Genomic DNA, 72,089 nt, shown 5'->3' with positions numbered 1-72,089 from the left:
GTCATGTCCTCATAGACGTCTATGGGAGCAGAGGAGTCGCCCCCTGCTGGTCACTACACAGAAGTAGAGTCATTTCCTCATAGACGTCTACGGGAGCAGAGGAGTCGCCCCCTGCTGGACACTACACAGAAGTAGAGTCATTTCCTCATAGACGTCTATGGGAGCAGAGGAGTCGCCCCCTGCTGGTCACTACACAGAAGTAGAGTCATTTCCTCATAGACGTCTATGGGAGCAGAGGAGTCGCCCCCTGCTGGACACTACACAGAAGTAGAGTCATTTCCTCATAGACGTCTATGGGAGCAGAGGAGTCGCCCCCTGCTGGTCACTACACAGAATGCAGCTTTAAGACTAATGTGGTTTTACTTAATAATTGTGTAGTAATATCCTGCTCTTCAGAGATCTGAATCTACTCTCAAATCGCTCACGTAATCTGTTATTTCTATTTGTCTTTCTGTTTGTTTTAAATGTCAGCAGTTAATTATTCACAAGGTTGTTTCTTGACAAACTAATTTGACCGCAGACGGGTTTCTCGACTGTCTCAGTCGCTTCAGTTATTCCGTTAATTCCGTTATTATTAAGCTATTTGTACTTTTCAACTGCACGTCAGTTTTCATTGCTTAAACCGATGATGGAGTAACCTTTGACCTGCAGCTGTATAATGTAATTATTGCTTCATAATTAAAGTGTAACGTGCTGCGTTTCCCCTTTTCTTTTTTAAACTGGCTCTAATTTATACTCCGAGGCACATATTGTGCACGGAGCCATTGTCTCAGCTCTGCTTATTACGCCTACACATGGCTCATTCATAATTAAGCCGCCTATCTTAATAGCTCCGGTTGATTTGTCTCACTTTACTTTGTGGAATATTTTTTTACGGGAGGTTGAGTGGGCTATTCTTTATGTTTAATTAATATTTGCACATTTGATGACTTCTAATAACTGGAATACGGCTCAGCTGTAAAACAAAATGTCACAGTAATAAAAAAGACACAGGTCGAGGACCTGAGAAGGAGACGTGCGTTCCAGAGGCTGCAGGACCAACCTGCCTCCTTCCTTCCTTCCTTCCTTCCTTCCTTCCTTCCTTCCTTCCTGTGGATGCCGTGGAGTAAGTCGCCCTGGGGTCGAAAGCCGAACCTCCGTTGTAATTAAGAGATGTTTGCAACATCCCTCGTTATTTACCTCTGATTAAAAATGCATCCGATGCTTGTTTGTGCATCTGCCCCCCCCCCCCCCCCCCCCCCCCTCCCTCCCTCCCCCCCCGGACATGAACACCCTGGATGAAGCTGGAGTGGAGTGATGGAGGAAGTCTCTCTCTGCACACCCGCTGCAGGGTAGTTGCCCTTCAGAGTCTCTCAGGGGGGGGGGGGGGGGGCAAAGATAAAGCCTGCGGCTCCGTCGCGGCTGTCATCCGACGCCCCGCCGCCGCCGCCATCGCCGCGATGGAGATGGATGAGGATCCCATCCGGGGGCCCCCAGACCGCGAGACGCAGCGCCGCCGCCGGAGAGCTGGTGGAGGAAGAGGAGGAGGAAGATAAGAGCTCTGTTTGCTCCGGAGGAGGCCTCACGTGCCAAATGTTGGGTTTGCTGGTGAAGTGTAATCATCTCCAGAATGCACCAAAGGCTCCTCTGCAGGTGGGATGGAATCCGACCAATCAGAGCGGCGGAAACAAACAAACTTTCAAGCGTCTTCTGTCCCTTCAGACAGCCGTTGGTTGACACTGGTGTTGCTCCGATACAACAGTCAGGAGACAAAATGTTTCCTCTGAAACTTCCCTGCTTGTGTGCGTCGCCGACTTGAACTTTTAATTGCACTTCTGGAAGCTTCAGTTGCAAATCTGACAACAAGAAAAAAAGCCCATCGGGGCGAGGAGGCATCTACCCAACCAGATGGTTTCACTCCTCTCTGCCAACGAGGCTCCTGCCTCCTCCTCCTCCTCCTCCTCCTCCTCCTCCGAGTGGAGGAAACGTCTTCTGTGGCACCAAAAGCAACGCCAGCCTCCCGAGGAACGCCTTTCATTAACAACCCTTCTTATTGCAACTAATGACTTATTCAGCACTTGGAGGAAAAGTAACTCGGTAACTCGGTGAAGGCGCTAGTGGATCGATCGAGAGGTTGACTGCCATTTAACACTTCGTCCCGAGGAGGAAATGTAATCTATTGGTCTCGTGTTGACGGACACAAATGATGAGGAATAGTATGATGATATATGAATGATGTAAAGGACGTGGTTTCCATTTGGGCCGACTGGCTAAACAAATCCTAATCGTTTTTATTAACAAACGAGTTAGATTATTGATCTCACTTTGTTTTGACAAAAGCAATCATCCACAATGACCGCAGCAGATGTTTCCCCTGAAAAGCTGCTAATTGGATTTACATGATTCATCGAAGCAGGTGTGGCAAATATCGCAGAAACACGGGAAAACACAAACTAACCAGAGCGCTTTGAGGAGGGCTGTGTGTGTCTGTGTGTGTGTCTGTGTGTGTGTCTGTGTGTGTGTCTGTGTGTGTGTCTGTGTGTGTCCACCACACACACTCCATGAGTCGCTTCCTCTGCACAACATCTGGCCCTGACCTTGTATTCCCAACTAAATAACACTGAATGATAACGATGCTTTCGGCGGCCCCCGGGGGCCCACATTAACCTCGGCGAGCAGGCCCGTGTTCCCCTGCGGTCTGTTAGCATCGTGCTACGTGCTACTGCTGTCTATTCTCCTCACATAATCCACAGTGTAAGCTGCATAAGGGCCGCTGGTCCGAATTAACCAGGAAATTCAAACGGGCCGTCGTGTGTTTTGCTTCCAAAGCTGCATCCAGCAAAGGGCTGTTTGTTTGTTTAATCCGTTTGTGAAACGTATAGTCTGTTTGACTGAATAAAATAAATTCAAATAAGACTTTTGACATAATGAATAAATGCTCCTCGGAGCTCTCACACAGAAACAAATTTATGCAGATCCAAAAAGATTAAAGCTGCACCTAAATGCTTTGTGTAATTATTTGGTCTGCAAGTGTATCCGTGGTTTTGATTATCAAACCTTCATATTCTCCATCACTACTTTCATTTGGTGGAGCATCAAATGCTTTTTTTTTTTTTTTTTTGATCAGATCCTCGGAGTCCAGATGTTTCCCCTCCAGCCAAATAGCAGCAGCCACACACTGACCACCACGCGCTTCCCGCCGAGCCGGCTGACGTCTCTCCTCCCACGGACACTCCGTATCATAGCAACCAGACGCAACCGAGCGGGGGACGATACGGAGCCGCCGGGCCTCCGGAGCGCTCTCAGGCACTTTAGTGGACGCGACCTGCTGATTCTTTTTCACGCGATCCGTTCAACCGTTCAGGCTTCGCCCGCCGTCGCTTTGTTGGCGTTGTCGTGGCGACCGGGGGAACTGGCGCCTGTAGCAGTGGATGCAGAGCGGGGGACAGGTGGGAGGGAGCGGCATTAATCAGACATGGGGAGGGTCCAAAATTAACATTGCAACGACAGAGGTCACTGCCCCCCCCCCCCCCCTTTTCTGCAGGAATATCCTGGCCCTGCACCCGCGGCTAAAGGTCAAGGTAAAATAATTGGACTCCGAGACTAGAATTGTTTTGTATTATGTTAAACTTGAGATATCGCTGAGCAAGTTCTATTTTAGGTCAAATTAATTCACTACACGAGAAGCTAATTAATGATGATGAAGCCCAGACGGTTCTCACAGGGGGAGACAATGGAGATCGCTCTATCGATTCTGTATCGATTCAAGGTTCAAGGCATGGAATGACCCCCACCCCCTCGCAGCTTTGATTTTCCTGTTGGAGGGGGGGGGTGTGTGTGGGGAGGGGGGGGGGGGGGCATTGCAGCAAATTCAGGTAAAAGTGTCGATCCGGAGCCCAGTGAGGTTGCAGCAGGGAGGGATTCAGCCCCGGTGATGCTGGGATTTGGCTCTCATCCCAGCGGCTAAAACCAGGCGATGGCTTGTCACAGCAGATTGAGCACCCGCCCCCCCCCGCGCGCCCCCCCTCCGCCCCCCCCCCCCCCCCCCCCCCCCCGTCCACTCGCTGTGCGGCCCGGCACTCTGTTAGTTATGGCGGTAGACAGTGTGGCCATTTATCAGGCCGGGTGATTCCTCTTAAATGAGCACGTATTGGCAGGCGCCCAAGCAGCGCGGGGCGAGATGAGGGCTCAGCCAAGAGGCGGCATCTTCTCCGGCTTTAATGGGGAGAAGAACCTCGGCGCTCCTGTGGCCAGAAACACAAAGTCAGTAAGGGGTTGTTGCATTGGGGATTCGCATTGGATGCATTGTTGCAACACTGCACGCTGAATGCATTTGAATTCTGAGAGCTGCGGTAAAAAAAACTGAACAAGCAGAAATATGTCACCGGCAGCTGTTCAGATATGACAAGAAGACATTTATTCTGTATTTAATCAATAGCGTTGGCCTGTTATCAATTATAATTATTTTCTTGCCAAGGATGCAGAATGTCGCCTGGGCCGCATGATGAGAGATGGAACAAGCTCACCGATTAATCCAGGAGTCAACAAAACAAAGAGAATTGTATGTCACAGGGTCTAAATTGTATTTGTTGAGATGTAAACGTAGATGGATTACCTCTGTTCCCTAAACAGTAAATTAAAATGCAGCAGATTCACCTCAGCAGGCGTCTCCGCCAGAACTTTTCTCACTGATTTGCTTATTTGTTTTCATTCAGGAGGGCAGCAGGATGGAATAATAAATCGTTGTCTTTGGCGGTTGGTTAAGACTCATTAAAAATCTCAATGAAGCCCTGTGAATAGTCTGCAAAACAAGTATGCACACTTTCCTTCGGGGATTTACATTAATGAGGTAGTGGGCGTACAGTAATCAGCTAACGGCGAGGTTGTGCTACAATTAGCCGCCGGCGGCTACCAGGCGACAGCTGGGACATCGAGACCAGGAACATCCAGAGACCAAAATAAGAAACCCTTCCCCAGGATGTGTTTGCTGTCCACAGTGTGTACTGTTACCATATTTATATAACAGTACACCTGTGATTTATAGTTATCTCCACGCACATAACATTAGCCCGTTAGCACATTAGCAACAGTGTGCTAACGTGCCTCTGACAGAACAACGGGCCAACGGAGAGAGCTCTGATCTCACGTTCGATGGAGAAGAGCTGGTTCCTTTCCACACGTGTCACACGGCGGCGGCACATCCGGCTCTTTTGAATTCAGAAGTTGAACAAAGAGCTCGACTGTGAGCAGAGGACCTGACCTCCATTCAAGAGGACGCCGGGTAAAAATAGCGGCCTCCTGGTCCTCCCAACTCGTCTCACTGTGCTGCGTTTCTCCAAGTTCTCCTGCTCAAATGAGTTGGTGATTGGGGGAGAAAAAGAGCAACCGAAGCAGATCAGATGTGTTATCGGAGTAACCAGGGTGATAAAAACAGGGGCAAGAAAGAAATAAAGATGCATCCGCCTTTCGTCCTTCAAAGATGTCGGCTTCTTCCCGTCAGCAGGGAGGGAAAGTGGAGTCTTCCGCTCGGAGACCTTGATGACCTGACCTCGTCCGACCTCACTTTAATGCTGACCGTGAAGACTCCTTTAAAACCTTTGTGGCTACTCGGCCCCGCTTTCGATTTTAAGCCATTTAATAGCACGAGTGCAGGAGAGCGCGTTTTAATGACAATCTGGGCCAGCGGAGGTATGGATTAAACAAATTTATATCCTGGGAATCTGCGTCACTTCGCCTCTGATTCCCCGATCTTTGTCCGCGATGGTAATTGAGGGCAAGAAGAAGTCATTTAAAGCCGCGTCCGGGGGGGGACTTACATTTATTAGCTTTGCATGTATAAATGATTAAATCTTGAATACACTTTGCAAGGTTTTGCATTATGTATTTTGTCTTTTGTTTCCCGGACACGGTGAGAGTTGAGCAGCAGAAGTTTTGATGTGAGGGCCGAGCTGGAGGACCATCTGAGGAGGCTTGGTGCTTTGTTGTCCTGCAGCCTCTGTGCACCTCCCCCCCCCCCCCTCCTCCCCGCAGCCCCTTTATGGCGGATTAATGATTTATTGCTCTGGCTTTCTGGCTTCTTCTTCTCTTCTTATTTGGGGAGGGGGGCGTTAGGGGGCGGGGACTTTAACAAGCATGCTCATTCCCGCCCCGGGCCTTCAGATAGTCCTCACCACTCGGAGAAATGTGCCACGGTGCCACAGTGTGCGGCACAGCTGTGACCCAGTTCAGAGGCTTCATCCGGTAAAAAGAGCTGCTCCAGAACCGCCGTCCTGCAAACAGCCCACGGACCCGGGATGATGCGGGATGTGCGTCGCTTGGGGTTGCCTGGCAACCGCGTCTTTTTATTTTTTACCTAACCACTCCTCACATTTCTTTGTGTTCATAAGTCGTATCATTCTAACTTCCAGTTGAACAAAAACATGAAGTGTGCTTCTGCGGTCTGGACCGATGACATCATGCATCCGTCCATCAGGTCCGCTGCTGCACACCAGCCGCAAAGGACCAGTACTAACAAAAATGATTACATTTGTTTTTTTCTGTAATGTTTACTACTCGGGAGAGAACCTCAGACCTCAGCAGCCGTTGTGTTAAAGCCGCAATAACCTTGAGGATGTTCTCTGTGATTATGGGTGCGTCGGTGCTGCACCAACATCAGAGCCATAATCCCAGGGAGAACATCCTGCTGGGTATTTTTGCTGGAGGTAATAAGAAAACTCAGAATCAATACACTGGGAGTTCACACCACTTATTTGCCTGCCAGGCGCTCAAAGGAGAAGAAAGTGTTTGCACCTGCCAAGATATGATGACTACCTAAATATATATATATATATATATATATATATATATATATATAAATCTCTGTCTCGCCTCTTACATTCCCATCATCCACGTTTGAATTACACATCACCTCAATGGAGGCAGCGCTCATCTGAGTGACAGGTGTCTCTTCCGGGATGAGGATGAGGAGGCTGGAATATAAAACAACACACGACCTTTACAAGGATGTGTGAATAAAACAATACATGTTTTGATTCCCATGCTTATTGCACTGATCCACAAAATATAAATACAAATCTCTTTAAAATACTTCAGTTGACTTTATGGCAGCGGCTGATCCTTTACTATCCAAATCAATTAGTTTTCCATTTATTGGCCTTTATTTGCTTCTGCACTCCCTCTTCAGGCGTTCACATCACTAATTTATGACCCGTAGTGTCTCTGAAATAGCTATGAAACGGCATTTTATGAACTAATGTTATTTACAGCCGCTCAGTAATCTTTAAGCTTTGCTCAAGGAAATCTCCCAAGATCCAATCAGCCACAGAGTCTGTATTTCAACCGTGTGGTGTACAACTTTTCAACCTAAAGATAAGATCGACTGCAGTGTGTTCATGAATAATTTGAACCCGAACACGAGTCAGTATGAGAGCGGGTCGCTGTGTCGGCTCTGAAGAGTCTGCTTCAAACCGTTCAGCCAGCGATGCAAACCACAACGGTGTCATGAGGAAAATCAATCCAAACTCATGGGAAAGAATTCCTGGAGTTATTCTGGATTTCGGCCACAATAGTTTGTGAATAAATGATGCTCCGTTGGACGAGGGAGGTGTGTGAAGCGGCAGTGTAAAGAGTGGAGATTCACACTGTAGGCAAACTGAGGCCTTCTGGGTGAAAGTCACGTTTCCAGACCAATCCATCCATTGTCTGTCACACGTCACATGTAGCCCCCCCCCCCCCCACCCCTCGGGGAGGGTGGTGTCGGCGCGGGACGTCCCGCTCAGGCTCCATCGGCGCTCCGCTGGCATTTTGATGGAATGTTTTCCATTCACACACGGAGCGCCTCTCATGTGACAGCGATCTATATGCAGGTAATTACAATGGGCCATGATGGATAGTGCTGTCCCACCCACCGCCATTATCCTCAGATTAAACATGTTGCAGAAATCCCAAATGTCAAAAACGATTACAAGGTCAGGGGTGGAGTTGCTTCCGCGGTTTTCCTCACATTTTAAAGTGTATGAAACACGAGCGAGGCGCAGAGAGCGTGAGCGTCTGAGCCGCCCCTCTGAAGTTTGAAAGCGTTTTAGAAATCCTTTCAAAAAGCTCTGCGAGGACTGAATGCCGTCGGCGTGCTGTCACAGTGCGAAAACACACACATTTGATGTGCAGTTCGACAGGTTTCACGCGCCTGTCGCAGTGACTGAGGACGCGGTGACGAGTCTTCTGACAAGCGTCAAAAAGCTGAGAAGAAAAGGAGAAAGCGTTGCCGAATGCTCTTTTATTCAAAGATTATCTCCCGCTGTGCGTGTTTTTTGTGTCCTGACCCAACTTCCTGTCAGACGGCCCGAGTGGCCTTCGTCTCTGCGTGGTGAGAAACGACCGTGTTTAACGGGGGGTCAATGGAGAAAATGCAAAGAAAATAGTGGACGGCTCAAGGTTGTCCCCTGAAAGCTCCGCTGGTCCGGCGCCAGAGACGTTCCCGAAGCGAGGGGACACGCTGCCAGAGGGACGAGGCCTGAGCGTCTCATTGGTCCGATTGGACGGACTCCTTAGCCGGCACTGATTAAGTGGAGTGATGGAGCGGATGCAGGCCCGGCTGGGCCTCCCTGGCGGCCCAGGTGTGGACCTTTGTCTCATGTCTCATCCCCTCTCTGTTCCTGACGCATCCTCCGAGAAGCGAAGGAGCGAGGAGACGCTTCCCCCCCCCCCCGTTCAATCGCCTCCTTTCCTTCATTGCGTTTGTGGGTTTGTGCCGCTGGACCCGAACGTTCCCCCCGCTCCTCCTGCAATATGCAATTCAGTATTTGTACTTATATATCTATAATAAGCAAATTAGATTCCCCACGTTCCTCTGGCGAAACAACCAGCAAAGAATTAGGTTTAAAAACAATAAGTGGGGGAGGAAGAACGAGGCCGTAAGTGAGTTAACGGGGGAGGAAGAAAGCAGCTCCCTTCTCCCTCCGTCGGTTCACCACATCTCACACGTCTCAGCGCTGCTCACCATGAAGGAACAATAAGTGGATGTTAGAAAACACAGGTACCTTCACCTGAAGCCCACGTGTGAGCCGCGTGGGCTTCAGGTGTCACCTCGGGACACGGAATCGGGTGCTTTGTGCATCGCTCGGCTGGAAAAGAGAATATTATTCCCATTAATGCAAATCCTTACAGCTGGATTTATCAGTATGAACCAGCGGGAGTCAGAGCAGTCAACGCAACCATGTGCACGCTATGAAATCACAAAAGTAAAGATCAAACCATCTCTCTTTGCATACGTTTGTTTGCTTTGAATATTGAGTTCAGTTTGTTTGATTCGGATTTTTTAACCAACCAAACTCTCAAACGCTTATGTTTGAAGCGTCGCTGCGTCTGGCGACTGTCGGACGTCTCACCGTGGAGGACAAGAGGCCGCATCACTAAGACGCTCCAGCCAATGGCTTCCAAAGGCAGGCCCTTCCTGTCTCTCTCACCAACGTGACCCCTGACACGTGAGGAGGAGGAGGAAGAGGAGGAGGAGGAGGAGGAGGGAGAGGGCTTCCTCTGCTCATAACACACATCAAGTCCTTGTTGCCTCTAGGTTATTACAAGTAAAAGTTCTATTGACATTCCAATCACTCGGCCTTATTGCTTTCTGTGCTTGGATCTGAGGACACTGTCTTTGGCTCCGGCATCGAAGCCAAAGGTCACCGATGGAGTCTCTGTGGCGTCTGCCTTGATGACTTATAGAGTTTACGCTGCAGACACGCACGCACACGCGCGCTTTACATTCCATACATGAGAGATGACGACTTAAGTGGAAATCCGTCTTTTCCTTGACGGCGAGAATGTTGCGTGTTTACAAACCCGTCAGCATCCACTCGGTCTCTAATAAAGCGCCGGCTCCTCTCAGTCTCTGCCCGGTGACACCTTCCAAAGCTGTGACATTTATTTCCAAATGGTAATTGATTCAGAGGAAGCTGTTAGTATGCAGCTACAATTTAACAAGTGTCCTCTTGGGGAGGAGGAGGTGTGTGTGGGGGGGGGGGGGGGATCATATAAAGGAGAGAACAGATATGTGTATTTTTGCTGTTGTTGTTTTCTGTGTTTCAGGGACCCAACCCCTCGTAGAGGAGGGAGAAAACATTGGAAAAAGAGAGGTGGCTTGTTTTGCTTCCCTGCTCCACACACACACACACACACACACACACACACACACACACACACACACACACACACACACACACTGCTGAGGCTGTTATTGATTGGGTGCCACTGACAGAATGGACTTTGTCACAGGCAGTGCTCTCCTCTCAGGCTGCAGGATGTGTTTACTGGTGCGTCCTACCTGAGAAGTCAGGGCACCGGCGACAGAGCGGACAACAACAACAACGACAACAACAACAACAGCGACGACGACAGCGGGCAGCAGCACGGGGGACAGACGAGGCAGCAGTAATCCTCCCCACAAACTGTCAGGCCGGCTGGACAGGAATAATGGCGGCGCATCCAGACTGCCGGCCGCGCTAAGGCCCTCAAGCGAATCGCCGGGGCTCTCGCTCACGATCGGGCCGCTGCGATTATGACACACTTGAGGGGAACAAACGAAGCGCCGTTTCGGCGCGTCGTGTCGTGACCTCCGGCCCGCTGCCGTCTTTGGGTTCTTTGCGGCGTGCCAGCGGCGCCTTGTTCCCTCCGGCAGGCCGTGGCGGTAATCGCTTACCGCGAAGAGGCGCCATGTTTAAGAAAACACGGCGTGAGAGAGGGAGAGGAGAGAGAGAGAGAGAGAGAGAGAGAGAGAGAGAGAGAGAGAGAGAGCGATCGGACGCTGCGTCGCATCCGAGCCTCAAACCACCGGACGGCCGCGCAATTGCAGAGCTGGAGCAGGAGGGGAAATGAGTTTAGAGCCACAATTTTAGCTAAACAAGACAAATGCACACTTTTCTGCAGTTTACAGCCTTTAATAAAGCACCCCCTCCCCCCCCCCCCGATCCCCGCCTCTCCAAGATCATTAGAGTTGCCCAAGTGCTGAAGAGGAGGAAATCTCCCGCTGCCGGTCAGGCCTCTGTTTCTCCTCTGGCATCTTTCATCATACTTGGTGTTCTCTCACAGTGGTGAGGTCCTGCAGGCTGGAGGCACGATTGTGACGACAAGTCTCTCCTTTTGCAATAATGACCTTTTTTTAAAAGTCATTCCATGCGAGGAGCAGAGATGTATCAGCGTGCAGCCACATGCCTCTCAGAGACTCCAGCGTCCTCTCTTTAAAACGATGAGTGCCATTAGTCTTCTCTTGAATGCACACACACACACACACACACACTGTCTCCGTTCTACTCTGCAGTCATTGAAACCTTCACAATTGTTCCCTCCGACCTCTCTACCTGACTTCAGTTTTCATACAACAACTCATAAGCAAACACAGATGAACTAAAAGTTTGAATTTCCCCTCGGTTGCATTCTTTTGGAATTCATTACGCATTCTTTGTTGTGTGACTCATCCAGTCACTCAGGTCCAAATTAAGAGAGTTTTTAATAATCCCCTTGCATCACAGAGCGGTGAGCTGCGTCAAATGGAGACAAAACACAGGATCCGACCGGCCTCTTTCTGGCTAATGGAGTTTTCTTCTCATTTTAACGGTCCGAAGGCTCCTCCTGATCCCTCTCAGGAGGACAATCTTTAGAGATGTTTATGAAAACATCAACTTTATTCCTTTAATCCAGTTCTTCCGCATTATAACCGACGGGCCATATTCTCAGGTTTGTCCTGGGTGAAGGTTTGTTTAAATCATTGGAGGAGGCTCAAAGACTGCGTAATGTAAACGAAGTATGTATAGTTATTGGGTTTTTTTGCTTCACTGGACTGTGGAGGTGGAGGGGAAACTCTAACTTGCATATGTTCCAGCACTCGCTAGTGGTCACGAGCTTTGGTGAGAGATGTTAAGGCTCAAATAAACACGCGGTTAATCCTCATGGTCAGATAGCATGTACACAACATCTGGCAACGAGACAAGCCAGAAAGCGTCACCATTAGTTTGACACATCCCTCCTGGGTGTGAGGAGCAGTCTCCATGAAAAAAAGGCAACAAATCTGAGATTTTCCTCATTTACATAATATTAGCTAAATAATTCATCGGACCATCATCTCTTCAACGTGGGGATGAAACGTTGTGGTGACGGGTGAGTCGGCCGGGTTGAATAAGCTCAGTCAGAGTGCACCGGCACCCTGTCATCACTTTGCATTTTACCCATTAACTGAAATAGTTTGTTCTGCCTCAAGAGAGTTCTGCAATTAATAAATAACATTTTGCAAGTAAAATTGTCAATCATCTCACCACTGAATTAAAATGCGTTTGAATATTTCATGGAGGAAGCCATCACTGAAATAGAAATGTTTGTAAGAAACCTTTTCTGGAAAGAACCTTTCACTAATGTCACCATCTTCATTCATAAATGCCAAATTTCATGTAAACATTTACTTGCTTATTGTAACACTAGTGTTGACCCCGCCCGCTGACCTCTCAGCCAATCACACGCCCCCCTTATGAGCTAGCAAGTTCAACAACTGCTAACAGATTTAGCTTGTTCGCTCCCATTAGCTGTCGCTAACTACCATGCTAACTCTGAATGAACCAACTGGATGCAGCTAAGTAAACTTTTTAAACTTTCAATCCGTAGTTCAACAAAGCGACTAACACTAGCTTAACGTTAGCTTAACCTTAGCTTACTAACGTTAGCTAGCTAACACGCTCGGCTTAGCATCAAAAGTTAAAGCCAGAATTGGATTTTAAAAATCACTACCAACTTGAAAACATGTACGAGTCCAAACCAGCCTTTAATCATTTTACACAACTTTTAAAAAGATCTTCAATGATCTCAGTTTTTATGAGTAAAACATCTTTCCAGCCGGTTCTCCTGTTTTAAGAGATGTAGCTTGGAAGACGGCCAACACCATCAATCATCCGACCGACTCAACGGATCTCAGGCGGAATAACTGCCTGAGACTTATTAGAAAAAGATTTCTGCAAACAGCTCATGCGAGTTTTGGAAAATGATCAAAACTCTCAGTTTCATAATGAAACAAATCAAACGTGTGTGAAACTTTTAATCATCATTTGATTTGTTCTCGCGATATATATTTACTCAACTGTTCACTGTACTGCTACCTCAATAAGTGCCGGCTCACCGTCTGCTTTAGTTCTTCTGGCTCCACTCGGGCCAGAACAAACACAGAAGACCAGTATTCATGTCCCATACGGCTTATTTTAATGGTTGGCATTTTGCTAAACCTAAGAAAATCTTTTAGTTTTAATTTAAATTGGAAGTTTTAAAGTTTCTGTGACGACGACCAAGTGGGAGTAAGAGGAACATCCATCAAACAAGCTTGAGGGCCAAATGGTTTTTGCATAGAATGAAATGATGTTTCTCTTATGAAATCAGTAAAGTACATTTAAGTACCACTGTCATTAAATGAGATACAAGAAGTTGCATGGTATAAAAGCATTTTTCTATACTACACAATTTATTGGTGATTTATTTAATACCAACTGAGTCAATTACAGTTTTAATCACTCACTTAATATCCCCTTTAAGTGTTCTTCATACCTTCACAGACGCGGCCAAGTCTTCGGGCCCGTGTGTGCTTGATATAAAGTTAAGATTTAAATGGTCCCACTTTAAGTCAACGAGCCGGCATCGAGCTCCCTTCGGGGGAACTCACATGCTCACCACCAGCAAAGGTCTTGAGATTCACTTTGCATCGAGCGCTGAGCTGTCTGGCTCCTTAACAGAGGCGACGGAGCGGACCCTCGAACAGGGCCGGTGTCGGAAGAGAGCAATTCCCCTCTGCGCCGGAACTGGGGCAGACATTTTGGTTGGTGCTCTGAGCGAAGCCAAATCAAGACCCACATAAGATCCCTGATTGAAAGAGAAAATATAGACCGACCGGGTGCCAGAGGGAGAATGTGGGGCAAACATGCGTGATGCTAATCAAGCCGACAATTACAAGGCAGAGTGCTTCCGAGGGACCTCCCGCGGCGAGCGTAGAGTGCCGTGTTACTTCCCCCCCCCCCCCCGCTCCCCTCCCCGCGCGGTCGTGTTGTGGCGTTGGCCATGCGAACACTCACCGCCGATGCCGGGATCTCCCCACGTCATTCGTTTTTTTTTTTTTTTCTCTCACTCTTCTGTCAAAACACGGCCTCATTACTCCTCAGCCAATGTCGACCCCGGCCGTTACCTGTCAGCGCCTTTTTGCCGAGGCCTGGCTTTGTGCGCTCGGAGCGGTTAAACGCTAATGGACAATCGCTCTTCCCTTTGTGCTCGACGTGCCGGTCCGATGTGCCATTTGGACCGGCGGAGGAACGGAGGGGCCAATTTGCAAACGCTGACTTCCAGAGCGTCCAGTGTGGAAAGACATTCATCAAAAGCTCCGCGCCCTTTTTTCATGTCTCCTTGTCAAATTATCTGTACAGCGCTGTCAGCGGCGCCGCGGAGCTGATCACACTTTATTTCCAAGGCCCGCTCGAGTGGGTCGCATGACTGCTGTAAAGTATGGCCGGGCAATTAGAGTCCACTTCCTTTTGTCTCCGGGATGTGAAATTAGCAGCGTGTGATGAAGAGCGAGTCCAGAAGTGAAAGTGTGAATCGGCCCGGGACCCGTCGTGGAAGTCACTCCTGAATCCACCTGTGGTCGCGAGGGGAGCGTGTCGGCGTCGTGTGGTTCCAAACGTTGCGATAACGGAAACCCACCCTGGTGTCACGTGGTCAATGTTGTGGAACGATAAGCCGGGTTTCGTCTACAAATGAAACGCGGTTTGGGTCCGAAATAATATCTTGGTTTGTGTTCAAAATGGGAACCACACAATGGAACGTAAACAACAAGAACAAGAGAAGAAAAAAAGACCTTTCGAATATTACTCCCTTGGGTGTCACATCTCGCGCTGGTTGGAAATACCTGCGACGTGTGGGGTTCATGACCTACTGGAGAGTCTAAAATCCTTTCTACGTCTGCAGTGTTTTATTTACTGATGTGTTGGTCGTGCAGAATGTTGTTTCACAGAAGTACAAAACATCAACCCCCCTCATCGTGGGCTACATAATAAACGCTAGAAAAGAGTAAATCCAGTAGAAAGATAAATGGTGGAGCTGATGTTTGCTCCTTTTGTTCTCCCCTAATGTATTCATCATCCATATGATTGATCATTGTCGTCACTGCTGTCGTCAAGATTGTCGCCATCATCATCGTCCCCCTCACTGTCGGCCGTCATCACTGATAAAATGCAAAACTATTGTCTTTTTCTGAGCTTTTCACCACACCTCGTTAGCATGAATGAAGCCGGCCCATCCGTCACCGAGGTGTGGAACTTCCTTTGTGTGACAACAGGTGCTTGTTAAAGGAGATTGTAGACATCTGTCTTTTTTTTAGAAATAGGATACATCTTTGTACACAACCTGCTTGAGAAAAAAAAAACTGTATAGACCCAAACTGTATATATACAATGCTTTTCCAATCCAAACATTGTTTAGACTTATTTAATAAAGCTTCCACAAAACTTTTAGAACATGTCCGATGCCGGAAAGCCCAACACATGAACCCCTGCTTTTATTCCCCTGGTGTTAACATCACGTAGCTTCCACAAGGAGCTGAAAACAAGATAAAGCTGAATATATTTCGTATTTTCAGACTGTGGGGAATTGGAAATAAAAAAGTTTTCACCACCTGTAAAGCTACCGAAGGGGAGACTGTTGGAATATGAATATGTTAAGCTGCGAAACAGCGATAAAGGTTCTGGTTCCAGCCAATCACGTGCTCTTTGCCTCTCGACTCAACAGGTCCTGCATCTCATTTGTTACGGGCCAGCAAAAATGTGTTCGTTTCGGGACAATATGTAATTATTTTTACATTTATCGGTGTGATGACGTTGATGTAGTTAAACGTTGCAGAGTGGCTTTTCGTGGGGCTTCGTGGAGCCCCTCTGCTATAAAAATTACGCAGACCTCGGTCAAACGGCATTCACCTCGATCACACGGCCCTCCAGCCGGCGTGGACAACACATCCTGGCAGGAGTTCTAGTCTGGACACCAGATGGATGAGCTTTGACACGCTGGGCAATAACTGACTGAATGAGGACAGCGGAGATGAGGCAATGACAGCAAAGTATTTGAAAGTCAATTTGATATGGTTTCCATTTGGTAGTCACATTACCTGTCCCCGGTGTTTTAATGTGGTCGTTTTCACCATCTGGCACAACCAGATTTACCTGATCCAAAAACATTTTTGAATACGATTTAACCTCGATTAAAATGAGGATTAATATGCTGGACCTCATTAATAATCGGATTAAGAAGTAACTGAAAAGTTGATTTATTTAAAGATTAAATGAATAGGATAAAGTTTATATTTAAGTAAGAATAAACTGTTAATTGATAGATGTTAATGATTTTGATTCACTAACAATCTCTTAATTAATAATAATAAAGCCAAAACGCGAGATCACAGTCATTAAAAAGTTATGAGAGTTTCCCATTTCCCACATCCCTCTGTGCACTTATAATTCTAGTAAACCGGAGCGGGCAGGTTTTCATATTTCCCTGAACACACACACACACACACACACACACACACACACACACACACACACACACACAGCTATACACCACACAGAGGAGTGACTGAGTGGATCCAGCTTGTGTGCGCACTGATGCGTAAATGTGCACCAACAGCAGCGCCTGGCCTCTTAGACAACTTCTACACTGTTATCTTGCTGCCACACCCCCCCCCCTCCCCCTCCCCCCCTACACACAAACACACATCCCAAAACCAACCAAGAGTTATCAAGTGAAGCCTTGACACGTTTGACCAAAGCAGGGGGGTGAGGGAGGGGTGATGCAGATTGATATTTAACTAAGGTACCTGAGTCGGTGACGTATATATATATATATATATATATATCTCTTCCTCTCTCTCAAGAGAGAGAGAGAGAGAGGGAGAGAGAGAGAGGAAGCGAGAGAGAGAGAGAGAGAGAGCGAGAGCGAGAGAGAGAGAGAGAGGGGGCGGGCCGGAGAGGAGGGAGAGGTCTTGCCTCTTGTCTCGCTGAGGCTCTTTGATTCAGTGGCACTGGCTGAGACGTCCCCGTTACCGGCCACCGTTCACCAGGTAAGTACTGCTCATCTTCTCTCTCTCTCTCTTTGGGAAAAACATCTTTCTTAATACAGAAGTTAAAGCTTCGCTTCCTCGAGTCGGATAAAAAAAAGTAAAATGAAGGCAAAACACATATCTCCCGCGCGGCATTCTGTCATTCATTTGCAATTAAGTTTTCTCTGTTTTGGAGATAAATGACTCGTTGTTAAGTCCGATGTAAAATGATTTTGGACAAACGTGGAGTCGTTTTACTTCTTGGTGCTGAAGTGCGTCAAACATGCAAATGGGAACTTGGGCGCTGTCCGTGGTGCTGAAAGTGTTCGCAGGTCTAAAAATCAGTTTTTCCCCCCAATTATTGATTTATCAAACGTGCTTATAATAAGGTCCCTCGTGGATACTTGTCCTGACACATTACCGACTAAACCCCCCCGCCTCTCTTCACTACAGCGTAACAGCTTCGACCGTGCGCATGGTGAAGATCTCCCTGGAGAACATCGCGTCTTCATTTCGTCTCCGCGGACGAAATTAAAGAAGACATTTTGACCCAAAGCAGAACTTTTATACGAAAGCACGATTCACGCTGGACGATAGCACCGTCGGAAGATGCTTTGCGTGTCCGATGAGCGCAACACCAGCCAGTCAAAGTCCGTCACTGAGAGCCTGGCACGCAAAAAGCAGTAGCCCACCTGCGATGAAGAAACCCTCAAGAAGCACCACGCGGTAAGAAGAGTGACGCTGAGAGGGAAAGACCGGACGGAAGAGAGTGGCGGCCAAAGAACAAACACCAGCGCGTCCTCAAATGATGGGGATAAAGCACCTTCTGCTTCTTTTGATTTACTTAGACCCGCTGAATGTCCTGTGCGCCGCCGCCAACCCCAACAAAAAGACCAAAGCCCCGCAGAGGAGGAACCCAAAGGTGAAGGAGGTCAACGGCAGCACCACCGCCGTCCCGCCGGCCGCGGTCTTCCCCGGGAAGATCACCCAGGTCCAGGCTCCCAGGGTCCAGCACGACACCTGCCTGGGCTACTACGACGTGAGCGGGCAGTACGACAAGGAGTTCAGCTGCAACAACACCGACCACCGCTTCTGCTGCGGCAGCTGCTTCCTGCGCTTCTGCTGCGCGGACCGGGGGAAGCGGCTGGAGCAGAAGACCTGCACCAACTACAACACCCCGGACTGGATCAGAACCCAGCCGCCGTCACCGGCGCCGACGGGCGACACGTACGACCCGGAACTGGACCAGACCAACACCACGGTGTACATCACCTGCGGGGTCGTGGCGCTCGTCATCACCATTGGGATTTCCGTTAAAGTTGCCTACGACAAAGCCACCAAGCCCCCTCAGGAAATGAACGTGCACAGGTAGGTCTGTCCACGTATCCTTCCATCGATGATGAAAAGGTTAAAAAAAAAGGCGAAACTGAACGTATATGGCACAGAGACTTCTGTACTGCTGAGCCTTGAGGGGACGGTTCACCCCACGTGAGAGCAGTTTAGATAGAACAGTTTGTGGATTATCATGATTGGCTGAGAAAAAGCCCACATGGTACAAGTCGAGTTGCAAGGTAGATTTTTTGGCCGATATCTCCAAAACTGAAAAATTCAACAATGAATTGATTTAAAAAAAAAGAGACTTAGGAGAGATTTTGGGGTGAACTGGGCCTTTAAGTGGAGAACCGTATTGCTGAATGTTGAATTCATCATCAGTCTTCTGAAAGTCAGACTGGTGTATAAAACCACTGTCCCGTATCAATGAATGTATTTACTGGTCGGCCCTTTTTTCTGAGTCTGTAAAACCACGACGACAGACGACGCGACTCCACTGACTCACAGCGGCCTCCTTAACTGGCAGCCTCCATATATCAGGTTCAAACAAGCCGATGACCTTTAACTCCGTGCCATTACACTCCTCCCCAGAGCTCCCCTTTCAAAAGAAATGTCAAGATTGCATACCTCTCCATGGAACATATGGGGGAGTGGGTGGTGTTCGCTGTCCATTCAACCCCAGAGGAGTCAAAGCAAATGCCACTGAAAGGCATCGTCATCCGGGTGGGAGTGGTCTCCTCTACAGTGACTATATTCTTAAAACCCATCCTACGGCATGAATACATACATGCATTGATTAGCACGTGATGCTAACGGCGCCTTGTTGGTTTTGGTTTGAGTCTCTCAACACATTTACACAAAATCTCTTTTGTTGCCCCCCACAACCACTGAAATGACCAAATTAAGGGTAGATTTGGACTAGTGTTCTGAGTTTTGTAAAGTTTAGTTATATTAGTTCATTATTTTCTTGCTGACGTTAGATATTTTTGATTTTTTGATAATCAAAGTTTTTTTTTAGGACTTTTGACGATGACATAAGCAAACAACCGCATATTGGATTCATGAGGAGAGCGCGGTTAAATTCTAAATGGTGCGTAGAAGTGTGTGACGTCATCATTTCCCCACTGAGCCCCGCCCACTTTAAATCAGTAAAAAAAATGTTAAGGTGAAATTATTTGACTTTTAATTGGTTAACGTTTTTCAAAAAATATTTTGATAGGTGATTTGTGGTCAAATACCACCAATCTAATTGTCCCCCTCCCAAATAGGAAGACTCTATGATCTTTCTTTATCGTAGGCTGAACATCGTTCTGTTATTAGACTGCTCACCAATCAAAAAAAGCAATTTACAGAGCTCGGTACTTCTTACATCTTATGGATCAGATGATTAATCAACAACAAAAATAATCATTTGTTGATGCTCAACATCTGGTGTAGAGTTAAGGTTATTTGATTTGTGTGGGAAAGGATCCTAAACTGGTTTTCCTTCCACTTCTCAAAGACATTCCGCTGTCTCAATGGCGTACGAGGCATTAAGAACACCCAGGCAGGTGATGCATGCTGGGAGGTTCCCCAGCGCCACCAACTCTGGTGTCGAAAATCTATTTAAAAAGTACAAATGGGTTTTTAATTGGGGTTGGATCCTGACTAAATGGCATGTTTGCCACCTACTGATTTAGAAAAAAAAAAGTCAGTCATTGCTCTTATCCCGGAGTCCCCTGCCATTAGGCAGAGGCCAAGCTGGACCGAGCAGAGGAGAGGACGTATTGCATCGACTAAGCATTATGAAGATAATCAACCATTGTTATCCACCTATGGCAGGAAGCCGTGTGTCACCTGCCGCTTTGCAAATGTCAGCGTTCTGAGAAGCAGTGAAAGTTCTTTTTGATAAAAATAAAAGAATTGAGCCCTGACTACAACGACACAAAGGAGCTCTGTTATAGATTAAATTTAAGCTCCAGTGATTGTTCTAAGTGTCTCTCTCAAAAGGTTGGCACAGTCAGCTTTTTGATATCCAGATGGACTCATGAGACTTTCCAATACAGTATTTCATTGGAAACCACAGAACAGAACAACGCAGCTCATGATGCAGCACTTTCTCCATCTCTGCTCGGGGGGAAAGGAAGAGACGGCGTCGAAGTTCGCGTCTCCTCGCCGCGCTTCTATCCTCGCCGCGGGGCGTCCTTTCAAGTGGATCTGCTTAATGCCACCACTCCAGTGAGAGCAGGAGCCATCAGAGGGGAGAGAGAAAGGTCGATCGGATGAGGAGGCTCGATGGTGTTTCTTATTTTTTTTTTTTTCTTTTCATGATTTATTTATTCCCACTGACCGCTCGGCACACGGTGCGGGCGAAACGATGTCTGCCGGAATAGACCACGTAGGCCGCCGGCAGACATTCTCGCCGACAGCCGTGACCAAACAGAAGTAGTGGAACATGGGATTAACTGTATATTTGGCACGGGTCTGCTGCAGAAAAGCCCGGTGCTTCTCTAATGCAATTCTGTCTTTTACCTCGGAAGCTGTGAGCTGAATGCTGAGCTGTTGGCAGACCTTTGCTGTATGGTCTGTGACCTTCAACCAAACGCAGTAAATGCAGAGTGAGAGCTAAGGCCAGTGGTCTGAACAGGCTGTATTGATCTGAAGGCTGAAGCGAGAGGCAAGGCAACGTGTGCTGGCTGTAGGCGGTGAAAAATAAGAAAGACCCATGAACAGAGTTTAAGGAAAGACGACTGAACGGGAAAACAAGGCAGCAGGTGACTGAAGGTTTGATGCAAAAGGGACATTAAGCTCAAAGCTCCTACGAGAAGCCGCCCCTTAGAACTGATTGTCGGACAATTTTGGCTTATCGGAGAAATAATAGGATCAGCAAAACTGATGGATGATGAATTGTAACAGTTTGCATATTGATGGCAAAGATAGGTTCCAGACCATCAACATGGTTGACAGAGTATAGTTTGCACGCGAGAGGACGATAAAAGGAGACGGATCACTCCGTCGGCCTTATCTCAAAATGACGCTTTTTAGCATTCGGTGCAATGTACAAATCACACGGAACCAACCAAACCCACAATGAGTCCATTTCCAAATCCACCGCCCTCAGACCCGATCGCATAGATTCCTACAGGAGATCTAAATCTTTATAATCTCATAAAGATCTAATCTTTGTTTTCTTTCCTAAAATAGCTGAGTCATTTCTTAGCCACATATGCTGCAGTAAACTGTTTACTGGCACTTTATTTTAACACCGTCATGTTCATGTATCGCATAGGACACAACTAGATTAGTTAAAAAGGGCTCGTTCTTGGCCCAGTTTTGTTTTCAGCTTCACCGCCTCGGGAAAAGTGGTTTTAGGATATGAAAGTGTGTAAAAAAAATAGCGTGTTATATTGTTTTTAAACTCTCAAATATTGACCCCAAAAATGCAATAAGGATCAGGCTGTGTTCAGATGATCTGACTGTCACAGCATCGCCGACAAATGCTTTTCATCTGATTTGAACTCAATCAAAAGTTACTTTTACTCCTTTGGTTTTGCTTCCTTGGTGAAAATGTGTGTGTCTTTCTCATTAAAAAAGTCTGGCCTGTTGTGCAAACTACTGTGTGGCTCCTGCTGCACATGACATAGCACCCAACTAGGACAATGCAAAATCAGGTCGCCTCCGTCTGCGAAAGAGAAACGGCTAAAGTGTCCTGGAAGGGAAATGCTATTAATACGCTTTGTATCTCCCAAAGTCACTGACTGGTGGAAAAGTAGAATTCCTGGTTGCTCTCGGGTCGACATTGACACAGTTAAATCCGGCACCTACCATCTCACAACCCCCCCGCCTCCAAAGGCTGGAAATGGTGTTGGTGAGACATGGCTTTTGTTTAGTGACTTCAAAGGAGAGCCTCCTGACTTCTGACTCCTCGTAACTGGGCCTTGAGCCCGAGTCCGGCAGAGCACAATAAGACTTGTCCGTACCACTAATGAAAATCTAACCCCCTTATGACTGTGGGCGTAATTAGGATTTCCTTTAGGCCTTGCCCCCGTGCCTCAATGATTCGGATTGGAGCTGTAGCTAAATAAATTAGGAAGACCTTCAGGGGGATTACTAGGAGAAAAGGGGAGAAAAAAAAAAGAAAAGTGTTGTAATTGCTCTTTTTTTTCATCTGTGTGATTTCTCTCCAGAGCCCTGGCAGACATTCTGAGGCAACAAGGACCGGTTCCAATATCTCAGTATGAACATGAAAACGTTGCAGCGATTGATGGGTCGGCCAAAGACGAGACGCCGGTCAGAACCTCGAAGAATCATTACACGCCGGTTCACTCCAAGCCGCCAAACCACGGTAGGCCACAGAGCGCTCACTGCAAGTCCATTAAAAAAAAGAAAAGAAAACGACTTTATGTTATTATGGGGGTAGAGCTTAAGTATCGTAAAGAAAGACCGCTTCGCTTCCCTTAATCGGCTAACAACGCTCTTTGATTGACATCCACCGAAATAGACGACGGACCTCGAATCTGAAGCTTTTCCCCTCAATCTTTCTAGTGCGGAGACACATAAGGAAATATATAGAGAATTAAATGCAAGGCTTCCCATAAGCCTCCTCAGCATCAGATGCAAATTATCATCTTCTGCGAGCGAGGCGAGACCGACCCTCCTGCTTTCATCCGGTCCGTCTCCGGATGCCTAAGTGCCCTAGTACGGTGTCCCAGATTCAACAGTGTTGTGTTTCACTCTGGTGTCACCATGCCTCCACACCCCCCCCCCCCCCCCCCCACCATCCAACATGGATGGAGTGTGTCAGAGGAGAGCTGCTACAGACTGTGCTGCGTTCTCCTTTTACCAAAGACGGGTAGATTACTCCGGAGTTAAATAATCACCCGTTTGTATCGTATCATCGTTCCGCCTTTGCTATTCTCTAGAAATAAATCTTACCACTGATGTTTTAGACTAATAAACCACCATGTATTCATCAAGGTTAAGGTCAGTTTTGCCACAATCCATCACTCCCTCACACAATGATTTAGCCTCTGACGTCTAGTATTTATGGGATTTAAGTCAACGAATCGAGAAAGTTTCTTTGCAATAAAGAGAAGAAGTAAAAACAGTGAAGGGATTATCAACCACTGCACCCGGTCCCGTACCCGCCGGTCCACCGAGTGCTTTAAGTCGCTGTTCATTTAAGTAATTGCAACTTTGTTTTGATAATCCTGCATGCGCCAGTAAAGCACGTTATGAAATAGGACGATAGGCACCACCTGCAGTGATGCTTGATGCTGTAGGTGAGCCTCAGGCTCTAAATGATTGGAAACTCCTCTCTTATCTGACCCGGGGCGATTTAGTGTGCAACCCTTGTTCTTTAATATGTTGCTCTCTGCGGCGCCTCCAGCGTAAGCAGAAATCTGTGCTCCACAAAGCCGCGCATTGTTGTTTAGTACGAAGCGCCCACAGAAAAGATGTCTTCGTTGTGGTATCAGCGCGCCGTTGTTAGCGGTGCGAGCGGACGCGACACTGTTCGGGTGAGTGCTTTTGAAAGGGTGGGTGTCCTAAGAGGGATGGAGGCTCTCCAGGGAAGACGTGACTCAGAGTCGTGACACATTCCTGTGACAGTGATGTGGATTTCAGTGTGGAAATGTGGAAAGCTCATTATCATTTAAGGCTGCTTCTGGATATTGTCAAAGCCGTTGTTGGGCAGCTGTTGGTTGATTCCAGGGTTTACGGGTGAAGAAAAAAACTCGGTGGTTTATGAAGGTTTATTGTAAATTAGAACAATGAAGCTGCAGACCTGTTTCACGTTCTGCAGCTTCTTCATGTACAGTTTACTTGGTTGATGACACACTACTGGTGAGCAAAACAAAACGCCTCATTCATGAAACTCTACTAAATGCAAGTGACTCCATAAACCAACGTTACACTGCCCTCCAGGTGTGGGAATAAAAGCCTTGTGTTAACAACGGAAAGGTTTCTGTCTAAATAAAAATGGTAGATGGTATCTTCTTCTACAAAGCTTGAAGCACAGGTGGACTACGCGGGACGACAAACATTGACGTTAATTCAAGGTTTCACAGCTTCAGTATTTTGATTTGAGGTCACCAAAAGGTTTTATGTTCACTGGAAACATCTCTTGCTGCTCCCTTCACGATGTATATAAGATGGCCTTTATGAGGGGAGACAGCAGCAGCAGAGTCTTCGGCCTGAAACCATCTCATGGGTCACAGACCAGAGTTAATGGCTGAGAAGAATTATGATGGCTTTGAAGGGATGTTTTTTTATGGAGCATAATGGTTCCTGTCGGTTGATGCCGTCTCATGTTATTCCCTCTTTTTTTTCTTCTACATCATTTTTATCCCACAAGAGTTAAAGAAAAGTGTCCTTTAACATAATCATTCAAAAAGAAAACATTTTTATGGCATTTATTCCAAAAACCAAGGGGGTCTGTGGGGAACAATAAAGACAAGCTAATGGCAATGCAGCGGTGGATATCTGGATTTAATGTCGAAAACACCAGCCGTGTGTGAGGTGAGCGTTTTCCACTCCGTGTTCCAGCGGAGTTATTAAAGCGAGATGAGATGTCGTTGGGTGTCTCTGGAACTTCGCCGGTCCTTGAGTGGGCAATATCACTTCATTTTCCACAGTCTTTATTTCTGCTCCAAAGTTTCAACGCTGCTGGGAAAAAAAAAATCTAAGCGTGGCCCCCACTTTGCAGACAGAATGGACCCATCGGCGGAGAGCACTCACAGCGGCTTTTTAAAACCCTGCCGAAGCTGACTTGACTATAAAATGAGACCAAACGTCGGAATGATATTTTGAAAGGATGGTGCCACGTTGCGATGTAGAGTCCCGTTTACGGAGCGTTAGTTCATTTCTTATTCAGGGTGCAACGGCACTTAAAAGCTGCATTTGAATCCTTTGTCGGGTTTTAAGGCTTGTTTCGTTTTGGTACAGCAGCGGGAAAAAAGCACTAAGGATGATTATGTACATTTACATTATACATTCATATAAAGGAAATTAAAAATAAAGATAGGGCTGTGACAGCCATAAATGTCTTTATGTCTTCATGAATGGATGCAGTTCTGTATTGAAGGAAGGAATCTTCCTTGCGCGTTGCCACAGAGTTGGAAGACCACTTAAGACCACTCAAGTGTTACGATTCATTGCAAACATTTGATCAAGCCATTTAAAAAAAAAACTGGTCCTAAAAACGGACATATTTTAGTTGGAAACATGAATTACTTCCAAGTCTTTTGAATGGTCTGGATTAGACATTCTGATAGTTTTTATAAAGAAAGATGCATCTTCCAATGACGTGAGGTATGAATTTGAGTTAGTAGAGCATAAAATGACAGTAAATTCACTTGGAATAACCCACATTTAAGACATGAATGACACAAACTGGTGTGCAGAAATGTGCACAAATAGAGTCTCTAATTAGATAACCGTTCATTTTTCTCTGAAGGCCAGGTCAGAAATATGTGCAAATCCCACCCTAATGCAGCAATTTGACTTTTTTTATCTCTGAAAACACTTTGCCCTTCATTCTAAATGGGTGGGGAGAACTTTAACAGAAGGTTCATTCCCTGACAGAAAGGCTTAGGATCTGTTCTCACCACGCGGTGTAGCTAAGGCAATTTTGAGGACCATTTCCAGAGATAATAAGGGGCTATAGGTTTGTGCTGCCACCCGGGAGCAATTCATATTGCAGTCAGCGTCTCCAGGTACTTGATTTCAGCTCCGCGGCGCCGTCCTTGGACCATATGGAGGGTATGAATCATCAGCACTTCCCCCTGGGAGACATCACACAGATATATACGCTACTGTATCACCCACAGCGTGCCACGAGAAATCACAAGATGCGGGGAAATACGTTTGTTCCTTTTTCTTCGACCTATTCAAGGCATTTTTCTTCCAAGGTCCTGCATTAACAGAGAGTGCATCGGTAAACCATGTAATAGCCCCCCCCCCCCCCCCCCCCGGGTTTGATGAAAAGAATCAAACGAGGCGCGGCGAGGCTCGAGTGTCTAACTGTGCTGTGATGAAGACCGGGCCTAAAGGTCCCAGGTGTTTCTTTTCATTATGATAATTCGCAATGCTGTTCGATATCGGCTTCCCGAGGCCCAAAGGTCTGAGGGATGTTATTGACTTTGAAGTGGTTCCCTTGGAGAAAGAGGCCTTTAACCGCTCGCCGGTTAACGTAGAGAGCGAGAGGAGGGGCGAGACGCGAGGTGGGATGGACCAACCTCCTTTTCTGTCCTTCTCGCGTTGGTTTCCTCGACGCCTCCTTTCCTTCTCAGACTCGTCTGCCCGAGTTGTGCTCATTACTTTGGCGAGTCGTCTTTTAACAGATGGGAAACCCACGGTGTGCACACCCGAGGTGCGCTGGTGTCCTCGGGGAAGGTGGAAAAGGAGGGATATTTGAGGTGTAAGGAAACGAGCGCTGCAGACTGCGTCTTTAAGGCTTATTGATGAGCCGATAGATTCCACCCGAGAGCCGGTTTGGTCGGTTGTGGCATTTTAGCCCTGTTTAGTATTCGTGTCATCTGTAATGAAACTCAGATATTTCTGGGGAATTGAGTACAAACACTTGTCAGTATTAAGGTCAACGATCAATGGATTCACTTGCGTGAATGATGTGAAGTAAATCCATCTTTGCACAATCGGATGTGTCCGTGTTATCGTACGGGAGGGATTTTGTTAAGAGAATCTCCCCCATTCTGCTACCATTTCACATTTCATTTCTCATACAATTTGCTAAATATTACCTCAATCATATAGAGCTACGTTATGATCCCAATTTTTTCTTGAGAAAAACCTTTTATGGTTACCTTTTTTTTTGATGGAGAGCGTACCATCGTTGCCATGGAGACGATGTGACGGCGTGAATCAGTGGCACCAAATGAACATTTCTTTTATTGAATTTGTGAACGAAACTTTTCACCCCAGTTTTGAACGAATCGTGTTGTGATGTTCTGGAACGCGCCTCGCTGCGGTCCGACCGACTAGTTCCACCTGTTTGACCCAGGAGGACGTGAGCTTTACGCCCCTTAAAGCTGAAATACTAAACTTCCCACTCTTGTTTTTCCAACCAGGGCACTATGGGAAAGAGAACCTGCGCGGCGGCGGCCCAGACATGCATAACTTCATCTCCTCCGGGTTCGTGACACTCGGACGCGGCCACTTGAAAGGTAACATCCGTCATCGCCGCCTGCTTCCCACCTCCCCGAAGGTCCAGAAACACCATCAGCAAGCCGCTGTGTCGTGCTGCCATCCTCTTGCCAAACAATGAAGCCACTGTGACTTTTGTTTCTGCAAAAGCGGAAGACAACACGTAATGGCTTGAAGTGACATCTTGCAAGAGTCACACACACACACATTTATTATCTGTGATTAAATCCACACTTCCAATGACAAAGCCACACTTCCTGCCGGTGTGAACGCAGCGCGGCACAGCAGTCGATTTCCCGGCTAGTTTGGAGTTTTGGTGAATCCGGAGCGGTGTTGGAATGGAGAACCAGCTGTAAACAAGCGGGCCCCGTTGTTGTTGTTTGTCTGTTTCTTTACAGCGCAGCACTCCGTAGACGAAACGGGGCAGATGTCCTGGCAGGGCGACATGGACCTCCCCCTCTCCTACGGTACGTTCCCTTCAGAAGTCGCTCGCGCTCGGCGGGTTAATCCCACAGCGGAGCCGCAGAGTCGTGGCGTCGGATTTCTTTCTTTATTCCTGTTTTTGTGACGTGATGTTTCTCGTGGTGGTTGTTTGAGAAGCAGGTTTGAACAAAAGCAACACAGTCGCATCATCTTTGCTTTTATGGACAAACATGAACATACACGGCTGATACACTTTTCTTAGGCGTCTGCAAGGTAAGTGATGTTTTGATCTAAGTTTCCTTCTGACTGAGATGATTTATTCACCCGTGGTGCTTTTTCTCTGCATTTTGCAGAACTCATCAATCACAGTGTGAACTCGATGTTGATTTCCTCGATGATATTTGAGCTTAAATGTCTTAAATATCTGCAAACCGCTGCAACTTTCTGTGTGCAACAGAAGTCTTCACGAAGTAATGGTAATGGTTTTAAATCAGAATGAATTGGTCCTAAGGCTGGGCGTCCTATTATCTGTAAGCAGGTCCTTGTGACATCACCCATCGGTTTGTGGGGTGCCGGTTTTGAAGCCTTGAGTTTGGCATTTCGGCTGTGGCCATCTTGGTTTTTGGAATTTTTTTGCATCCAGAAGAGAAAGGCTGACGCTAAGTACAAGAGAAGAGTCTTCAAGTTGCCTTTGTGGAAAGTCAATAACTCAACCATCCACCCGAAATTGAAGAAATGAAGCCATGAATATTTATGACAACAAAATATTCTTTTAAATCTTTGTTTCAGGTCCAATATTTTGGACCCGTGAAGAGATTTAGTTTTTGAAGTTAAAGTACTGTTCAGCTGTAAGTGACATAAATAACCTGAGAATGCTCTGCCAAAAACGTCTTTCTCAAGAGGTGTATTTTCTTGAACCGATGATTGTAACCTGACAGCTTTATTTTAGAGTTTCTGGGATTTACAGCAGCAATCACTGCGAGCCCAAGTTCTTCAGTGGAAAATGGGCTCGCTAGATCATAAAAAGTGTTTGGTGTTGCAAAACAAAAAAACAGCCTTTGTTCAACTTTCTCCATTTGTTTTGAAACGTCGATAATCTCTGCCATCTAATTTAATTTAACAAATGCAGCTCAAACGGACCAATCACAGATCTTCTTGTAGTATCCAGTATGGAGTTACATTAACTCTGGTTGCTTTATTCTTTTGTAAATATATTCTATAATCTTCTAAAGCACCAAAACTGCACAAATCCACCTCAAGACACCCATACGTTTGTTCTCCATTGGTTATTTGCAGAATACTAACATATTCCTATAATATATTATTGTTGGATAATTAACTTATTAATTAACTATTTGTTGGGATTTTAAGTTGTCAAGTGGTCCTTAGAGACTGTTTGAAGCAAATCTGGGGACATCCATCTTCCCAAAAATAACTGCTCTGCTGCCGGTGATGAATTTACTGACATTTGCTGCTGGTGACATGTTAAAATGACTCAACCCTGAAGAGAAATGAGGATCACACGCTGAAGATTCTCTGGATTCATCTCAAGTATTAAACTGAACTGAATTAACACATTCAAAAACAAGCGAGGGATCCATTTGGTGATTTGCTTGATAGATGAGATATTTGGGTTATGACACAGATCCGCGAGGACTAAAAGGCTGTTTGAATCTTCTGGAGCAAAGACTAACACTTCAAAAAAAAGGGCCCGAGGCAGCGAGCCTCTACTCAAAGTACCCGGCACCTACGAGGTGCTGCACCTACGAGGTGACGCGCTTTACGAATGTCACTTCAAAGCGAAGGTCCTGTCAGGGGCTTCAGTTCAACAGCTGGCACACACACACACACACACACACACAGTAATAGGGCTGAGACTGGCAGGTTTCCCTCAGGTCATGTGACTTACCTGCCCTCTCAATGAGCAGGAAACTGGGTGACTGAGTAAACGTCTCCACGTGGTGTTTTGTGGTCATTTTTCGGGATTTTTCGGGAAATAGTGCATGTTGCATATTTACTTCTTTTTCCCCCTCGCTTACTTCTCTACTTATTCCTCCCTTCAAGTCTTTGAAATACTACACGTCCGATAACTTCTATCTTAAGCTGTTCCTTCCTCTCCTTCGTTTCTTCCATAATCTCTAGTGCCCCTCCTGCTCGGTAAAACCAGACTAGACTGAATAAATCATCACTTTAACAAGTGCCTTTTACGTCTGACATTTGTTGATTAAATATTGGAACTCGTGACCTGGATTTGTAAAAAGGTAATTTTTTTACTTTGCGTGGCTGCTGGTTCCCGCTGCTCCTATTTGCATTTCACAGGTAAAACAAACAAAACCCTCGCAACGGTTCCTTTTTTCACGCCTTCCACCTCCGGCTCAACTGCGAGTGTCGCGCTTTATTGTTTGTGGAAACAATGTCCGACGTCGCAAGCCGCCAAGGGTGCCGTGGTTAATATTCTCTCTTTGTGACGAGCTTTTTGTGTTCAGCGGCGCGTCCTCCGTGCCCCCCCCCCCCCCCCCCCCGCGGTGGATCGCCTGCACAGAACCTCCGGACCGCAGCGGGTTTTCATTCTGACGCAAAGGCGAGCGCGCCGACTCAAAAGGAGACGTTCAAACGGAATGAGGCTCCTGAAGCGGAATTGAGAAGTGCTGTGATCAAAAGTGGTCGAGATGCTTGAGATTCATATCTCTCGCCTGATTCGGGGGAAGAAAGGAGGAATGATTTTCTCCACGGGGCCCTGCGTGTCCTGCATCTGATTCCTGTAGCCGAGAGGTTTCAGTCAATTGATGGAAAATGAATAAAACACTGTACAGAATGTTAACAGTAGAAGTTCTCATCGGGTCCTAATTCATGTATTTGTGGACTGACCTTTTGAATCCTTGAACTCGGCGTGTCGGCCGTCGCCATCTTGGCTTTTTGTATCCGGTGACTGGAAGTGACCATATATGGACTGAGGAGGTTCGATCACAAGGTAGCCCCGCTTGCCACTTTGTGAAATTTGTATTTTTAATTTTAAAAAGCAGTTTTAAAGTCTGTGTACACGTTCCCATTGTGCACATTTAGCAAACAACTCCCAGATTTCCAAGATAAATTGCACCGCCCCCCCCCCTGCCCACAAGGGCTTCTACAGCTCTCCCCTTGCCTTCTCCGCCTGTGGAATCCACTGATGTGCATCCTGCTTAATTACTTTTTCACGAGTTGCCCCTGTTTTTGTCCTGAGGGAATTGCTTCACCCCACCCCCCCTCATCCCAATTCACTTAAGGTGACCTTGGTTTTTCCCACCCACCCCGCTTTAATCCCTGCAGGCCCACCGGGTGTCTGTGCACGGCTGAGCGTGAGTGCAAATGGAGGGAGTCTCAGTGCGCCAAGTAGGTATCACTCGCCCAGTTCACCTCCATTATGGAGTCCCTGTATGCCTCCCCCGGCCCCCCCACCTGTCAGCGGCTCTGAGCCCGACCAGGCGGTAACTGAAAACATTAAACTTGAGAATTGCAGCTCAATAAACCAATGAAATGTGATAATCCACGGCACGCTGCACACTCGTGTTCGCCGAGCGCGGCGCTTTCTATCGATTCGGAGACGTCGAACCGTCGAGTCTCCTTCTGGAGCAGAGGAGCTCGCCCGCCCCCACTGCTGCTGGGACGCCGCCCAGAGCGTGATGGAAAAGCTCTTACAAACGCAAGATTTCTTTACTTTTGCTAAAAGCTCAGTCAGGTCAAGAAGAACACAATTGTTTATTATTAACAGATGACAGGGACGTGTAGTACATTACATTTCGTAGCTGATGTCATGATTGACGGACTGGAACAAGGTAAAGGATGAGTGAGCATCCCCGAGGGAGGTGACTGGTAGATATAGGAAATTGACCTAAGCACGCTAAAAGTCTAAAGAGTCTCCCTGACTGGAACTCATGCTACAGCTTCATGGAGCTGAACTGGAATGAAAACCTGTGGTTTCTGGGTTTTTTTCCTTATTGTAATGATCTGTACAGACGCTTTGCAATCCTTTCCTCGTGTCATGCTAATGACAAAACGCATGACTACGCACGTGGTGATCAGACGTTGCCTGTGTCACCTCTTTGGTGTTTTTGTGACACTACGAAGTGAAAAAAACCACGACGACTTCAAGCCTCTCGGTTATGGGACAGGACGTTGTGTGATCTGCGGATCGCTCACTGACATTTATTAAGAAGGTGACAGGTTAAATTAACCACTTTTTATGCCTCTGTACTAAAGTCAATGTATATCTATTCTAGAGACTAATCAACGGATTTGCATGTTTTTTGGACAATAATGGAATCACATTAACATAAAAGAACCCATTAAAATAATTTGACTCAAAATTAGCAGCAGTGCCAAAAAAAGGGTTTAAACAGTGGAATAAGTAACAACCTTCTTTGAAGGGATAAAATAGAAGCCACAGGAATAATCTAGGAATATTGAATCATTTAGTCAATCTAGTCTGGCCAAACCAATAGTTTTGTAATTTCGATCAAACTCATTTTGCATCAGATTTAATCTTCTTGTCTGTTGAACAACACAAATTGAGTGATTCATTTATTCTCTTGATAACAGCAGTGTTTAATGACGTGCGTGCCGTCTCGTCATCGTCCTAGTCATCCTATCGTGGTTTTCTTTAACAACATTACCACCCTGTCTTCACCCCTTATGGACACACGTCCACAGGGGTTTTTAGAGGTCTTTTTGTTATTCAGATGCATGGTTCAGAGATATCTATAACCATTGTGCCCACTGACATTTGATATAAGTTATGCTTCATCTATCAGAGGTTAAATATACACTCTTTGTTTTGAGTGTAGTTTAAGATCAAATTCGAAGTCATTCTATCGCAGGTCTTCGACCACCAAATGCACAATATGAATTGATTCGTAGCCGAGATGAGTATCACACTTAAGAATCCGGGAAGCCTTCGTAGCCCGTGGCCGAGAGCGAACCCTGAGAATCGTGCTTTCTGACACACACACACACACACGTGGTCTGCCTCTTAACACCTCTAACACCTCGTCTGATCCAGCCGCTCCTCGTGCAATATGAAGCGCATGTTTGTACACCAGAATCATATCTGAAGGGCTGACCGGGAGAAACGTCGGGCGACGCTATCGCACGTTAAGGCGCCCGTAGCCTCCACCAAACATTTTACACTTTATCTCAAATTGAAAAATAAATATCTCGTCCTCCTTCCACTTTCCTATCAAGGCCACCACATATGGTATCTGTGTATATTTGCGTCCTGTGAATTCAAATATGAGTTTTAGTTGTTGGAGGATTTGATTTGAATCTGACTGAAGTGGAAATATTATATATATATATATAATAGGTGACGTATTGATGGCTTGTCAGTCCGGAAAGAAGAGAAGCTTATATTCAACATTGAAACATTCGTAATTTGCAAAAGCAGGTATGTGTGCAGGACAGAAAGAAACCCAAAATGGAAGGAGAAGGTAGCTATAGAAGTGGTGATGTGGTGTCCCCATTGGTTCACAGAAAGCTTTTGGAAGACTTGCCCCAACTGTTAGCACCGAAGCGCTCTACTGTTAGCACCAAAGCGCTCTACTGTTAGCACCAAAGCGATCTACTGTTAGCACCAAAGCGATCTACTGTTAGCACCAAGGCGCTCTACTGTTAGCACCAAGATGCTCTACTGTTAGCACCAAAGCGCTCTACTGTTAGCACCAAAGCGCTCTACTGTTAGCACCAAGGCGCTCTACTGTTAGCACCAAGGTGCTCTACTGTTAGCACCAAAGCGCTCTACTGTTAGCACCAAGGCGCTTTACTGTTAGCACCAAGGCGCTTTACTGTTAACACCAAGGCGCTCTACTGTTAGAACCGAAGGGCTCTACTGTTAGCACCAAGGCGCTTTACTGTTAGCACCAAGGCGCTTTACTGTTAACACCAAGGCGCTCTACTGTTAGCACCAAAGCGCTCTACTGTTAGCACCAAGGCGCTTTACTGTTAGCACCAAGGCGCTTTACTGTTAACACCAAGGCGCTCTACTGTTAGAACCGAAGGGCTCTACTGTTAGCACCAAAGCGCTCTAATAATAGCACCAAAGCACTCTACCGTTAGCATCATTAGTACAAGATATCTACCAAAGGCACCGTTAGCATACCAAACTACATTACCAGCTTGAGCTAGCTAGCTCACTTGGCTAGCGAAGTCCAGCTGTGAGTCAGGTTAACTACGGAAAAACTGCCCAGATCTTAATACTGTGCGCCTATCGTTCCCCTCCCCCCCATCAGCCATAACGCCCGCACCCCTACCACGTCCCTTCTTTTTCTGTATTGAAGGTGGCAACCCTATCTACGGAATGAATTTAAATGCTAATTTAAGAACCAACTTGAATCCATAAATCAGTGATTCTCACAGGAGATTTGAAATCCACTACTTTGTGGTTCTCACAAGCGACACAGAAGGAATGAAAATAATTCAGGAGGAAGGAATGAGAGACCAAAAGATAGGATTACCTCTATTTCCCATAATGCACCTGTTAATCTTCTATACTGCCTGAAAGCCCATATTTAAGTGGAAATCCAAACCCACACTGTAAATTGACGTCTTGCACATCAGATTTTCCCTTTCAGCCTCTTTGTCTGAATCTAAACCCGAAAGCCATTACATTTTTAGTGATTACATACATATCTTCGATAGGCACGAGATCACCTGCTCACCTCAAGACAGCAAAACCGCCATCGAGTCAGCCACCACTTTCACATCCCCCTCCCCGAAGGCCGCGGCACCGTGAAACGCTATTAGCCGGTTAACAAAAGCTGCAAATGGAATGCGGCGGCGGTGAGAAAGCAGTACATGACACATGCAATCCTGTTAGGATGCAGATTAAGGTTATCTGCGCTGCACCTGTCAATATTCATTATGAGAAGAGGGCAAGGACGGGGCACAACCAGACATGAAAATGCGTCCATCAGCACAGTTGCGTCACCCCGAATACCAATACTCAAAAAAAGGGCTGCTCGTATTTGTATGCGAGGAATAAGCTGAGGCAGATTCTCGAGTCTGCCCAAAGCGGCGTTGTTTTATCACAGTATTCTCTCTTTACAATGGAGGATGTATTGCATTCAAACCAGAAAGCTCCCAGAATAATTCACAAAAAAAGCTGACACCCAAGGACGAAGGATAAAAAAAAAAAAGACAAAAAGCACGACGTTGTCGGAGAGAGGCTGAGTGTCAATGGCTGCGTGGTGAAGGACAATTCCTCATTTGGAAAACAAAGGACGGCTCCATTTCTCAACGGTCTAGATGACGAAGATTGGCGAATGATATTGTAAACTAGACAGGTTCCTAAAACAAGGTGGATATCATACCGCCTTCTACACAAGAACATTTGCAGTCTCATGCTGACGACATCGTCAGTGCGCGTCTCAGAAAGTAAACAAGGTCTTCCCCCTCCAAGCTGTATTTGATTAAAATTTAACTTTTGTTGAGTGTATACTCAAGGGCAGTGTTCTCACACGTCCACAACCAGAATGCACACTCACACCGCACAAAGAGCTCGGCAAAGACACAATGAGCTCATCACAGGGACACAAACAAATCAGCGCCCAGTTGGGCGGGGATGTGATTTCTGTTCCACATCAAGCCTCCCACTCTCCCCCACTCTCCCCCTCTCTCCCCTTCTCTCCCCCACGGCGCCGCAGCGGCCGCCGCTGCTCGAGTGCCAAATTGCGAGCGGCGGCGAGCACTCACTCTGGGCACAAATGGCTGGTAATTGTGTGTGGAAACGCAACAGAAATTCCAATTGTGACTCATCTGCAGGTCCATCGGTTACTCACTGCTCCCGAAGGTTATTCTGTGAATGGGAGAGGCCGGGGGGGGGGCTTCCTGCACCAGCCGCCGCCCACCGGCTCCCCCGTGACCCTTCGGCCTGAGCCGCCGCCGCCGTTCCCGAGTAATGCATCCTACACAGAAACACACGGAACAGGCCTCATTCATGAATCATAAAGCACAGACCCCATAGAACATTCTGCAGCCGTACAGCAGCACGCCGCGCCAGTAAGATTAGGGATGGAAGGCTCACCGCTGTGCACGTCGGTGGAGTTCGACTCAGGTGTGCGCGCCCTGATTGGCTCCTCCCCCGGTGTGTTGTGTTGGCAAAGACACAGGGAGCTGGTTAAATGGTGAGGTTTGGATATCGGCCTCTTTCTTTTCCCCCGCCCCGTAATGTGAAACATCTATCAGAGATGTTTCAACAAGCAGTGTGGCCACTTTTCTTCAGCGCTCATTAAAAGTCGACACCAGCTGAGTGCCTGCAGGAATGCATGATGGTTCATTATAATATTTACCCATTTCGCTCCCATTCATCACCGGGTGTAATGTGGTTTTGCAGAGCGCCATCAGCATTATTATAAGTGCGCGCCGCAACTTTTGTCTCGTGGTGTTGATAAGGTTTCGGATGGAGAGGCGGCTTCTTCCTGGGTTTCCTCCAGGTGCTTTAGCTTCACCCGATGCATTCATGCATGGGACTCCAGAGTATAGACACAAAGATAATCACTCTGCACGGCAGAGGTTTAGAGGCCACCTCAGCATTCTTCTCCCACTTAGCAATAAAAAAAGGTATGCAGATCCAAAGTGCAAGGTCACAATAAAAGTCTCTAGTCTCTAGTGGCTCTGCAAAAGAGAAGGTCGAAACATTTATCTTGCAAATGTAATTTTATTGGGTATTTTCCACAAAGGTCTAGGCATGTTAACCCCGCTAATGTTGGGTTTACGTGATGGAAGGTCAGGCTGGAGAGCACCACTCACATGTCAGGCCTCGCTACTACACCCTGTAAGTGTTGGCTTTCATCACCAGGCTTGCTTTGCAGAGTTTCCTGGTGTGAAATTTACTGGCCCCTTTATGTATTTTTATTTCTAATAACGTCAAAATCACAGTGTTAGATGTGTTGGCAGCTAAATGTACTGAAACGTGTCGAAGCGGTCACCAGTCGAGGTCTTGATTTTAAACCCAGCCTCTTTGAGTATGAGTGATGAGGGATTCAATGTTGACAGTGATTGAGGGGGCACTCAAAGTCCAAATGCATTTCTACAACACTTCTGAAAATTCTGACCCATTTTTTCCCTGTCCAAATATATTTAATTTCTTTCCCTTTTCATAATTCTTTTTGTGCCCACGGTGTTACCAACAATCTGCGGCTTGTCAGGGTGGACGACACTGATGGGTCGGTGTGAAAAAAGGGCTGATGGGTTGAAGGATTATTGATGTGAGCTTCTGATGAGTATTGAGTTGTTTCGGGGTTCCAGATTATGTGTTCGAAGACGTTCACATTATAAGTCGGTGTGAGACTCCACCAAAGTCCAGGGGAGATATTATAATATTTTCCTCCATGCGTGCCATGTGTAGCTGGACTTTATTTATTTGCATTCAAGACAACGTCCGTCTGATATGATCCGTCAATTAACTCGACTCAAGATGGAAAGCAGGCGCCTGTGTGTAGCAGTAATGATGCATGCGGACCGACTCGTCGAGATGTGAGCTTTAATGTGCTGCAGAGCTGTGGCCCCATCAGATCAGATGTGGCTCCGGGCGATTGGAGCCTTTCAAGGGTGGATGGGGGATGGATGCGAGGAGGGGGGGGGAGGAGGAGGAGGGTGCACCATATTCTTCCCATTTCTCTCCGGCTCCAGACAACAGTCCCCGGCGGAACGACTGTGGGTGCCGCCAACTGTGAAATTAATTGAACTTGTGATCCGAGGGGGTCCGGACCAGCGTCCGGGCCCCGAGGAGGCGAGTGTGAAGCTTACATTAGCTCACGACAGAGGAGCAGCCCGAGCCCGGGGGGGCGCCGGATGGATCCGCGGTCAGCTTCCCTCGACAAGATGTCTCCGGACGTGGCTGAGCTCCCGCTCCACCCGAGGGGACAGATTGGTAAAAAAAAAAAGAGGTCTTCTTAATGGTTTTAGGAGCTGGTAGCCGGGCTGTCGTTTCTCTCTGTGATGGCGAAATGACAATTCATTGATGGTAAGAAAAATAAGACATTAGACTGAGGTGATCTCATGGGACTGCGCACAAATAGCACATTTAGCATGTCGCGTCTAGGGTAAAACACAGTTTAGATGGAAATAGGGTTGTGTGGTTTGTAAATGGTTGACTTTGTGTGTTTCGTTTGCCAAACCATCAACAGTGTCACTCTCACAAAATGCCTGAAGAAATGGAAATGACTATCGTAGACCTATTAAGAGTCTACAGGAGAGTAAATTACTGACAATCTGATTAAAAGTGTAAACATCAACCACACACAACCGATGAAACGCCGTTAGCCTCACGTTCCACGGATCAATATTGCAACAGAATGAATATGCTGTTGAAATAAATTAAACCATCAGTTTCCGATGTGCCCAATTACTGTTTTAACCAACAATAAAAAAAGTATTTAGATCATCTAAAAACCTATTATGAACCGTAACGATGTTATCATTCATCCTTTAAACCAATATTTCATACTGCCGTTTTTCTGGTCTTGGTCTGCAGGACACTTTGAGGCAAAGTGCCTCCTCCCCCCCCCCCCCCCCCCCCACTTTCTGATTCTGATTAAATGTCATCAATCGGGAGTGAACAAATCGATTTTTTTCCTTCTCTTCTCTCGTATTACTTCTCGGCCTTCCACCAGCCCAAAGAAGGCACGAGGCCATCTCTATCTGCTTTAAACAGATTGTGTCCCTGAAGTTCTCCCAGCGAATGCGTCCCCGTCCCCCCCCCCCCCCCTCCTCCCGGCCCCGTGGATACGGCGCAATCTGCCCTGCCCCACATTGGCTGAGTGGCCTCGCGCTCTCATCCAGGTCACGTCGCACCGCGGAGACTCTGCGGCTCAGGTGGAAGAAGCCTTTTGGTCGGAGTGTTTCGGGTCAGCTGAGGTACACTGGATCCCAAAATGGCTTTAATCAAAATGAAGTGAGGCATTCACCATCGGGTTGAATGAAGGTTCTATCCGGAGCACCGCTTCACAAATACTGTCAGCGTTTGCAATAAAATTGACCTTTTTTCCCCTCACTTTTGCAAAGCTTAAAACCGTCTAGAAGTCAGAGACTTTGAGTCGGAATCGGCATCAAGTGCAACCAAGTCAAAGCGAAGCCATTAAGTCTCAAGTCCTTGAAGAAAGTCACAAGGCACGTCCGTGGAAGCCAGGGACGTCCTCACCATATCTCTCTGGAAACAAGTCATGTCCCACGACGTCAAACCCCAACGTCCAATCAAGTGCAACGTCCTGTTCAAAGAACAATCAAGTCACCTCATGTGAAGTCACATGTCCTGAAAAAAAATAGAAAAATAAGCCACAAATCATTTCCATTTAAGTCAAAGACGTCCTTGTCCAGCAAAGTCCCGATCCAGTCCCCAGTCACTCCAAAGAACCGGCATTTGAACATGTCGCTTGTAAAGCTCCACGAACATTTTGCATTAGGCTTAATATTAAAAAGTCACGAGCCGTGAGTCCCAGCAGCGACTCTACTTCAGGTCTCCAGTCGTCACTGATTTTCAAAACGCTCCGAATTGATTTTTATTTATCTTCTTTCTGCGCCTGTATTCCTAGAAGTGAAAGTATCTTGATGTTTAATTAGAGCTCTTTGTCGTTCAGATATCGCATGAGGAAAACAGCCTCCTTTTGTTACAAAGCCTAATGGCTGACTGCTCGCCCTAAATCAATTAGACGCTGAAGCTTTAAGCTCATTCCTCTTGATATCTGTGAGATGCATAATAATGACCTCATTACTTAGTGGAGCACAGGGGGGGTTTTATATCCATTTGTGATTTACCCTTTCGGAGGGTTTGATGCGAGAGGGGCCAGCGGCAGAGAGACCGGACCACGGTGGACACCCCCCCCCCCCCCCCCGTCGCGCCCCCCCCCCCCCCCCCCCTGGGCTCCGGGCACACTGCTTCTCGTAGGAAACACGCCGGGGACGAAGAACGTCTGCGACAGAGCAGAGCGCCGTGACCTTTGGTCCGGAGCCTTTGGATGTGAGAGCTTTTGCGGCTGTTGATGCGAAGATTGGATGCCCCCCCCGACCGAGCGCAGCATTTAACAAAGCGCCGCCTTTTCTTCCCTTTTAAAGAAAATAAATGATTCACACAAAGGATGTGAATAGTTTATTTATAAAATGAGCTCCCCGTATCATGAAATAATTACTTCTGAAATCCAAAGATGGTGCCTTGCATTGGGAGTTATTTTGCAGATAAATAATTCATGATTTTTTGTTATTTTTCTCATGGCAGCAGACCGTCTGAATGTCAAACAGGGGTGTGAAAAGCACCGAGGACAGAGTGGAGTGGAAGAAGAAAATAACTCTGTGTTATTCAGTCCACTCTCCTGTCATCGCCAAGAGACTTAGTCCTTAAGTAGGCTTTAAAAACACATTGTCATTGTGACGGGGGGGGGGGGGGGGGGGGTCCATGTTAGCATGAAACATGGATTATTGAGACACTGTGAGAACAACACATAGTGATGGATGCTGTCCTACCAGTCAGAAACAGGAGCACACTCATCATTCATGAACTAAATGTCAAGTCAAACAATCAATTAAGTGGCATCATTTAAAAAATAAATGGAAAGATGAAGCCTTTATATCAAGATATTAATATTCAGCATATGTGCAAATGGCTCCCTCAGAACACACATACCAAATATCCACTGCCACCATTGTTCTCTTGTGTGTGGGACACATTTACCTTCAGCGTTAATAATTCCATGTAAAAATGAAGACAACGATGCAAAATAAAGCATCAGATAATGTGCATTTCCGTCCCATTTGATGTGCTCTCAGTTGGGCTGTTGGCACACTGAAGAGACCTATCAAAGGACTTTCATGGCATGTTAATGTGCTGAAATCACCACCAGCTTCCAGCCTTTTGATGTTTTAGGCCTTAAAAAGTGCTGCCGAGGACGTCGTTGTTGTCTTTGAACGTTAATGTGTCCAAAAAGTGCTTCTCTTTTAATCATTTATCACATCCGTTATACCAAGAGCCCAGGACGTCGTTGTTCCGTTTCCTGAATGTAGAATGTAAAACATTTACAATGTTGCACAGGTAGCAGAGGAGCAGCACCATGAGGTTCACCGAGTCCCACCCGACCCCCGACCCCCCCCCCCCCCCCCCCCCGCTGAGATCATTAGCGAGCTGCCACTCAGCGCAGCAGCAATAACTCCAGACTCTTTTTTTCTCTCTGTCATCGTATTCTTGGAGAAGCAGCATATTACTTTGTTATCACTGCAGGCATAAATCGAACTGCTCACATATTTATGACGTTTCTGCATGTTTAGAAAGAATCACACACATATCTGATTCATCTCAGATACTTTTACCCACAAACCCGTCCATCAGCACATCATTGAGTCATGAGGGTCTTTTTGTCCAGCTGTGCACAGATGTTCTTCCTCTCTGGGACTCATCAGGGATCCTTGTTCGCTCAAAGAGGAAAAATCATTTGTGTTCAGCATCTCTTTCTGCTGCAGCTGGACAGGTGGAGCTCGGACATTAAGTTCTCTTCATGGGGGGGGTACAATGAGGAGGTGGTTAATGAGGATTTCAAAGAAAAAGCCTGGCGGGATGTCAGACCATCGCCAAGCTGTTACATCAAACTACTGGGATTTTAATCCTGATTTTGGATCTCTTTATTCTTCCTCCATTGTGTGTCTTTTATCTGATCCGTTTCTTGTCTTTTATTGTGTTGTTACAGAGTCTTGGTGGTAGTTTTGTTGTTCCGTCTCTTGTCCTTTGGCTCTTGGTCTTCGGTGCGGTGCTTTTATTTTGTCATTCGTTTGTTTGTTGGTGTCCTCCTGCCTCTCTTCTCGGCTGGCAGCCGTCCCTTCGGTGACATTTTCCAGGTGACGACGGATGGAAATGCAATTAGCCGAGCAGTCTGCATGGATCTCAAATGAAAAGTCACATTTTTGATGAGTTCATTAGATTTCGCGGAGGAACCGCTCAACAAACAACCGGGTCCCAAATCCAAACTGGCTTTGAGTGATTAAAATATGTCGGAAGAGGGATTAGAGAACTTCAACAGATGCTCCGCTGGCTTCCTGAGGAGCCGCCAAGCGCTAAGAGACGCGAAGGGTTTGTCACACGGAGGGAAGGCCTCAGCTTTTAATTGGCTTTTACTGCGTGAGGAGAAGTGAGACTGATTGTGAGAAGACCTCTGCGGTGATGTCACCGTTCACCTCGTGTTGACTGTGATGTCACTGCGTCATGGTTCAAATGAGCTCGAGGAAACGATGCAGATCAGAGAAGGAAATTCAATTCATCTTGAGAGGCGACATATTTAACACTTGACCCCTTGACCCCTTGACCCAGTGAGGAGTCATCCCAAGGGGGGGGGGGGGCTCCGCTTCGACAGACTCTACACCGACCGACTAGTTCTATTGCTCCCATCCACTCCCTCCTTATAATAGATGCTTACTTTTCAGCCTCATATGAATGTCTCATGCAACGGTTTCACATATATTTAATATATATATATATGCAGTATTTTCTTAATATATCTACAATCTTAATGGGAATAGCTAAACAGAGCTTGATGCTTCATGAAAAGGTTGGCGTACCGGTCTGCCTGCGGTAACCACGGCAACACAGCTTCTCGTAAACGCAGTGTGGGCTGGGGGGGGGGGGGGTGGAGGGGGGTTGAGATATGATGCACACCTCGTCCTCCCCGCGCACGTTGATGCCCGGCGAGCGGCCCTGAGGCGCTCTCCTCCGTTCTGTTGACAAGCTTCCTGTCAGATTCTAACGAAAACGGAGGAAAATAAACAGAAAACATGGCTGGGGGGGGCGGGGGGGTCGAGAATGGTTCGCTTAACACCGCTGGAGAAAATGAGTCATTCACGCTCAGGTGGCTTTTGGTGGCGTGTGGCTGGATTTACCTGGTCAGGAGGTGAGAATCGCTGAGCAAGCTGTCGTCCATTACTCCGACGTCAAAGTGCATCCAATGATCCGGACTTAAGACCCAGGCGGACATGACTCAGTGGCCGGTCCGTATCTGAACGATGGGATGACGACAGAAATCCCAACGCTTTTCCCAAAGACTCATTTACTTTGATCCCAGTTAGGTAAAGAAAACGTGTGTCTGCATCGGTCGACAACAGCTTACCGTCTTTTTCGCCTGTATCGTTATTAGAAACATGCTGTTTTAGCCCCAGGCGGTCTCGCAGCGATCACCTGGTGGATGTGCATCGAGCAGGTCTGAGCAGGAGGGATCTTCTCCAAACTCACGGAACTCAGGTTACAACGTAACCAAATGTTAATGAAAATTTACCGGGGGAACATGATGAGAAACCCGTTTGAAGTCGGCGCTAATGGACATAGTCGTCATTTATTTTCTCTTTTGGCGGCTCCCGTTAGAATTGAATTGACTCCACGTTGCGCTCAGTCACCAGAAACAATCAAAGCTCAAACAGAACAAAGAGGAATATTTCATTCAAACCGTCAGTCCGTCACGAACCTCAAACCGTCACTGACAACCTTAACATCCTTCCCTCTTCATGGTGGCGGCGGCGTGAAGGTCTGCTGGTGCAGAATAGCTGCTGTTGCATGGAATAATGCCGACCATTACAGCAGCCGCAGAGACCCTCTCGACTCACATAAGATCAGCCCGGCCTTCTTTCCTCGTCCCAGGGCCGCATTCATCCCGTGGACGTCACCAAATATTGACCGTAATGGGGACAAATGCGGTCTGCATAGTACAACACTTTATCGCCGATATTGTGCTCCTCTGCAGAAGGCCAGTTCATTACTGGAATTCATTATATGTGCAGGACCGACTCGGGTGATGCTGCAAGAATTGAAAGGCTCCAATTTACTCTTAACAATGTGCAGGGCTCCCCCTAATCCCTCGCCGTGGACCTCATCAGCGCAGCGGATGGCGGTGAATATGCAGCCCATGAATCTTTAACCGCCGATTCGCTCCCTTTCGCTGCTTCTTACGAAAACTCTCCAGTCGGAGAAGTCGCTTTCGCTGCCGATGCTGGAATTCAAAGTCCCGGAGCCGGTCCCAATCAGCGGCGGACCCCCCCCCCGGGGTCGGCGCCACGTGTCCCGGCGGGCGGCCCCCGGGCTGCTGCGATGCCCCAGTTAAAGGGGTATTTTAAGAGTTCCCACCCGGGCTCCTTTTCGCCCTCGCCTGCTTCTCCAGCTCGGCCTCTTCGCTTCCCTTTTTAGCCGACGCCCCCTCCCCCCCCCCCCCCCCCTCTCCACCGCTGCAGAGGATGAGAAGACACGTGGAAGCTCCCAAGTCATCAAACCGCCTCTTTGACGTGGCTGAACCCAGGCCTTTCCCAGGATTCAGAGCGCCCTTCGTCTGAGGGAGTCGGCGTCGTGTCGTGGAACTCACGTTAAAACGACCACAGCGCTTCACAGTGAGGAGATGAAAGGACGATGATGATGTGAAACCAGCAGAAGGGACACAATTAAGCCCACAATTATGAACGAGACATTGACTTCATTGTTTCCTCGTGTGACCTCCGTAATTAAAATGGCTGGAAGCACGTCACACAGCGCGCGGGACCCGACGCTCTTTCTTCAATTGTTTTAGGAGGACGCTCCACGGGGAAGGAGATAGAGGGACGACGGGCGAGGACAACCTCAGAACCCCTTTTAGCGAATGACTTCCAAATGTGACGATGAGGAGGAGGAGCTCAGGAGGGGGGGAACGCCATGGGAGAACGGGCTCAACACAGGACACGGGAGGCCAAACTGGATTCGTCATGGAGCATTCTTCTCCCCTCCGAAGGTCCTTCAGAGGGTTCCTGCGGCCCGGTCTGAACCCGCCTCAGCTGCGTGGCCTGGAACCGCCTCTGATGGCTCCGGGGTCGCGTCGGAGAACTTCTTCTTCCCGTTCCACGCTTTGACTTAATGATGCGACCCAGCGGCGGCTCGCGTTTAATGTTTTTTTCTCTCATGTCTCGTGATGCGATTCAGATGAACTTCAACATCGCGCCCGTCAAACAGTCATTTTAATGACTTTCAGAGACATTTAATTAGGAGGATATTATTTAAAGCGCCTTTTTCCCGCTGCGTCGTGTTATTTCTGCATCTCCTTTTCGCTCGTTCAGCCACTGGGGATGAGTTATGCATCTGAAATGTTTGTGCCGCATTGTTTTAATCTGCCACGGGGACGAAGGGCGTCCCACCGAGTAACGGGGGCTCATTACTTCACAGACGCGTGAGCAGCGTTTCCAGGGTTCCAAGTTGTTGGAGACCTTTTTTTTTTATTTTTATGTGATTCAATTTGAAATGACACCTTCGATCTTGAAGATTTGTTCGACCAGATCATTTTTTTTTAAAAGTGAACCTATGACCTCCGTCAACCTCTACGGTGCCAGTGAGATGTGACCTGGACACGTTTAGAATGGAACCCACCAACGGGCTCCATCACTCCGCCTTTAGAACTTCCTTCACCTTCATGGTCTGCCCTCCATCACGGATTCATCAGAACCACACACACTTACTCGCTCTCTACTTTGTCCTGTGGAGCCGCTCACCCCCCCCTCGCCCCCCCCCAGTCCAATTTAAAAGAAACACCAGCGTTGGTGGAGGAGCTCCTGACATCCCGTTCGTTCGTCAGGAGCAACAGCAGCTCCCATCATGCGATGCCCACTAGGACCTCATCTGCCAGCCCGCAGACAGATGTGTCTGGCACCCCTGGGGGGGGGGGGGGGGGGGGGGGGGGGGGGCTCTGAGGCCTTGTTAGTGCATCACTCCATCTTGTGGGTGTTGTTTGTGTGCGTGTCTTTTTCAACTCCGCTGCACACCGATTCCTCCGGCGTTTTCATCCCTCACTTTTTGGCTCAGGCTCCGTTTTTATTTAGTTTTCATCTATCAGATCCAAGAAGTGCAATTTCCTGTTTTTTTCCTTCTTCTATATACTGTATATATATATATATATTTATATATATATCGGCCACGGTGCATCAGCGACGCGGCTCTTATGAACTGTGAAATCGGGCTACTGCAATATCTCTCACATTGAATAATGTATTTTAAGTTCAAGTAATTCACAGACGTAAAGAATCCCGAGGAGCGATGCGGCCTGTTCCCGGCTCTAATTAAGGAGCGAGCTGTTTGCTTAGAGGGGGGGGGGACGGGTGAGACACATGAAAGCTAAGATCAAGATGTGACTGTCTGTCAAAGAGCTTCATTCAGTTCAGCTCTCAGCAGCGTAATCATGGGGGGGGGGAGGCTCTCAGGGGCTGTTGTCTGGGCTTTTAAGGTTGAAGCCGCACATCAGGTGCTGGCACGAGACAAAGAAGAAGGCAGCTTTTTCTGGGGGGGGGGGCAGCAGCGGGGGCCGTTGATGTCCGCCGGGAAAACAAGATCGGCTAAAAATGTTGTCGAGCCTCCGCTTGGTTTCCAGGGAACGAAGGAGTCGCATCGAGTTCCATCTGAGGTCAATAAGTTTGAATTATTCATCAGGGAACAAAGCCAAACTAATATTGATTAAACCCTCAAAGCTTTGCACCAGTTGTGTGAAGAGTTCTACCAAAGTATTGAATAATAACCGTTGGTTGGTTAATATAAAACACTGTTGACCCGAGGGGGGGGGTCATTTGCCAGCATTGTTTTGGCAGCTTTTAATTTGTCTGTCAATCTGCTTGACGACTGTAAAGCTGCAGAAAAGTCCCCCCCCCCCTTTTGATTAAAGTGATTTCAAACCCTTGTTGTCGTCTGCCTTTTCTCGGAGGATTTGTTGGACGACGAAGAATTTTCCAAAAACTTGTTGTTCACCATCAGCTATTTGAAAATGCCTTCCTTTGTTTCTGGAGGGGGGGGGGGGTTGCTCCGCCTCCTCTTTGTGTGGCGCTGCGCGGTGTGACGGACCTTATCTCTCCTCACGACCTCTTTTTGTCCAAAACCAGACGGCTCCTCAAAAGCCCGACGGTCATTTCATCTTCTCATTCTTCGGTCTTCTCTTCTCACCTGCTTCTCGTCTCCTCTCGTTGCCTCTGAAGCACGAAGCTTTGCATCAGATACCAAGCAGCCATTCGCATTTCTGAATGAGTGTTTTTATTATTATTCTTTTATTATTCGAAGCAAAAGTAGGAAGCTCTCTCTCTTTGATTGTGTAGACAGCAGGTCCCTCTATAAATAAACCCTCGTCTCAAATGCTGCAACAACCATGAACCAGGTCACGTTTAGCCCTGATTAATAGTTTTATGACCCCCAAAAAAGTTTTATCCCGTTTCTTTGAGTCGTTTTGGAGCAGCTCTACTTTGAGGAGGCGACACCGTGTCCGTGTGAAATGTGCCCCCCCCCCCTCTTGCACCTGCGTGCCGCGGGCTCGTCCCTGTTTGAAGGAGAGCTTTAATCAGATTTAATCAGCGGCCCGACTGGGCTCCGGACCGGAGGCCGTGTTTCGACACCATGTTCTCAGCCTTCCTCACTCGGGGCCTTCGGGGGCCCGATGGAAACACAACACAGTGAGGAAGGGGGGAGGGGGGAGGGGGGAGGGGGGGGGCGACTAACACTTGATTGTGTCTGAATGCACAAACAAGACGTCGTTGCTGTTTAGGAAACCATCCGGCTTCGCCTTGACATTTGCACACAAAAAAAAAAAAAAAAAAACCCCGCTGCGCCGAAAACTCTTAACGAGCGGCGGGCTTTCGACGCCGCGGCGCTTCATTAGAGATTCACGCGAGGGCGGTTGGGTTCTGATGATGACGGCGCCTAATCAATTAGATCCGTCAGGAACAGGCCGTGCTCCCATGTCCTCTCGGAGGCGCATTAATCTCAAGTCCTAACAAACACCGAGAGAAGACGTCTCAACGCGCGCCGCCTCTCGGCGCTGAAGCCGTCGATAATTAGCGCCATCATCCCCCCCCCCCCCCCCCATTGTTTACTCGTGGCGAATGATCATTTAATTAAGTAACTTCAGATGGAGGATCCAAATATTGTGGACGGATCGTAACGAGATCAGTAGCAAGCGGCTCCTGCAGCGGCTTAAGGAAGCTTAACTCCGTGGGACAAGTATCAATCACATTTATATGTAAATAGATGTAATTATCTCCTCTAATCATCACACATTACTCACGAGGCAGAAGGGAGGGTTGGGGGGGGGGGTTGCTTCTGTAATTCTGTAAAAGTGGCACAAGTGTGAAGGAGACAAAGCCACTGAAGGACATTGAGCACCGAGCCAAGAAATGTTCTAAACTGGCGGTAAACCCCCCCCCCCCCCTTCTATTAGAAGCCCCCCGAGGAAAGGAGTCGCTGACGCCGTTTCTCTTTCTTCTGCTGGAGGAACGCCGAGGGGGGGGGGGGGGTCTGGTCTGCAGAGAAGGTCTCCTGCTGGGACGTCATGAGTCACAGACTCCTCATATTGATTTTGTCGAGTCGTCACGTGAGGCTTTTGTTTTGTTTGGAGTGATTTGGGTTTTTCGGGGGACGTCTAGTGTTGAAGCAGCAGATTGGACGTGTGGGACGTGTGGGACGTGTGGGACGCGTGGGACGAGTGGGACGAGTGGGACGCGTATTTGACTGACGTGAAGACATTCTTGTCTGTATTTTTGTCCCCTCTGGGCTACGGTAGAAACCCTGACACCTTTAATGCAGGTAGACTGTGTTGCTCCTTTGTTACAACAATACATATAATAACAATAATAATAAAAATAATAACAATAATAATAAAAATAATAACAATAATAATGATACAGACAAAATAAATAGCTCCCCCCCCCCCCCAAACCCTAAAGATCGGATTGAGATTCTTGCAGCTTTTCTCTCCTCGCTCATTTCTCGTCTCCTGGAGGCTCAAGTCACAAGGTCAGCCTGAGGGGGTGGGGGGGGGGCTGAAGACATGGCCGGAGCGCATGCAGCACTCAGGCGCCCCGACACACAACCTCAAATCAATAGAGAAGAAACCGAGACGCTCGGCCTCCAGGGGCCCCTCTTCTTCTTTGGAGAGAGGGGGGGGGGGTCGGTTGTCTGAGACACACAAACACAAACACACACACACACACACACGACCCCCCCATTCAGTGAATCATTTCATAATTCATCATCAATCATCAATAGTTGTGCAAAAATGAACAACAAAACCACAGCATAATTATGGAAAATAACCTGGTTTATATTTATTTTGATCCAAATCCTCCCGATGCTTCAAAAACAAAACGTCTTCACCTCATTGCTTCATTGTGTGTAATATGCTGGCACACATATATATATATATATATATATATATATATATATATATATATATATATATATATATATATGTGTGTGTGTGTGTGTGTGTGTGTGTGTGTGTGTGTATTCATTTCCAGCAGGATGCAACAGACACTATTTCCTCTTTGCTGTTTAAAATGTTGTTTTTTGTGGTGGGACTTTGTTCAGTTCAGTGTTTGTATTTTGGACCCCAATAACTACAGCTGTTCGATTTACTGTGACATTATTTAATCTGCAAGTGTGAACGTTATTTTTGTTTAAACAGAATATTGTGAATATTAAGGACTCCAAGTGAAAGGTCATAATATTCCAAAACTAAATGTTTGACATCCATATTTTGAAGCTAAATGTTAAAACCATGAATGAAAAAGGTCAATGAAACGTAAAAAAGCACTTTAAGGATTGTTGTGATAATAAGATGGACAACGTGAGGAGAAACAAACAGACCTTTTCCAACAAAGGTTCGACTCCCGCTGTGCTCTCGTCCCGAAGCTGCTCGATGGGGTCGATGTCCGCTCAAGTTGTTCCTGGTGAAGCCGTTCATGTCGCAGCATGAGCACCCACAGTCCGCGGGTTTCCCTCTCCAGCTGTGCCTGGGGGTCCTGGGGGGGGGGGGGGGGGTCACCGCCAAGGAGTCCTACGTTCCACAGCAAGGATAACGGCAGCTTTGTATGATGTTACTTCTGACGTATCGGAGAAGACATCAGATAAATCTGTGCTTATCCTCGTTAGTAATTCACAGACTCCCCGCCCCCCCCACCACCACCACCACCACCTTCCACCCCCAGACCCGGCACTTCCTGTCTGACGTCAACAGAAAAGCGGAAGTTCTCTTGTCTACGTGATGAGGATCCAAGTGGAGAGGGAGGGAGAAGAGGGCAGATGTGTCATTAGACGTGAGCTCAGGAAGCATCAACTGTCGGCTCCTCAGAATGTCTGAGGAGAAGCATGTGAACACAAAGTTCATCCCATTCATTCACACATCAAAGCAATGTCTGTGGACCAATCTGTCTGTTTCTGTCGGCTCACAGCGTCCCGTCCATCTCATCCATCTCATCCATCTCATCCAGCTCATCCAGCTCATCCATCTCATCACCACAGCGCTACAAAGAGGATTAAATCTCGGGAGGGAATTTCCTCAAACTTGACCCACAACGTTCACCTTGACTCGAGGGTGAACAGACGTCGCTCAAAGGTCACTGTGGACTCAAAAAGTTCATGCTTTGATCATGACAATTGGTCCTTTTGATTAACATCTTCACATTTGTAAACCCCCCAGTCAGAGGTTGAAGTCCTGAGTAGTTGGAAGGTGAGGACACGTCACCCTCCGTCAAGGGCAGATCTCACCGGGTCCACATGGCGCTTTGCACTCCGCCACAAACACAACGACAGAGCGAAGGTCTCTCTCTCTCTCTCTCTCTCTCTTTCCCCCCCCACCTGCGGCCGGCGTCTGTCCGTCAGCTTCCTCCAGAGCGAGCCGTTTAAAATGGATCTGGGTCACAGCGGGATCCCCCTCCGTCCGGCCGCCGGAGGCTGGCGGCGTCGTGTTCGTTTTGTGACCACTACGGCCAATCCATGCGACACGCCGCCTTAAGGGTCCTCCTCCTCGACACACCTCACGCAGCGGGCCGGGCCTATTCGGCACGCCAACCTGATACCTGGAGGAGGAGTAACTCCGCAGACATTCGCTTCACCTTCTCAGACGGAGACAGTTTGAACCTTTCACACCTAAAGGGAGGAAAACGAGGGAATTTAGCTCCAGATGTCTCTTATTTTGGCCCGTAGTCCACGGTGATTATTTACATTATGTAAAGACGACTGGCAACAAGACTCGAGAGAAACGCCAATAGTGACCAGCAGGGGGCGACTCCTCTGCTCCCATAGACGTCTATGAGGAAATGACTCTACTTCTGTGTAGTGACCAGCAGGGGGCGACTCCTCTGCTCCCATAGACGTCTATGAGGAAATGACTCTACTTCTGTGTAGTGACCAGCAGGGGGCGACTCCTCTGCTCCCATAGACGTCTATGAGGAAATGACTCTACTTCTGTGTAGTGACCAGCAGGGGGCGACTCCTCTGCTCCCATAGACGTCTATGAGGAAATGACTCTACTTCTGTGTAGTGACCAGCAGGGGGCGACTCCTCTGCTCCCATAGACGTCTATGAGGAAATGACTCTACTTCTGTGTAGTGACCAGCAGGGGGCGACTCCTCTGCTCCCATAGACGTCTATGAGGAAATGACTCTACTTCTGTGTAGTGACCAGCAGGGGGCGACTCCTCTGCTCCCATAGACGTCTATGAGGAAATGACTCTACTTCTGTGTAGTGACCAGCAGGGGGCGACTCCTCTGCTCCCATAGACGTCTATGAGGAAATGACTCTACTTCTGTGTAGTGACCAGCAGGGGGCGACTCCTCTGCTCCCATAGACGTCTATGAGGAAATGACTCTACTTCTGTGTAGTGACCAGCAGGGGGCGACTCCTCTGCTCCCATAGACGTCTATGAGGAAATGACTCTACTTCTGTGTAGTGGCCAGCAGGGGGCGACTCCTCTGCTCCCATAGACGTCTATGAGGAAATGACTCTACTTCTGTGTAGTGACCAGCAGGGGGCGACTCCTCTGCTCCCATAGACGTCTATGAGGAAATGACTCTACTTCTGTGTAGTGACCAGCAGGGGGCGACTCCTCTGCTCCCATAGACGTCTATGAGGAAATGACTCTACTTCTGTGTAGTGACCAGCAGGGGGCGACTCCTCTGCTCCCATAGACGTCTATGAGGAAATGACTCTACTTCTGTGTAGTGACCAGCAGGGGGCGACTCCTCTGCTCCCATAGACGTCTATGAGGAAATGACTCTACTTCTGTGTAGTGACCAGCAGGGGGCGACTCCTCTGCTCCCATAGACGTCTATGAGGAAATGACTCTACTTCTGTGTAGTGACCAGCAGGGGGCGACTCCTCTGCTCCCATAGACGTCTATGAGGAAATGACTCTACTTCTGTGTAGTGACCAGCAGGGGGCGACTCCTCTGCTCCCATAGACGTCTATGAGGAAATGACTCTACTTCTGTGTAGTGACCAGCAGGGGGCGACTCCTCTGCTCCCATAGACGTCTATGAGGAAATGACTCTACTTCTGTGTAGTGACCAGCAGGGGGCGACTCCTCTGCTCCCATAGACGTCTATGAGGAAATGACTCTACTTCTGTGTAGTGACCAGCAGGGGGCGACTTCTCTGCTCCCATAGATGTCTATGAGGAAATGACTCTACTTCTCTCTTGATCTATTCTTTACTCTGGTCACATCCGTTCAATGTTTGCGGGAAAAAAAAACATAAATCCACACCTCAATCCGAAATGGCTCGGCAGTGCCAGTTCACAAACCAGCTCACTTTAGGCAAAGTTCAAATATCCTCAACTTCTCAATGTTCTTTTGTTCTTTTGTTCCACGTATGTCCGAGCTCATCGTAATGATGCAGCACGCGGTGTTGTTTGGGCTTGTTAAACTTTTACAGTTGACAAAGTTTCTCTGCACAAATCAGGTCCACAGGGACAAAGTGTCCCCCGCCTGCCGCATGTCATTCCTCCGCCCCCCCCCCCCCCCCCCCCCCGGGCCCCGTGTCAGTCTCTCCCCTGTCAACCACCCAAGAAAAACACACATTTTCCCCCAGCGTGAAATACAGAGTTCTGCACAGAGCCCCCCCCCCCCCCCCCTCCCATCCAACCCCCGTGGGACCAGATGCATGGCCAGACATCCGCGTTGGACCCACCCGGCGCTCTGTTGGCTGAACGGGAGCAAATCCCCACGACCGGTGGTTCAAACATCTGCTGGTGAACAATGAAAGCCGCAAAGCAGCAGACGAACACCTTTTTAGGGGTTTGGCTCGTTTTTAAATGTGTGAGAGAATATCGCACATATTTGGAGGAAAGCTTTAATGGGGAGCGACAGGCGTCGGGGGGGGGGGGGGTTAGAGCTCCATCCGTCACGGCCGGTGTACCAGTCTGCAGTTTATTGCCCGGCTGGAGGACTCGATTCCACTGAGTAACCCTCCGGGGGGGAAGAGGGAGTCTGAACAAATCCCATTTCAGTGACTCCGGGTTTCAAACTTTCCATCCAGTTTAGTTTGCACTATGCGTATACACTATATATATGTATCTATAGTAATATTACACTTATTAATAATAATAGTGAAGGGTGATGATTTTAATCACACACATGAAGGACAGAAGAGCTGAAACACATCCTCTCAGTGTCACGGTTTGGCTTCGCTTCCTGTTTTAGTTTGAAGTTTCATGTCTCTTGTGGTCCTGGGTTAACTTCACTTCCTGCCTTGTCTTGTGATTGCGTGATTGATTCCACCTGTGTCCAATCACCTGCACCTCCCTTGTGTATTTAAGCCCTGTGTGCCAGTTGTCCTTTGTCGCGTCATTGTCCATGTCAGTCCTCGTTGGTGCACGTTTTTGGCTTCTGTTTGGTTCTGTGGTGAATAAAGATCACCTTCTGAAAACTCTGCGTTTGAGTCCTGCCTGCCTGCCTGCCTTCCGCCTGCACCAGCTTCCTCATCTGACACTCAGGGGGATAAACTTCTGAAACTTGGCTGCTCTCTTTAATGTGTGCAGTTTCTCAGCTGCGTAGAAGACAAAAGGAGAAGCTGCAATTACGCAGATAGTGAACGGCTGCTATTTATTTTGTGCAGAAGCTGCTTTCGTTTCATAGCAGAGCAATTTAGCTGAGCTTTCTTTAGCCGCTATAATTGGTCCCCTGATCAAACCTGTGTGATTGGGAAGTACAGCTGCAGGGAGAACGGACCGAAGCCTCGGGTTGAAGGGATTTAAGCAGCTGTGTGCCGTAATTAAAAAAAAAACCAACGGAACATCACCTTCGGCGCACATGGTGCAGGAAATTCCAAACGCGGCGTTAAGATTTACCGTAGCGCTGGTTTGGGATCTTAGCGAACCGCGTTTCGTCAGTGATCTTCACGGGGAGCAGAGCTGGCTCCAAAGAGCTCACGTCAGAGACGTCTTTTCATCATCTTCAGCTCTCCCGTAGGATGATGGATGATCACATTTAAATGCAAATAAAGCACAACCATTGCTTCTCCGTGTTTTGTTTGTTCCCGCTCTTCAGAAACACAAAGCGTAATTGAATAAAAGGCAATATTTCCCCCCTCTGTATTTATTGAGACTCCCCCAGCTGCTCGGATGCTGCTGCTTTGTTCTCCATCCTCTCAAAACAACGACTTGCAGAAGTAGCTGATCAATCACCTGCTGCTCTGTGGCTTCAGTTTCAAATGAGGACACACAGACGGTCCCAAAAAGGCAACAAATCAAAGCTCCCGTGTCCGAGGGGGGGGGGGGGGGGTGGGGCGTTTGTCAGGCTGATTGTTGACTCAGTTCCTCCTCGAAAAGTTATGTCCTCGCATGGCCCTTCAGTCAGGACGCGACGCGCCACCTGGCTCCGTGTCCCCCGTGTCCCCCGTGTCCCTCGTGTCCCTCCTGTCCCTTCGGTGCGTATGAATGGAAGTGACCGGGTGACCGCAGGTGAACTCACAGATGAGATGCAGCGTGTTTTTCACCCTCTGGTCCACAGTGAGTATGTGGATCGGGTCGGGGAGGTAATACAGAATCACAGTATATAACAGAACAATATGTTTCAATATCTTCTTCATGTCTGGAGGAATCTAGTAATGTGATTTCAGACTCTTAGATTGGAGATAAGTGAAGAATTTAAGGATAAAAAGTGGAAAGCGTATTTTTCATTTCACTGCGAGTCCCCAGATTCCACCGCCATGGAGATCCCCTCAATGCGCGCCGACTGCTCCTCGACCTTCACGGTGTCTGGATGCGATCGTGTCTACGCTGTAATGGATTTGATTCGTCGTCATCCACAGACTGACATGGGGTCAAATGAGCTGCTGTAGGATTGTACCGCCCCCCCCTCCCTCGAGGGTCTAGAACCACCGCAGATCAGGCAGCACGTAGTTATAAACAGGTTTTGCACGTCCTTGATTCCTTTCCTTCGCGAGCGAGGAGGCGAGGAGGCGAGGAGGAGGCTCACAGACACGTCAGCAGATAACTTCAGGTTTTTAGGCCTTCTGCCTTTTTGGGATGTGCGAGGAAACAAGGAGGCAAATCTCAAAGACAGCAGAAAAGGCCCAACTAAAGGTCACAGGGGTGGGCAGGTGGGGGCAGGTGTGGGGGGGGGGGGGGGGGGGTTATGTATTGTACCGACGTAATCCACAGTCTCACATGACCCGTTTCCCGAGTGTTAACTCTCTGCTCTCTTACAATAGGAAACCATCACCATGACTACCAGCACAGCCACCTGGACCTGACGGCGCTCACACCTAAACTGGGTAAGAGAGCGGCGGGGAACACTTCCTTTGGCTTTTGGGAGGCGGGGATTGACCCGACTTGGCTTTTCCAAAATGATCTTCCTCATTATGCGTCCATGAAAATGGACGTGAGCCAAACAATAACTTCTTTTTTCTTTTTTTTCAATTTCAAGGACAAAAGTATATCTTTTCGGTGGGAAATTAAAATCTGAGGAGCTGATAGATGTGTCCTCCGGGGAGGAGGAATGAAAAGCTAAACGCGTGCGGTAATCAAAGGATCGTCTGCGCCATTTGCTCCAGTTATTGAAAACTCAATTACTATTATTGCGTCCCATCAATTTCTCTAAATGTGATTTTGTGTGAAGGGAGTCCAGCCTTCAGTGTGCAGCTCCCCAGCGCTCACACGTCAAAAGGAGTCCATGAAAAGAAGCACCGCCGAATTAACGAAGGGAATCAGGCCCGACTTGTTAAATTAGGAGAAAAGATCTTCCTCTCCGATACTCCGAACTTATTGCACGTCCACATTCGGCCTTTTCAACAGAGACAATGGGCCCCAAAAGTACTTTCAGCACCAAGTGAAACTCTGAAGCTCAAACTGCGCTTGGGAAGTGTATTTAGCCCCTGACCGGGGGGGGGGGGGGGGTAACACGTTGTGCTGCTTTTGGAGCTAGTTTTAATTGCCGTGGCGACGCATCGCCTTTGAGCCTCGGCTCGGCTGAGACGTTGTGTGCAAACTGATTGTTATTATTGATGCTTTCTTTCTCACTTGGATTCGTTAGCCCACCGACAAATGAGACACGGTAAGTGATACACATACACACCGAGTTTATGTGTATTTTCCATTCCACGTGTATCATGTGCAGATCTGAAATGCTTCACCTGCACACTGGGGGTCATTTTCTGTAACTCTCCCATTTTTCTTTTAAGTGCTTGTGTATTTTTTTTTTTTTGTGTGTTGCTGTCACAACAATTCAAGCTTCTGCATTACAGTCCACGACCTTTGGTCCAATGTCAAAACTCTCCTCATAATTGTTTACTCCTTCACGCCCATCTTCCCCACCGCCCCCCCCCCGCCCCCCTCGCTCACTGGATGCCTCCCCTCTGCACCATATGGTCCTCAGTCTTGTGTCCCTGTCCTCCTTTCTGCAGTAGTCACCCCAGTCCTATTTTTAAATCCAGAGTCCCTGCCTTGTACCCCAACCCCACCCTTCCACTCCCACCCTCTTCCCCACCCGCTGCGCCCCCCTGACCACCGACGCCACATCAGGTCCTGTGGGCCCGCCTCCCACATGATGACTGACAGCTCTGTTGAATCTAAAACTGCGCTCAGTCGTCAATATCCTTAAAAAGCTCAGAGGAAGGTCACCAGAGCTCATTCAGATTCCCTCACCTCCCCCAACGCAAGACCAGTATAGAAACCTTGTGCTCACCGGTCCCACCGGCTATGGACCCTTTGTTAAGCCCCGCCCCTCACACGTCAGCTGACTGCACCGTTCAGAAGGCCCACTATAAGTGGGCGCTGCAGCTTTTTTATATATTTACAAAGTGCTTCGAGAGGATTTCGAATGAGTCATCGCACCAGACATCTGCCGCCTGCGTCTTCACCTCCGGCCCGAGCTCGCTCCTCGCCAGGACGCCGTGGCCCTGACGGCCCGGAGGCGGCGCGCTGCTAAAGGTCGGCTCGTCCCCCCCCACCCCCCGATCTCACCCGTCTCTCCGCCCACATCCCGCCTCGCTCTCCTCCAGTAGGCTCCCAGTGTGTAACCCATCTCTCTGACTGACTGTGCTCTGACTGCGCCGCACCGCTCCCCCCCCCTCCCCACCTCTCCCTGTACCCCCCCTGTAGAGAGACCCCAGCGGATGAACAACATCCTGACCTCGGCCACGGAGCCCTACGACCTGTCCCTGTCCAGGTCCTTCCAGAACCTCAGCCATCTGCCGCCCTCCTACGAGCTGGCCCTCCAGTCTGACTTAAGTAAATACTCCTCCTCTCTGCACAGATTAAGTAGGTGGTCCTTCATTCGTCCTTCGTCACCCTGCTTGGTTGTTGTTTTTTTTTGCCTGATGCACTGAAAAAAAAAAGCAAAAGCGAAAGTCACCCTTCACGCCCGGCGCGCTAAAGGGTCGCCGCGTTCTCCACGTCTGAATGTCCATCACGGAGACGTGCATCATGGCGGGCGGCTCCAGATGTTTGCCGGATCATCTTCTCGCCTTTTTTAAGGGGGAAAGTGATCTCTTTAAAATGCATGACGGCGCCGCCGCCGCTCCCATCGCCGCCGCCATCAGCCCGCCGGCAGACATCTAATTGGCGTGTAATCTGGCTCCATCTGCAGCCCATGTCATGTTGCTAATGTCTCCTAATGACACATTAAGAGCTGAACGGCGTCTCCTCACCAACACGGCGGCGCTGCGGTGCGTTGGTTGTCCTTGCTGTGGCATGATGATGCAACCTGACATTCACATTGGTCACATGGTGTAGACTTATTCTTGAGGGATCATCTTTGATTGAACCAGAGACAAAAAAAAGAAAACCCCTCTAGTACCAATCAGATATGATGATTGAGAGTTTGACACGACGCAGAGCTTCATTGTGGAGGTCGAGTCACAAATAAAATGTTTACACGTTCAGAATGAAACATTGTTACGTCAAAACCTCGACCAAGTTGTCTTTTATTCTGGGGGGGTTCTGTTCTGTTTAACGTTGCTTGCTGGTTTGGTTCAAAGTGAGTTTGATCATTGCTAAAACACAGCAACTATCAAACTATCAAACTGCATATTTGTTGGAGGTCATTTCCGTCATGCTCCTTTTGTGCAGTGAATGTGTGGAATTCTGATGTAGAACTACAGGCTCAAAAAGCACCACAGAAACAAGTCATGAACATTTTGAAAACAGAATCATTTCCTTCCGCCCTGTGTTCAGAGTCTTTCCTTCACGGCGCCGACCCTGAACGCACCGTAAGTCTAAAGACGCGTTTACAGGCCCAAAGAAAGGCAAACGAAGCACTCGCCTCTTCCACATTTCCCCCCCCCTCTCTCTCTCTCTCTCCCTCCCTCATCCACTCTGTGCTTTCCACTTATCTCTCCGGAGCCTTGTACACACACAGAAAAACCACAGAGATGAATCACGCTGAACTACAAAGAGCCACTTCCATTTGAGACAGGAGGCCTGCAGAATTTGTCAAACGAGCGAGCAGAGTCCTCCCTTTGACAAAGGGGGGAGGGGGGGGGGGTTTCAAGCAAGAGTGAAGTCTTTGGAAACAGGACTTAAAGCGATATAATTAGTTATTATTTTAATTAAACCATCTGGGTAGATGATGATGACTAAATTATAGTGGTTTGTTTTAGATGGTGTGTGTGTGTGTGTGTGTGTGTGTGTGTCTCGACCGTCCTTCAGTGATGTCATCAAGCTCCTCCGTCTCTCACCTTAATCACCCCGAAAGGAGTTAAAACACCTTTTTACGAACAGAAAACTCCACCTTTAATCCTCCCAACAAGAGATACAATTAAATTAAATTGCCGCCAAACCCCCTTTTTTTCATTTCACCGGCCCCGAACGTCTCTAAAGATCACTTTGTAATTGATGTTCCACTGGTTTCACGAGTGTTAGTGCATTACATGATTACAGTCTTCTGTGATCAATAGCTGACACGTGAATATACTGTTTATATTGAATGTAATCTGGCGGAGTGGGAGCCGGGCTTTAATTAGCCGCTGCCTCCCGCCCGGGACCTTTGGGCCTCTCGCAATCTAGGTAATTGCAAAGTGCTCAGTTTCATCGGATGAGATGGAACATTATGCATCGGCCCTCTTAAATCATTTCAGTCAATTAGAGTGTACAAGCTGTAACATGTGAACACTTTAAAAAAAAAAAAGCTGGTCTTAAATAAAGTGGTTGGAAGAGTTGAGAAAGTATTCGCAGTGGGCCGTTGCTCCCTTTAGTTTGGTTTCGTTCACTGCACAAGACTAAAACTACTAGGTTAGCTCTTTATACTCGGTGCGACGCTCTGGTGGTGTAACAGTGACATCGACGAGTCATGTGACATTTGAGATGTTAGATTTCTTATCTCATCATAACAGGAAGATAAAACATTCCTCCCAATTCAACATTTGAGTGTGAAATCTCTCCCACTGACCAATCAGCAATGGCCCCCATCGTCGCTATCGCAGCGTCTGGTTGGCTGCGTTTGACGTTTTGTGCCGTATTCTGTCACATCTAAAATACCTCGACGGGGGGGGGGGGGGGGGTCTTCCTCATTAGGAATGCACAGAGAAAAAAGTTGACTTTCTGCATCCAGAGAGCTCATCTTCAAGCTATATTCAACCTCTGTGTTCTGCAATAATTAAAAACTAGAGAGGTAACAACCCCTCAGCCGCCACAGCCCAGATGTGCTCCCTCGTGGTCTTCAATCACTCGTGGCCCTCGTGTTCCTGAAGGACCCCGTTCCCCAGAAGTGGTTTGTGAGCACTGCTGACACGCAGATTTAGAATAGTGTCAGCATCGCTGAGCGAGTTAATTGCGGTTAAGTTTGTGAGTGCTGCAGTGCCGCTGCATGCTTATGAGTTGCAATAATTATTAAAGAGCCTCTGGTATCAGTTTTTAAAACTCTTCTGAACCAAATTAGTATTGGTTGAAGGTAAATCACAACTTCATCATGATGTGTTCGAATGCCATCTTACTAAATTTACTGTTTTATATTGAAATAATTGCAAAAAGAAGATGTTTGTAAAATGAATATTAGAGGGAATTCACTTGCTAACACCAGCTCTAAGAAGCGTATCATGAACAATGAAAATATAAATACATAAAACACACAGGTATTGTGTCAGTGCTCCACATCAATATTCAGAAAGGAAACATGTAATCAAATAACAATATTATTTAGATTTGCAAACTGCAACTTGCATGTTGTAAAAGTGAAACGGGCCCCAGGTGGGGATTCATGACTCTTGCATCCAATGTGTTGTGGTCTCACTGGGCCATGTGATGCTGAATATTCAGCGTGGTGTTCTGCAGTGACGGGGTTAGGGTTAGGGTAACCCAGGGTAACCCTAACCCTAACCCTAGCTGTAGTTTAGTGTATTCATTCACAGATAGGCGCAGTCTGGATGCTGTCTTCTCCTTCTGATAACCCTCGTCTTCCTGCTCCTCAGACGATAAGGACGTGGACGAGTACTACCCGAGGAAGCAGCACCATCCCGACTTTGGCGGGCGCGGTCCGACCCACATGGTGAAGCTGATGGCGGATCCCCAGCAGCACCAGCAGCACCACCACCACCACCAGCAGCAGCAGCAGCCGCAGCAGCAGCAGCAGCAGCGGCAGCGCCCGCGCCGGGTCCAGAGGGCCATGTCCCAGGACCACGTCCTGTCCCCGCCCAGGACGCCACGCCGCGGGGACTACGGCCTGTCTTCGTACGGCGTCATGGCGGCCGCCGCGTACAGCAGCAGCCGCCACCTTTCGGACGAGCAGCTGCTGTCGGCGGACCGCCTCCACTCCCAGGACCCCCTGCTGTCCCCGGCGATGCGGCGCGACAAGTTCCGGGAGAAGGCGATGGCGCGGGCCATGTCGCACGCCGACATGCTGCAGCCGGTCACGCCCGTCATGGACCGCCACAAGATGACCAAGATGCACTCTCAGCCCACCGCCTCCAACGACTCCTACAACACGCTGACGGTCGGCCACCCGGCGACCGCCTCCAAGAGGCAGGCGTTCGCCTCCCGACGGACGCACACGGTGGACCAGCTGCAGCACATCCCCGGCCACCACCACACGTACCGCACTGCCAGCAAGAACGAGGTGACTGTCTGAGTCTGCCGCTCCCACGAGACACGGCCGCGACGTTGGCGAGGAATCTCCCACCCCCCCCCCCCCCCCCGAGAAGATTCCTTCCGCCCTTGCGTCGAATACAAACTCCTACGTTAAAAAAATGAAATTAATAATAATAATTTTAAAAAAAGAACTCCTGCTTTTTAGCACAAGCTTCCCGTGTCATCGAGAATGAACCCCGGCAAAGACTTCTCTCTCTTAGAGCATCATAAGGGCTTTGCGCGTTGACACAAAGACGGATCCTTCACGACGTTTCACAGCCTTTTTTTAAAAACTCGACATGGGACTGGCAGGGAATTGTATCAACTTTATAAATATATAAATATACTATATTTACTATTTGTATTTTCAGTCCTTGTTATAGCTTTAGAGATTAACTGATGTAAGCACTTCAAGAGGTGCCCCTTAAAATGACCACATTTCAGCGATGAAGTGGTGTTTGTGGGTTAAAAAGCACAATTAATGAATTCCCTTCTTTTGTTTGGTTTCTTTTACTCTTCTTTCTTTGGTAAACGGCCAGAGCATATCCGCTTATTAGTGAAAACAGAGGTTTTTTCTGTTGCATACAATAGAAGAATGTAAATAGGCTAAACTAGCAGCACTAAAAAAAGGAAAGCTGGCCTTCTTTGTCATTATCGTTTTCGTTCGGTTTTCTCCCACCTGGAATCCATCCCGGGTTCCCAATTAATTATTTCAATTTTAGATAAGTCGAAAACTGAATGAATATTTTTCCACAGATGTCGGCAAAATATGCGGATGTATCATGTATATGGGGAGTATTTTCTGTTCTTACTGTGCTTGTAGCATAGAACGATGATGTGTATGATGTGTTGCTCCACGGGAAGAGAGCTGCCGAAGCTCCGGGGACGGATGTCTGGCTAGTTAGCTGGTGGCTGGCTAATTAGCTAGTTAGCTAGTTAGCATCAGGAAGAGGGGCAGAGGAAATGTTGGACCCAGTGTGTTGTACGTGAAGTTTTGCTTTGGGAGCAAGCCGGAATAGGCAGGTAGCTGAATAGGCAGCCTAAACCCACCATGCTTTAACGCTACTCTGGTTACAAAACATACGATGGACAAAGTTGTCCCCGATCTGGCGACAGCGATGTGCTGTCCTGTACGGATGAAGCATTAAGTTGTTAAGTGCGCCTCATTTATTGTTGCAAAACATCACCTCAGTGAGTCTGCGACATCCCTCAAGTCAGTTTAATTCATACAAAAGCTTTTTGCGAATGGCATTAAAAATGGCCGCCGCCCACACTGCCACGGCTGCGGTCAAAAGAATGTCTGTTCTACTTTAATTCCATTTCTACAGAAACCTTTTTTACCACAGCCAACCGGCAGCTTGTGGAGCCCGATAACAGTTGTTTAAATTCGCTTAATTTCCGTCTCCAACATTTCCTTGCTGGGTCGCCCCCCCCCCCCCCCCGGACCCCCCCCCTCCACCCACTCTGCCCAGCCTGTGATTGGCCAGCTGCTTCCATCGCCACAGATCAGGCACCCGATGGGTCGGAGCTCAGAGCTCGTGGTTTAGTGACTCCATGTTGACTGAAACAATCATGAGGACATCATTAATTAAAACTGTGAACTGATTGATGATTTCATTAAAGCAATGCCTTATTGTATGATATCTCATGTGCTCTTAATTGAACAATCGTGCGCCTTGTTTTTTGTGAAAGATTATTGATTTTTGTTTACAGGAAAATCCTGTAAAGTGGTGAAGTGTCAATACCTCCAAAACACTAAATTAAATTAAACTTTCATAAAAGGAAACATATAATAAGTACTAGAGGGTATTTCTTTTTGAAACCTGTCCTACTAATCAGATATATATGAATTATATATAATAAACAAACAGCTTTGTTGTAGTTTTATGGGGTCGTAGGTTTACAGCAGTGTGGTGAGTTTGTGTCGCGTTGGGGTCAAGTTTAGGTACCTGACCGGATCCACATGGACTGAATCTCCTCTGATTCCACGCAGGCTCATAATCATGCAGGAGAATATTTACTTTAAGGCCAATGGATTGTGTGAAGTGCAATAAAAATGAGAACAGTTTGGAGAGTATTCACTGTACATCTCAAGTGTTTTTATATCCCAAAAGGAAATAAAAAATGAAATTCCCTAACAAAAACTATGAGAAGTCCTAACTACCTATCTTCTTGCTAACCATGTGGTTCATGTCCATATTGATCCTTTTGGGTGAGTGGCTTTGGAGGAAGGCCTGAAGGCTGTCTCTTAACCCCAGAAAGACAAACCTTTTCTTTGCTTGAAAAGAACTGGAGCTAGTCGGCTAGCTGCTGTCATTGGAAGAGAATTGTCTACACTGGGCTGGGTTTCCCAGCTCGATGACGTTTAAAATCTAGGGAACTCTCGCAGGTTTTGCCAAGCTGAAAATCTCTACCCAAATATTTCATTTCCACGTCAAGACGATGAGTCCAGAGTGTGGACCCATGAAGACCTCTTCTAAAGAGTCCTTGACGAAATGTTTGTTTATTGTATTTACAGTTTGAGGGTAAAAAATTATCTTGTTTCCTTAGAATCGCACCGCCCCTTAAAATGCCAATAACAATTCTGAAAACCTTAGAGTATCAGTACAACAGCTGTGTCTGTGATTTAATAGTTAACCTGTATATGAAGACTCGAGTACAATGAGGTCTTTGCGGCTGGAGCAACAGCAGGAAAGAAATGTCTGATTACACATAATTTCATAGTTATGTTGGATTGTCTTGTTGCACATTTCTTCTTAATCCATCTGTGTTGTGCTGTTAATAACTGATGACCATGTAGGAAAGTTGGCCAAATTAATTCAACAAATGACATTTTCTTTGATTAATTTGAACTTTTATGTGCTGATTTCATTTGTTTACGCCAGGACTGTATTAAATGATGTCAATTAGAGATGGTTTGTTTTCCCCAAATTTGTGTCACTGTACATATGAATGTGTTTTTGTTCCTTAGTGTATTTGATAGCTTTGGGTGAGAGGAGGTGTTATTTGTTTGGTAGAATATTTCAGACTGATATGTGTACCCTTCCGCCTCGCTCAACTAATCTTCTCCAACTTATTTTCACTTAATTAATAATGATGTCATCCCAAGAGCCTTTTTAACCATGTGCAATATTTGCTCGTCATGCAGCATAACTCTATAGCCACTTCTAAAATGTTGTAAGGTTCATTCGCTGCCATAAAGGCGTTGTTGTCCTTTTTCCAAATAGAGCTGTTGTCTTTCATAGTCAAAGAGGTTTGTTTTGTAACGAAGCCAAATGTGGTATGAAGGAAAAATGGATCTGTGTATTTGCACAAATAACTGGAGACTAACTTAAAGACTTCAAAATCTGTGTGTATGTGTGCATTTTCTGTTTGTTTACAAATTATTAAAGCGCATCATGTGTATTGTATACAGCGACTCACTCAATTGCATGTTCATCGCATTGAAGGAATAAGTGGCAGCGTGGAAATGTTATGGCCCGGTCTGGAGTGATAAATAATTATAAATCCTGGAGGTATTTTTACTGCGCAGGTTAATTTCCCCGGAGGACGGAGTTTGGTGACGAGTTCTAGTGAGGAGATGAAACCGGCTGTAGGTATTAATATTCATTCACTTACAAAAAGATGATTCTACCGTTGACTGAACTGTACTTTAAAATAATCGAAATGAACTGTTATCCGTCAGAGAGCTAAAGTCACGTCAAAGGGCCTCCGAACGCCTTAGAACGCTGTTTGGCTGATCGTCTCAATCAGATCATTTAAACGGCACAGGAACTACTTTGTCGCTACCCAATACGCACATCTAATGAAACCAAACATTTAAATACGTTTCTGACGGGTTCATCCAAAAGGGAAGACTCTGGTTCCCAATGATCTCAGTCATTTTTTCAGTCTTCCCGGTGCTTTTTCCTCGTCTTTCAAAGGATCCTCTTTGCATTTCATCAAAGAGACGAAAGGTGTTTGCAACACTCCTTTTTGTCTTAACGGCTCAGCGGCGGGCTCGACGGAATCGAATGTGGCAACTGAAAAGTGGCTCTTTTCAGTTCTCACGCTACCGGAGTTAAAGCCACCTCAGGATGTGATTGAACAACCGTTTACCTTAAGGGGGTCTTTGTACGGTTTTATCTCCAATCCCTTCATCTCGTGGTAGGTTCAAAGATGTGGTCAAAAGGTGACGTCTATTCTTAATGCTTTGATGTTGTTGTTGTTGTTCCTGACAAGCAGCTCCATCTGGGATCATTGAGTCCTAACCCAAGTTAATACCTTGCGGACAAAGCTTTTCCCAGGTCCCTTTGGAGCAAGAATGACTTTCTAGCCGTTTTTAGACCATCAACAAAAAGACTGCTCTTAAGTTTCCTGGATAAAAGAAGTTGAGGAGGGTTGATGCGCATCCAGAACCCATTTTGCAGGCCTCAAATGCAATCCTCTACCGTAGAAAAGCTAAAGAGAAAATAGAACCGGATTCTGCTGCATACTAAAGCTCCGCCCGCGCTGCGACACTAGTCAAGGTCCAAATGCGACACCCGTTGGACGAGCAGCAACACATGACGGACACACAGACACAAACCCCTTCCTTGGATCTCCCAAACTCATTTTCGCCTCACAAGCTAAAACTTTCAATGCACGTCTGCTCACAATCAACAAAAAAAGAGCCCCTATTCCATTTATGACTAATGTATTAATACCCATCACGTCCTGGGCCTTCTAAAGCCTCCTTGAAATTCATAGAGGAATCAGTTGCCATTGTATTTCTCACAACTCCACACAAAAAAAAGAATACTTACAACAGCGCACAGCGACAAAGCGAGTTTTCCACTTCCTTCAACACACAACCATTTGCATTTAGATGGAAAAAAGGGAAGAAGGATGTTTGGACAAATGTGGCACAAATGGAGGTGCAACGGTCAAATGTTTGGGCATTAAACAATTTGGTTCTTTCCTCAGCGGCAAGTTATCAGGTGAATTAATTCACTTCACTGCTTCAATGATCCCGATCATCACAGACAACCATTTTTGATCCACTGACCAATCAAAGAGGCGATCTGGTGTGCAGATCAGTATTTTACCCGTCAGAGGGGTTCGTCTGGGCCTCCAGGTGAAATACTGTCCATTCAAACTAAATGCCACTGCCAACAATGAAGACTGTCCACATTTGTCCGTAAGTCTTCGGAGTCTCGCTCTGATGGGATGACCTTTCCATCTTGTATGGAAGAAAACACATGCAGAGCTCCGGGATGAAGTCTGAACTTCACGCCTTTACTCCCCTCTACTCGATTACTCTTGAGATTTGTTAGCCTGGCAGAGTGAAGGATTTAAAAAAGAAAAGTCTGCGATTGACCTTATATATCACCGCCGACCTGATCCGATCAGAAGCCGCGGGGAGGGACAGGTCGTGCTCTGAGTGATCGATGGGCCAAACAAAGGATGGTGTGACAGAAGGAAGCCGGGTGGAACCGAAGCAAACAGTCTGACCAACTAGGCTCAGACCTCTTCAAGTTCCTGCAGTGTCATATGTCAATGTCATACCCAAGTCACTTTTTGATCAAGATTCGTATTTTCTTTACAGATATATAGATACATACATTTGTTTCACAAAATTCAGAATGACGGACAGGTTTTGGAGGCGGTGTTTGTGGGTCTAATTGACGTTTTGTGGATCAGATGGAACTGTGTGTTGTTCATGTGTTCAGACATGTGCTGAGAGCCTCGCAAAGCTGAAATCGATTCTAGGGGGCGCTAGAGGGATTCTCCTTTTTTTACACTCAAACCCAAGACCTCAAATATATCTGATTATGCATGTGGAAATTGGTGAGTTTTTCAGTTTGAAGAGGGCCTTCGCCAACGTGCATGATGTTAAACTGCTCCCAGGAAGTGAGAAACACAACTAAACCTGTGGACTGAAAAGTAGAACATTTTCTGCATCAATAGGAGGTGACTGAAATAATAAATGCACTTGTTTACTCTCGACTGCTGCCCGGCCACCTGGGTAGAAACATATTAAAAGAAAACATTAACCGAGCTGCAATTAAACTAACAGCATCCGAACTGAGTGGAAATTGACCAGCTCCTGTTAGATATGGTCCATGGCCCGAGGAGAAGCCGCTGGATGGTGCTGCGGAGGGGGGGGGGGGGGGGGGGCGCATTTTAGTGTTGGATGCATGGAGCTAATAGAGCCGCTCGCTTCAAGGAGTGCGTGAAACAGTGGAGGCATTCGCCAGTGACCGCCCCCCCCCCCGCGGGAACCCAATGATGAATGCAGCTAATAGGCCGAGGCGGATCTGCAAGTGTGTGCGTGGTGCTCATCGTCGGCTGGTATCGACTCGACCCCCCCTCCCCCCCTCCCACACACGCACACGTCGCTTCACCGGGGCTCAAATGAGAGCAGTCAATAGCAGAGCTGTCTGCGAGACGGCCCCGAGTGTCTCTGCGGTGGAATGGAGAGCTGACGAATGAGGGAGGAGAGATTTATTAAAACTGCGCCTAAGGAGGGAAAAATCTAGAAAAATCCATACGCGTGTGCGCAGACGATCTGAATGTTCGAGAGGGGGGTGAGATTATTTTTCCCCCTCGTTAGTTGAACTATATGCTCTTATTTCTTTGACTGTTGTCTGCCTTGATGAGACCGATCTTTACTTTATTCTAATGGAAAACATTAATCTCATCCCCTCCAAAGGGTTTTCTGTGGGACCGAAGGCCTGCCGACTTCCACTTTGAAGGTGGCTAATTGCAGAGGACGCGTTCCTGACATTAGCACTCAGCTCTCTCCTGATTTTTATAACCCAGATATTTTACAAATGGCTACCTACGAGTGATAATCCACGACTCGGATACGATTGGAGCATTTTCCTAATGAGGCTTGGCTAAGCAGTCCGATTCCTACTGGACGTGCTCAGGTCTTTTCAGCTGGGTCGGTTCTCCCCAACGAAGCATCAGAGACGAGGAATATGACCGCGAAATAATGATGATGATTAGCGGCATAATTGCAATCACAATATGGGATTTGTTTTAAAATGCCTCCTCAAATAAGAACACATCAGCACTGTGTTCAGAAGTAGCGTCGTGGTTCTTGCAGCGTTGGTTTTATATAAAAAAATGTAAATTCTAGGAAAACAAAAGAAAAAAAAAGATGCTGAGTTGAGCACAGAAATAATATGTTACATCAGAACCAAATGTTCAATAAATACATTCAGTCATCATTTTGAGATGTTGTAGGCCACGGTGGTGCTTTGAGCTACATGCTAATGCTAGGATGCTAATATGCTTGATTTAGCGTCAATGCGCACAGTTGCTTTTCACACACAGACACCGTCGTCGAATAAGCTCCGACTGGCCGTTTAACCTCTTCATCTCCAGACACGACGTAGACGACATGAAAGCCACCCTGAAACAGATCCGTGAAGATTTTAACTTTTTTTTTTTTTAAACTGCATCTGCAGCTGAAGACCATGTGATTCCGTCGAAAGCAGCCTGGATGGACCTCATGCTACATTAGGACATGGAACACAACTCTCGGCTTTGCTTGGATACAAAGACCCATTTCTATGTTCTCCACATCCAAAGAAAACATTCTTCAATTAGTGCCGGAGCCTGCTGCCAGACTGATGAATTAATATCCCGCCTGCTTCGTCGTATTGACGAGCACCTTCATTAATCACAGAACATGCACACAATTCAGTCTCCATCTGCTGCCGAGATAACAATGCCGGCAGTTTGCTAAATTCTCCACACAACGCTCCCAGACTGCACCCCGTCATTCTCCACCTTCCTTCCCTCTCTTCACCTTTTTTTCTGTCATTATTATTTTCATCTTGTGGTCAATGTCACTTTGAGGTTTTTTCTTTTTTTAATTTTTTATTATTTCTCCCCAGCCCGAAGGCGAGCAGAGATCCCAGACTCCAGACAGGTCCGGGGCCACAGAGCGGATCAATGCGCAGCGCACCGTAGATCAGACCGGCTCATATATAACTCATATGTCCATTTGATCGCATGCCAGCAGAATACATATATATAGATACATGTATAAATATAGAAAGGGATCTGAGAGAAAACCTTGTGACAAAGCTCGTGGTTTATCGCCGTTTTACTGGCTGTGAGAACATGAGCTCTATGCGGAACAGATAATCCGCCTCAGCACCACACTGTCCACTTGTTTAATTTTCACTCAGGCTTTTTGGCCGGAAAGAACGCCGTGAGGTGAAATAACTGAAGAAAAGTCAGATAACATGCCGCTCGTTAGTTTTTGATTTTGCCCGCCGACGTGTGAGTTTCCCTGAGGATTTTGAGACCAGCAGGTGGAGAAAGTGGCAGCTGCAGAGCCGGACATAGTTTCTATTCATTCTAATGGCCAGCACCACGTAGACCTCCAGGACAATTCTGTGGGCTTTGAACCCAATAGAGGAATAAAATAACCTCATGGCACACTTCACGTTTACATTTGACTATACAGGTCCTGGTTGGGTTGCTGGTGCTAACAGAAGAACACATGATGGGGCACCTCCTGTTTTCTCTGCATGAGAAGGAGGGGGCGGGGTGTAGGGGGGGAGGGGGGGGGGGGGGTGGGTGAGACTTCCTACTGTTTGAACACGATGAAACGAGGATGTTCACGACGAGATGCTGCTGATCAGACTACGTCCTGCTGAGATCTATCTGACAGAGGAAGCCTCCAGCGGAGAGCCGAGCTTGTTTGCGTGAGTTAGCCGTGCTCGTTTGTGTGTCTGTGTGTGTGTGTGTCAAGGTGCGTCACACTATAGTTCCCATAGTGTTGGATGTATGATACTGTAAGTGACGAGTTTAAAACATCTTCAGCTGAACATCATTAGATTTATTTGCAGTGAGGCTTCACTTAAAGTTGCATGCCGGCTAAAACCTACCATTTGCAGGGATAGATATTTAATCTGGGCAACTAGGCTGAAGTTTCTCACAGGGATTTACTGGAGGGGCGCGGAGTAAGCACACAAAAGGAAAGAAAGTACTCACCGTGGCCCATAAATGTCTAGGCAGTGAACAGCTCAGAGAGGCCTCCTGCAGGTTGGCTGTTCACATCACAGATTCATCAATCAACAGCAAAGCGGCGCCCGGTGCATCACTGGGTGCGGTCAGTGAAAAGGACTCAGGTGAGTAGTTATACGGCTGTGCAATAAAGCCGCGCAACCCCTTTTTTACGATGCGCGGTGTTTGTTCCCTCGCACATGGCTCTGCCGCCCCGATGTGAGATGGATGAACAGCTCGTCTCATGAGGAGAGCTGTCCTACATTTAAAAAGACACTGTGTGACCTTGATTTCTCCAGGACAGAAACCTGCAGAGCACCAGTTTATTTCCTTAAGCTGTGGGACGAGGCGCAGCCTACTTCAGTGTGGAGGGTGAGGACAGATTGTGGGATCTGAAGGTGGACTCAACAAGGACATTTACCCACGAGAAACATCAGAATCCGGAAAAAGACCATTTTTCTGTTCATGTGGCTAATGAATATTAATAATACACTAATATTTCCGTTTTCATGCAGACATGCAGGTTTCGGTTGAAGCAAAACGACCCTGTGCTCCATCCTCATAACAACGGCCTGAGCTCCACCCTCATAACGAGGGCCTATGGACCCCACCAATTGTATGCTCCAGGTCCTTCATAATGTTTAAGAAATAGGTGTAATTCTACTAATGTTCTCTTTGGCATACGTCTCGTCTTTAGGTTGGAGAATAGATTTGTTGTTGTTTTTTTTGTTCAACACACAGAAACCAACAGGAAAGAGTATTTTGCAAAGTAAAAATCCTACTGAGACTCATTTTCTGATTGAGCTGCGTACTGGTACAAAGAACTCTCCTAAAACATGAATAACATCGGCATGTCCCACATCTCTCAAGCGGCCTGAGGCCTAATTCAGAATATTCAAATAGAACATGTTGTTTGTATGAGCCAAATCAAATTAAGAATGTTGTAATTTTTGTAATACTAGTGATGGTGCTTTTGTACTTATTCTTCAATGAGCCTGGACTCTGATGAAGTAGACTACGCTGTACTCCTGGTGAGGAAGTTGTTAATATCTTGTTTTATTCATTTCCAACGTACACGTGTTCTTTTTATGTTAGTACACGTTGTTGGAACTGTTCCTATTCATCTATTTCTTCGGCTGGGCTCGTCAGGGTCTATAAAGGAGGTCAGATGCCACAAAGGCTGACTTCATGAAATACAAAATGAAAGTACCACATTCATTTTCCTGGGATGTGGGAAACCAGGCTAACAGCTAACCTAATTAACATGCCTTCCCTCCTGTGATTTGCCAAATCCGAGTGCTAATTTCACCCAGTGCTGCACAAGCTACCTAAAGCCTGGAGAAAAGAGTGTGTCTTCGTTTGTTATCAGGTGACCGCGTGTGTGTGTTTATGGACGCGCTCCGGTGATGCAGAGTGTTCTCGGTTGAAAAGAAGCAAGATGGAGATAAGAACCCATTTCAGCGGTGTAAAGTTTTGACTTATAATCCGGAGACAAAGCACGCTTTAAAGGACTGTTGAACGTTCACCTTATAAGTCACACTTGAGGTTGAAGCTTTGATGCTTTTACAGTTCAAACGACGACCGCTTTAATGATTGATTGAATTCACCGGTCCGTCCTGCTGTGCGTTCAGTCCCGTTAGCTGCTAGCGCCGTTAGCCCAACACTCGGCTGCTAACTAGCTCCCCCCCCCCCCCCCCCCCCCGCTACCGACAAGAAGACACGATGATTTGAACAATGTGCACCGTTTTCTTACCTCTGGGTGCAAATCAAGAGAGGAACAAACTGCAGCCGTTCAAACGAACACAGGACA

General features: G+C 47.3%; 1 protein-coding gene across 5 annotated transcripts; it reads left to right on the top strand.

The window, feature by feature from the left end:
* The first annotated feature begins 16,996 nt into the window (after nt 1-16,996).
* On the top strand, nt 16,997-62,733 carry LOC119220006 (protein shisa-6). 5 transcript variants are annotated; one of them, XM_037475554.2, is made up of 9 exons: nt 16,997-17,101; nt 17,534-18,448; nt 22,579-22,736; nt 27,478-27,573; nt 27,952-28,020; nt 55,444-55,506; nt 56,265-56,285; nt 57,332-57,460; nt 60,637-62,733. In XM_037475554.2, exons 2-9 carry the CDS (start codon nt 17,886-17,888, stop codon nt 61,290-61,292), a joined length of 1,755 nt encoding a protein of 584 aa, XP_037331451.2. In that variant the 5' UTR covers nt 16,997-17,101; nt 17,534-17,885; the 3' UTR covers nt 61,293-62,733. The 5 variants fall into 5 exon arrangements, with proteins under 5 accessions (XP_037331451.2, XP_037331449.2, XP_037331450.2 ...); XM_037475552.2 differs by having other exon boundaries at nt 57,332-57,490; XM_037475553.2 differs by lacking the exon at nt 56,265-56,285 and having other exon boundaries at nt 57,332-57,490.
* The last annotated feature ends 9,356 nt before the right edge of the window (nt 62,734-72,089 follow it).

This window comes from Pungitius pungitius, chromosome 12 (genome assembly GCF_949316345.1).
Source record: "Pungitius pungitius chromosome 12, fPunPun2.1, whole genome shotgun sequence".
Taxonomy (NCBI): Eukaryota; Metazoa; Chordata; class Actinopteri; order Perciformes; family Gasterosteidae; genus Pungitius; species Pungitius pungitius.
The sequence above is the reverse complement of the archived record's forward strand: the minus strand, read 5'-3'. Positions and strand labels throughout refer to the sequence as shown.

Coding starts and splice junctions, on each gene's coding strand:
- LOC119220006 (XM_037475552.2), top strand. CDS start 17,886: ATGATGGGGATAAAGCACCTTCTGCTTCTTTTGATTTACTTAGACCCG. Junction 28,021..55,443: donor GGACCTCCCCCTCTCCTACG/GTACGTTCCCTT, acceptor CTCTTACAATAG/GAAACCATCACCATGACTAC. Junction 57,491..60,636: donor CTCCTCTCTGCACAGATTAA/GTAGGTGGTCCT, acceptor CCTGCTCCTCAG/ACGATAAGGACGTGGACGAG.